This window comes from Papio anubis, unplaced genomic scaffold (assembly GCF_008728515.1).
Source record: "Papio anubis isolate 15944 unplaced genomic scaffold, Panubis1.0 scaffold370, whole genome shotgun sequence".
NCBI lineage: Eukaryota > Metazoa > Chordata > Mammalia > Primates > Cercopithecidae > Papio > Papio anubis.
In genome coordinates this window covers 326-72,414 of record NW_022163853.1, presented here as the reverse complement: position 1 = coordinate 72,414, position 72,089 = coordinate 326, and the positions used below count along the sequence as shown (strand labels likewise).

General features: G+C 42.2%; 1 protein-coding gene across 2 annotated transcripts; it reads right to left on the bottom strand.

Annotated features, from left to right (window-relative positions):
• Nucleotides 1-21,474: 21,474 nt before the first annotated feature.
• ERV3-1 (endogenous retrovirus group 3 member 1, envelope) lies at nt 21,475-60,554 on the bottom strand. Of its 2 annotated transcripts, none has more exons than XM_031662056.1 (2): nt 60,531-60,554; nt 21,475-24,507 (listed from the first exon to the last, which is right to left on the bottom strand). In XM_031662056.1, exon 2 carries the CDS (start codon nt 24,120-24,122, stop codon nt 22,308-22,310), a length of 1,815 nt encoding a protein of 604 aa, XP_031517916.1. In that variant the 5' UTR covers nt 24,123-24,507; nt 60,531-60,554; the 3' UTR covers nt 21,475-22,307. The 2 variants fall into 2 exon arrangements, with proteins under 2 accessions (XP_031517916.1, XP_017812169.1); XM_017956680.3 differs by lacking the exon at nt 60,531-60,554 and adding an exon at nt 37,894-38,074.
• Between the last annotated feature and the right edge of the window lie 11,535 nt (nt 60,555-72,089).

The following is a 72,089-nucleotide window of genomic DNA, read 5'->3' as shown; positions in this document are numbered from 1 at the left end:
GGACTCTGTCTCCTACAACATAAAAATTAAAAATTAACAGTGGTATACTTTGGAATGACATTTTTGAGTCTACTGAGATCAAGGTAAATGTTACAGCAGGAAAGAGACTATACTACAGACAGAGAACAGTTGTAGCAGAGTGATGACTATTAGAGAAACATGGGGCAAGTCTTTTAACTAAAAAACAACTAGAACATTTCAGACAGGAACACATCCTAAGAGCGTGTTTGAAGACTCTCAGGATCTCTAGCTAAGACAAGCGGTTTCCAGGCGTTGCCAGGACAAAGCTACATTATAGACACGCGTTGGCTTTGTTTTCAATGTTCAAATTTAAATTAAAGATTACAATGTGTAATACAAAATTTTGGGGCAACATGGCTATATCAAATATTATAAGAATTTTCAAGAAGCAACCATTAAAAATTAATTTAAAAGTTAACATAAGAATTGAATAATACTCCATGAATGAAATAGGAACACAGACAACTATTAAAAATCAGAGAAAAATTGGGATAACAGAAATACTAAAATATCAAAAACAGAAATTGTGAAATTAGAAAAGCCTAAAAAGGAACTGTCTGTATAAGAGAAAAATGATGTAAAATGCCATGAAAAAGCAACAAAGAGAAACTAGATACATGCAAAGATATTTACAATAAGAACATATATAAGCACAATTTTAAAAGTCACAGACAAAGAGAATCTTGTGAGGTTTTAAGATAAAAATGATGTATTTATTTATAAGAATAGTCTTATGAGAGTACTTGAGTGAATTTCTCAAGAAAATTTTGCAGGCTATAGAGAACTGTGTGACATTGTCAAGATCCTCAAGAAAATAGCTGTAGCAAATACCAGCATAAAATCTATGCACCAAATAAAAAGAAAAAGCCGATAAAATAGCAAATCCTGAAAATGTATACACAGCACTCACGTATATGCTTATATATACAACTATATTTCAAAACCATAGTAGTAAAAAAACAGAATGGAATACACAGAAAAAATAAACAACAACAACAACAAATAACAATGGAACAAAACCACTACTCACGCATTTCGAGACTTGATGTAAAAATTTAAAACTGTTTTAGCGTAGAGTTTCATCAAAATTATGCACATTGTGTATCCCCAAAACAAACAACAACAACAACAACAACAACAGTCAGATTATTGCAGTCTTTTATATCCATGAAGAGGACATTGGCTTTCACTGTGAAACTGAAGACAAGATACTTCAAGGGAAAAAGAGTCGCCGAGGCTTTGAAAAACAAGACAGAAAAGAATGTCCTATCGCGAGGAAGCTCAAAACTCAGGTTTTCCAGAAACTATTTTGCTGGAACACAACACCAAATCACATTTTTAAGCAGTAGCCTTCTCCTTAACCTTTGACCTCTTCTCTGTGCCATCTGTGTATTCACTCTCACTTACCTGAATGTTTTAGCTACATCTCAGGTCGCCTTCATATCCCAGGGCTCTTTTTTCTTGCTCAGACAGCTAATCAGGTCTGGCTTACAGATGGCAGCCACCTGTTTTTTATTGAAAATAAATAACATAAATCTTACTTTATATTATCAATTACCAACCTAGTGAATTGTGCTCAGTAAAGAGAGAATGTAATAGAACAATTCTAGTACATTAATCCCCAAATGCTATTTTACTGACAAAATTTCTAAAAGATTTAGAAAATATTTTGGGAATTTAATAGTTTTCTTATTTACTACCTGGTACTACTGAGGTCCAAAACAATTTGGTGTTGGGGTTGCAGATTTTAATTTATGGGCAAAAGTATTTTTGTACCAATAAATTTCAAGAAAATTACCACCACTAATCAAGACTGAATGATAAAGATCAGCTCAGAATGCAAGGAGGATATGGTAAAGATGAAATATCTTGAAGAAACTATTTTCTACAATAAAGTCTGAAGATTTTTTGAAAACAAGGGATCCCAAAACTCATTTGCCGAAAGCATAAATCACCAAAAAACATTCTGAAAGAAATAAAACACTAGGATATATTAGAAAATGTGTGGTGAAGTTACCCTCACTAAGAAACCAGGTTTTACCTTGGTTCTCCTAACATCACATGCCTATATAAACTCTGCTGTACACTGTCCAGCAGGCACTGCCACTCCTCAAAGAGAATTCTATGGCCACATCCATAAACATCAATGGTCTAGAAAACACAAAAACACACACACACACAAGGAAATCACATACATTTGCCAAGTGACCCATGGTAAACAATTTTAAATTTCAAAAAGGTAAAATAAGACAGTAAAAGAAACTGGTTCTGGCTTACAGGAGTAGATAAATTATCCCTAAAATAATTCTTAACATAGAAATATTTTCTAATGTGTATTATCTAACCCTGAAGAAAAGAAAGTGGCATAAGAGCCACAACATCTTTATGTATATCTCATGGTACTTTCGGTTAATAGAAGTATAAATTAGGGCATAAACACCCTGGCATCTATTTTTTAAATGCTATATCTGCATCATACAGAATGGTGTGTATATTTTGAGATGAAAAGACATGTTGAGTTAAAAGGTGCCTTGCCCTTCCCCGACCCGGAAACCACAAGACTGTAATCCCAGCAGCACTTTGGAGCCCGAGGCGAGGCAGTTCTGAGGTCAGGAGGTCCAATTCATCCTGGCTAACACGTTCAGAACCCGTCTCTACTAAAAATTAAAACTAGCTGGGCAAGGTGGTGTGAGCTGTAGTCCCAGCTACTCGGAGGCTGAGGCAGGAGGAGAATGGCCCTAAACCGGGGCCGGAGCTTTGCAGTGAGCTGAGATCAGGCCACTGCACTCCAGCCACAGGCAACCTGGCCCGAGAGACTCCATCTCAAAAAAAAAGCCACCTCTAAAATTTTAATGTGTATGATAAACTTGAGATCTTGTTAATACAGATTATCTTTTCAGAAGATCTAGATAAGTTTGATATTCTAAATTTCTAACAAGTTCACCAGTAATGTGTATCAATGTTTTTGGCCACTACCGTAAAACATCCAGTAAGTGGATAGGCCTATCATTTTTCCCAAGTTCTCATGTAAAAGGGACGAGCCAGTTTTCATTTTCCTAAGGCAGATACATGCACAGAAAACCTAAGAAAGGCAGCTGCCAGATTAAATGTTGAGTTTATGCATCAGCGGCATAAAGATGCTTCATAATGAAGAAAAATAATTATAGTAAAGAAATCTGTCCAAGAGCTCTTTAACCAAGTGAATCATTAAGCATCAACTGCACTAGGACTAAATTGCATAATGTGCTGATGCACCTGAAAAATGCAGCATCACTGCTGTGATGCAATCTCAAAAGTAAATTAGAGTTTGAATTTAACCCATAAATTGAATTTTGAGAGCTTCAAGATACAGATAATTCGCATGTTCTGTAATTTTTAATGAGTGATTTTAAGTAATCTTTCTTTAAGCCACAAACGGAGTATTATCTCTAATAATTTGTTACAGAACTTTCTAGGTAATAAATGCCATTCTGTTTGAAGAACATTTTTGTTAAATGGAGTGTTCTGCATAGAGCTAATGGAGAACGGATGGAACCTCAACATTACATGTTCTCCTTCTTTACTAAAGACCCCAGCTTTTCCCAATAGGAATCTTGAGTAGTCACACCTTTACATGTTCAGCAGCCACAGAATTTTTTTTTTCATGTTGCAGATTATAAACTTTCATAATAGAGATTTCACCATAGCATATAAAGGCAGAGCGTAGAGAGGCGTGAGAGAAGCCGCGATGCGTGGAAAAAGCGTTTCGGGGACATACATTATCACAAAATTTTAAAAGTAGTTAAAACAAACTCATTAGGAGGAGAAACAACACAATTAGAGAGAAGTAAAGGTTGCAAGAACTAAGCATGTCATCCAGGCAAGTGGACACAGCTCTCCATCTGAGACACGTTAAGCTAAAAAAAGGGCCATTTTCCTCTTTCTCCTCTTTCTCTGGGATTCAGCACGAGGTGAGTTCCTATGGACAAATTACACTGCATGTTGGGAATATGCTTTTAAAGGTGTCAGCACCACCTGTTTGCCACTACCACCACCCACAGGCAGAGGATCAGACCTGCAGAAAAAGTCCACTTTGTCCTTTATAACCGCAAGAAGAAATTCAGGAGAAAAATAAAGGCTGCTCCATGGAAATAAAACATAAGTTTCGATCCAGGTATGGTGGCTCAAGCCTATAATCCCAGCAGCACTTTGGGGAGGCGGTAGGCCGGATCCGCGAGGTCAGGAGATTGAGACCATCCTGGCTAACATGGGTGAAACCCATCTCTAGTAAAAATACAAAATTAGCTAGGTGTGGTGGCTTGAGTACCAGCTACTCTGGGCTAGCAGGAGAATGCCATGAGAGCCAGGAGGTGGAGCTTGCAGTGAGCAGAGATCCAGCCACTGCACTCCAACCTGGGCAACAAAATGAGATTGTCTTAAAAAAGTAAATTTCCCTGTTCCTGTCCTAATGTGCCCTCCACTGCCATAGACACCAGTAATTTCTGCTCTGATGTGGCCAATGGAAATATGGGCCACACTGCCCTCCCTACCAGAGTAAATAGGGTACAGCCCACTGTGGCCTTCACCACTGTTACAAAGAAAACTTAACTCTCAGGCTGGGCACAGTGGCTGACCAACTCGAATTCAGCACTTTGGGAGGCAGGCAGAGTGGATCACTTGAGCGGGAGTTCAAGACCAACCCTGGCCAACATGGTGAAACCCTATCTCTAACAACAACAAAAATTAGCAGGGTTGAAGTGAGCAAGATCATGCCACTGCACTCCAGCCTGGGTGACAGAGCAGAAGTGGGTCTCAAAAAAACAAACAAAAGCATAACTCAATTCACATGAATGTATCTTGAACAACTCATACCTGATTCACCATATCTTCACCTTGGAGTCCCACCTTAGAAACCGCTAAAACTAACATGGATGCTTCCACCCAGGTAATAAACATGGAAGGGCATGATAAAAGAAATTTCTACAAATTGGTCATATAATCCTAATTAGAAGCCTGGGCTATGCATGGCTTTTCACTTAGCTAAGCATTGCGCTTCCAAGCATTGAGCTTATAAATCACTTACTGAATTTGGCCCCACTCTATGTAATGAGATTCTACTGAGTTTGGAAGGGTTTCATGAATGGGTGTTTCAAACGAGACCCTGTCGAATGCTCCTCCACGATTTCGTTATTAGCATTAGTTAGAAACGGGCACAACACAGTCCCTTACACTCAGCATTCTTGTCCGCGACACGAAATACTTCTACAGGACAAATGAAGACAATCAAACTTATATTCTTTGCTGGCTCTAAGTTTACAGAACAAACAGAAGGCGGCCGTGTCTGAACTCGTCTGCATTTGAAAATATTTTCACATGTACTAATGCACGTGCTATAAAGCAGGTACGTATTGCTGAAGAGGGATATTACAGGCACTTTGCACAGAGATTACACATGTGATTTAATCCTCCCTACGGCACACCAGGAGCTGGTACTAAATGTTTAATATTCTCAGGGTTTACACATTAAAGAAGTGCAGCATTTTATTTGTTCTATAATTTCTCTGTCACTGATTTTATTTAAAAGTATTTTTCAGGGCAAAGACTAAATACAGACAGAGGAGAAGGATACAGAAAAGTTTGTGTAGCTTAAATAAATTTTATTGTGTGTTTATATTTATTTTTTTGTGACTTGTGGAGCAACTACTGCATCTGCAGGAATAGAAAACAGTTTGCTATATGGAATATCTCTGCAAACTTTGGTTTTATAAAAGAATTTAAAATTAAGATTCAGCCACATTTTTTTCTGTTATCTACTTGGGTTTCAGAAATTGTGTGCACTGGCTCTATAGAAAGGCTGCAGGATTCATATCCAAACACTCTGATCTCTTCTAATCCAGTTCTGTGAGACAAGGCTCAGGGTGGGGCCAGACCTAATCAGGCCTCAAAGGGTAGATCTGAACAGGGCTGGGGCAGAGGGGAAGTGGACCCTATGGCAGAATTCTGCTCTCTATGCCCCTAGAGCCACCAGTTCTGTTTTCCTAAGTTTACCTAGAAACTTCATCCACAGTTGTGAGGTACAATCCTTTTGGCACTGCCCTGGCTAATTTTATAACATATGCTTTGTAAGCAATTTAAACAATCTTAGGGTTTTGTAGGGTATTTTATTAGAAGATAAATATGTATTCTTAGCAGGTATGAAATAAGAATAATAAAACAAGCTTTTGTGCATTGAAACATCCACTCAAATGATGACCTTCAAGTTACCAAAAAGAAATATAAAGTTGCCCAAAATAAACCCCACACTTTTTTTTTTTTTTTTTGCACACATCTATTCATTGTGCTAACCATATGATGCTTAATTCAACCAAGTTGAATTCAGTTGTCTAAGCGCAGTTCCTGGATGGTAGGGACAATAATGCTTCATCTATTTTCTAATGGCCATATGAAATGAGCATTAGTTTATCTGACTTTGATCTCCAGACCTCCTCCTTGTTTTCACTGACATACCACCAGAGACTGGAGTGCATTACCAGGAGCGTGCTCATCTGGGTACCAAGCAAAGACATCTCTTGTATGAGGGGGAGGAGGGACTGAAACACAAGGATGACTCATTTCTCTCTTACACTGAGAGAGCTGAATTAACTGTTTTTGTCAGCCTGACACAGTTCTGCTATGGACATCCTCAAATGTCTGAGAGAGATACTAGAGTGATTGTGAGAAAGGTCCCAGTGACCCTGGGCTGATTATGAGGATAAGCTAAGCAGGCATTCGGGCTGATTCTAAATAGAAAATGGAACTGCCCTGGTGGACCTCCAGAACCTGGATCACTGTCTTGATTGGCAGCTACTTGGGTAGGAAGGACAAGAATACTTCCAGTATCCTGGCCCTTTACGGAAGGTAAGGTAGTTCAGCCCATGGCTCTAGATACTTTGTGACCTTGATCTCTCACTCTGAGATGCCTGTTTACACTTACAGATTCTGCCATCAATTCTATTTACATCTGGAGCCTCTTACATTACTTAGCGGCAGGTCATTGAACCAAGATCTGAAAGTTCAAGGGCGCAGCTCTTAAAGGGGGCTTTAAAGATGTCTGTGTTGACATCTCACAAATACAGAAATGCCTCTGCTGGTTTCCTATTACATTCTCAATCTAAAGTCTGGCTACCAACTTGTAAATAGGCAGAGGCCCAGACAGCACCTGCCTCTGAATTCTGGGTCAGGTCAACCTGGCTCTGCATTCTTACAGTGTACAGCAAGCGAGAATGCAAAGAGATTCCCTCTTAGGGGAAGCAGCTTGCTTGCATTACAGATGATATAATGTCTACCTAAAAGGAAATCACTGATGTAACATGAATAGTTCATTTGAACCAACCCAAAGTTGTAACCTGAGGATTTATAACCTGGGAACAAAAATTCAGAGTTGCCTGGGATCTACACTTGGATGAGTAGCAGTTACAAGTGGATTTTGAGGCAAAATGAGAGGACAGAAAATTAGGCTCATACATGTGGTTTTGCATTAAGAAATTATTTTTATTCCACAAAAATTAACATTGACTACTAATTGATATACATTGTTGGCCATAGGTGTGAGTTATAAGTGTCCAAGCGTCGTCATTATTAGTTTAATTTTATACCTACTTCTGTGGCAACAGTGCCAGTTCAACAAGTAAATACACAGTTCAAAGAAGGAGAAAGACATACCTGTAATGAATTTTAATGTCTCTTTTTTGAACCTTATAACCAAATAATTTGCATTTCTCAAATAAAGGTTTTTTCTCCCAAATCTCAAGACTGATCCAGAATTTGGAGCTGCAAATTTAGGTCCTGGATGGGTGAGAGCAACAGGTGTCATCTACACATTTGAAGTATTTTAAAAAGAGGAGAAAGGGAAAGTGGAAAGTCTCATGCCTACATGTCTAGTCAATGCATGGTTACTCTAACTGGGTTTCTTGGGCCCCATGGCCTCTTGAATCAGCTTAAGGTCCAAAGACACGCAGAGTCACTGAAAGAGGCAAAATGTGGTTGATTGCTGTTTCTAGAAGTATTTAGACATCGGGTCTAGCTTCTAGATGTGATTATTATACAGGACTAGATACCAAATAGGCAGAGGCACGATCTGCCTGCATATTCAGGGGACAGCATGCATTTTGGCAGAACAATTGTGAGTTGACTGGAAACCTGAGATAGAAGACCCATCTAGATTAAAGCATGGTTGGCACCTTATATGCTTCATATCATGTGTGGTAACTTAAAACAGTGTTTGGAATATAAAATTAAAAGTTTTCTGCAGCCCCAGAGTAACTCCACAACACAACAGAAAGAAAACTGTTTCATTACACAATTAAACCAGAATGTGACATGCATCACAGTCAATCTGCTTAAGAGATTGCAAAAGACATACTTGTATATTAATTCATTATAATCAATGACAAAATAACTTTTCACATCTTTATGACAAGAGGTAATTTGTAACTTGAAGCCAGGTGCCTGCTGAAGGTATTGCCCTCCTTTCCTACAGAAATGTTTGAATAGCGTTGAATATCTTTATTTTTTTTTAAATTTTTTCCACTTAAATTTTATTTCTAAATATTGTTCATGTTGAAGTGAACTCATACAAAATACTTCTCCAATGTTCAAAACCATCTTGATTATTCTCTTTTTATTATTATTATACTATAAGTTCTAGGGTACATGTGCACAATGTGCAGGTTACATATGTATACATGTGCTATGTTGGTGTGTTGTACCCATTAACTCGTCATTTACATTAGGTATATGTCCTAATGCTATCCCTCCCTCTTGTCCCTCCCCCACAATAGGTCCTTCAGTGTGTGATAAAAATTCCCTTCCTGTGTCCCAAGGGATCTCAATGTTCAATTCCCACCTATGAGTGAGAACATGTGGTGCTTGGTTTTCTGTTCTTGCAATAGTTTGCTGAGAATGATGGGTTTCCAGTGGCATCCATGTCCCTGCTAAAGACACAAACTCATCCTTTATAGCTTAGTATTCCATGGTGTATATGTGCCACATTTTCTTAATCCAGTCTGTCACTGATGGCATTTGTACTGACTCCAAGTCTTGCTATTAGAACAGTGCTGCAATAAATATACATGCATGTGTCTTTAGAGCATGATTTATAATCCTTTGGGTATATATATCTGTAATGGGATGGCTGGGTCAAATGGTATTTAGTTCTAGATCCTGAGGAATTGCTACACTGTTTTCCATAATGGTTGAACTAGCTTGCCAGTCCCACCAACAGTGTAAAAGTGTTCTATTTCTCCAACATCCTCTAGCACCTGTTTCTGATTTTTAATGATTGCCATTCTAACTGGTGTGAGATGCAGTATCTCATTGAGGCTTTGATTTGCATTTCTCTGATGGCAAGTGATGATGAGCGTTTTTCATGTGTCTCTTTGGCTGTAAGGAATGTCTTTCTTTTAAGAAGTAGCTCCGTCTATCCTTTGGCCTCCACTTTTACGGAGTTGTTACTTTATCTGGTAAATTTGTTTGAGTTCTTTGTGGTTCTGGATATTAGCCCTTTACCATGAGTAGATTGCAAAAATTTTCCCATTCTGTTCACTTGATAGTAGCTTTTTGCTGTGCAGAAGCTCTTTAGCTTCTACCAGATCCCATTTGTCAATTTTGGCTTTTGTTGCCATAGCTTTTGGTGTTTTAGCTGAAGTCCTTGCCCATGCCTATGTCCTGAATGGTGGCTACCTAGGTTTTCTTCTAGGGTTTTCAAGTGGTTTTAGGGTCTAACATTCTAAGTCTCTAACCCATCTTGAATTAATTTTTGTATAAGTGAGCAAGAAAGGATCCAGTTTCAGCTTTCACTATGTATAGCCAATTTTCCCAAAGCATCATTTATTAAATATAGTAAAATCCCTTTCCCCATTTTGCTTCTTTTGTCAGGTTTGTCAAAGATCAGATAGCTGTAGATGGTAAAAAAAAATATTAATGAGGCCCTGTTCTGTTCCATTGGTCTGTATCTCTGTTTTGGCACCAGTACCATGCCGTTTGCTACTGTAGCCTTGTAGTATAGTTTGGTCGGTAGCATGACGCTCCAGCCTTCTGGTCTTTCGGTTTTGTGAATGTCTTGGCAATGTGGTAGTCTTTTTTGGTTCCATATGAACCTTAAAGCAGTTTTTTTCCCACTCCTAGTAGCTGAAAGTCATTATGTGCTAATGGGATGGCACTTGAATCTATAAATTACCTTAAAGTGTATGGTCATTTTCACAATATTGATTCTACCTATCCTAAGTTGTTGGCTTATGTTTTTCCATTTGTATTACTTCTCCTTTTTATTTCACTGAGCAGTGGTTTGTAGTTCTCCTTGAAGAAGTCCCTTCACATCCCTTTGTAAGTTGATTCCTAGGTATTTTATTCTCTGTGCTAGCTGTGAAGGGGAGCTCATTTCATGACTTGACTCTCTGTTTGTCTGTTACTGGCGTGGCGTGGTCTCGTGATTTCGCACATCTCATTTTGTATCCTGAGACTTCAAGTGAAGTTGCTTATCGTTTTGCTTATGATTTTGGGCTTGAGACAATGGGGTTTTCAAATGCTGGCAATCATGTTTCATGTGCGTAAAGAGGGCCACCTTGATTTCTTTCTTTGTCCTAACTCTCGAATAATTCTTTCTCACCGACGTTCTAGCCAGAACTTCCAACACTATGTTGAATAGGAGGTGAGCAGGAGGGCATCCCCAGCCTTTGTCCCATTTCAAAGGGAATGTTTCCCAGTTTTGGGCTCCATTCAGTATGATATTGGGCTGCGGGGCTTCGTCACAATAACAGTTTTATTATTTCGGAGATACATTCCATCACTGTGAATTTATCGGAGAGTTTTAGTGGCGAAGGTCGTTGAATTTTTGTCGCGCCGGCCTTTTTCGCATCTATTGAGATACCGGCGTGGTTTTCGGTTCTTTGGTTCTGTTTTATATGTTGCTGATTACGCTTATTGATTGCGATTGAACCAGCCTTTGCATCCCAGGATGTGCAGCTCACCTTGATCATGGTGGATAAGCTTTTTGATGCTGCTGATTTTACTGCCGTGCATTTTATTGAGGATTTCGTACCTGATGTCACTGTGGGATATTGGTCTAAAAATTCCTCTTTTTGCTGTGTCTCTCAGGCTTTGGTATCAGGGATGATGCTGGTCTCTATACCTTTGTGCTAGGGAGGACTCTTTTCGCTGATTGGAATAGTTTCCAGTAGCTGGAAATAACACCAGCTTTTCTTGTACCTCTGTAGAATTCTACGTGGGAATCAGACTGGTCCTGACTCTTCGGCTGGTAGGCTATTATTGCCTCAATTTCAGAGCCTGGTTATTGGCCTATTCAGGATTCAAACTCTTTTCCTGGTTTAGTCTTGGGAAAGTGTGAGGGTCATCCAGAAATTAGGTCCACTTCTTCAGATTTTCAGTTTATCGCGCTAGAGGTGTTTATAGTATTTCTGATGGTAGTTTGTATTTCTGTGGGGTTTCAGGTGATATCCTTTATCATGTTTTATTGTGTCTACTTGATTCTTCTTTTTTTCTTATTAGCTCCTGCTGCATGGCTCCATCATGGTTGATTCTTCAAAACCAGCCCTGATCTTGACATTGATTTTTGGAGTGGCTTTTTGTTTCTCTATCTCCTTCCTTCCAGTCTTGCTCTGATCTCAAGCATTTCTTGCCTCTCTGCTAGCTTTCGGAATGTGCTTTGCTCTTGGCTTCTCTAGTTCTTTAATTGTGATGTTAGGGGTGTCAATTTTTTAGGGATCTTTCCCGCTTCTCGTGGCATTTAGTGCTATAAATTTCCTCTATACACTACTCTAAATGTGTCCCAGATTCTGGTATGCTGTATCTTGCCTCATTGGTTTTAAAGAACATCTTTATTTCTGCCTTCAATGGCAAACGCAGCAGTCATTCAGGAGCAGGGCTGTCTAGTTTCCATGTAGTTGAGTGGTTTTACTGAGTTTCTTAGTCCTGAGTTCTGCCTGACCAGACTGTGTCTGAGAGACAGTCTGTTATAATTTCTGGTTTTTGCATTTGGCTAGAGGAGTGCTTTACTTCCAACTATGTGATCAATTTGCAATAAGTGTGATGTGGTGCTGAGAAGAATGTATATTCTGTTGATTTGGGGTAGAGAGTTCTGTAGATGCCTATTAGGGTCCACTTGGTGCAGAGTTGGAGTTCAAGCACCTGGATATCCTTGTTAATTTTCACCCCTGCTTATCTGTCTGATGCTGACAGTGGGGTGCTAAAAGTTTCCGTTATTGTATGGGAGTCTAAGTGTCTTTGTAAGTCTCTAAGGACTTGCTTTATGAATCTGGGTGATCCTGTATTGGGTGTATATATATTTAGGATAGTTAGCTCTTCCTGATCTTCTTGCTAGATCTTCCTCCATCCCTTTATTCTGAGCCTATGTGTGTCTCTGCATGTGAGATGGGTTTCCTGAATACAGCAAACTGGATGGGTCTTGGACTCTTTATCCAATTTGCCAGTCTGTGTCTTTTAATTGGACCATTTAGTCCATTTACATTTAAGGTTAATGTTGTTATGTCTGAACTTGATCCTGTCATTATGATATTAGCTGATTATTTTGCTCGTTAGTTGATGCAGTTTCTTCCTAGCATCGACGGACTTTACATTTTGGCATGTTTTCCCAATGGCTGGTACTGGTTGTTCCTTTCCATGTTTAGTGCTTCCTTCAGGATCTCTTGTAGGGCAGGCCTGGTGGTGACAAAATCTCTAAGCATTTGCTTGTCTGTAAAGGATTTTATTTCTCCTTCACTTATGAAACTTAGTTTGACTGGATATTAAATTTTGAGTTGAAAATTCTTTAAGAAGGTTGAATATTGGCCCCCACACTCTTCTGGCTTGTAGAGTTTCTGCCAAGAGATCTGCTGTTAGTCTGATGGGCTTCCCTTTGTGGGTAACCCGACCTTTCTCTCTGGCTGCCCTTACCATTTTTTCCTCCATTTCAACGTTGGTGAATCTGACAATTATGTGTCTTGGAGTTGCTCTTCTTGAGGAGTATCTTTGTGGTGTTCTCTGTATTTCCTGAATTTGAATGTTGGCCTGCCTTGCTAGGTTGGGGAAGTTCTCCTGGATGATATCCTGCAGAGTGTTTTCCAACTTGGTTCCATTTTCCCTGTCATTTTCAGGCACACCAATCAGACGAAGATTTGGTCTTTTCACACAATCCCATACTTCTTGCAGGCTTTGTTTATTTCTTTTCACTCTTTTTTCTCTATGTTTCTCTTCTCGCTTTATTTCATTCATTTGAGCTTCGATCACTGATAATCTTTCTTCCAGTTGATCAAGTCGGTTACTGAAGCTTGTGCACTTGTCACGTAGTTCTCGTGTCATGGTTTTCATCTCTATCAGTTCTTTTAAGGTCTTTTCTGCATTGATTATTCTAGTTATCCATTCATCAATTCCGTCTTCAAGGTTTTTAGTTTCTTTGCGCTGGTTACGTAGTTCCTCCTTTAGCTCTGAGAAGTTTGATTGACTGAAGCCTTCTTCTCTCAACTTGTCAAAGTCATTCTCCGTCCAGCTTTGTTCCATTGCTGGCAATGAGCTGTGTTCCTTTGGAAGGGAAGATGTGCTCTGATTTTTTGAATTTCCAGCTTTTCTGCACTGCTTTTTCCCCATCTTTGTGGTTTTATCTGCCTTTGGTCTTTGATGATGGTGACGTACTAATGGGGTTTTGGTGTGGATGTCCTTTCTGTTAGTTTTCCTTCTAATAGTCAGGACCCTCAGCTGCAGGTCTGTTGGAGTTTGCTTGAGGTTCACTCCAGACCCTGTTTGCCTGGGTATCAGCAGCGGAGGCTGCAGAAGATAGAATATTGCTGAACAGCGAGTGTTACTGTCTGATTCTTGCTCTGGAAGCTTCGTCTCAGGGTGTACCCAGCCATGTGAGGTGTGATGTGTCGGTCTGCACCTAGTGGGGGATGTCTCCCAGTTAGGCTACTCAGGGGTCAGGGACCCACTTGAGCAGGCAGTCTGTCTGTTCTCAGATCTCAACCTCCGTGTTGGGAGAACCACTGCTCTCTTCAAAGCTATCAGACAGGGACTTTTACATCTGCAGAGGTTTCTGCTACTTTTTGTTTAGCTATGCCCTGTCCCGAGGTGGAGTCTACAGAGGCAGGCAGGCCTCCTTGAGCTGTGGTGGGCTCCACCCAATTCGAGCGTCCTGGCGGCTTTGTTTATCTACTTAAGCCTCATAAATGGTGGGTGCCCCTCCCCCAGCCTCGCTGCCGCCTTGCAGTTAGATCTCCGACTGCTGTGCTAGCAATGAGGGTGCCTCCGTGGGTGTGGGACCCTTGGGGCCAGATGTGGGATATAATCTCCTGGTGTGCCATTTGCTAAGACCCTTGGTAAAGCACAGTATTAGGGAGGGAGTTACCTGATTTCCCAGATGTTGTGTGTCTCAATTTCCGTTGGCTAGGAAAAGGAATTCCCTTCCCCCTTGCACTTCCCAGATGAGGCGATGCCTCGCCCTGCTTCAGCTCTTGCTGGTCGGGCTGCATCCATGGACCAGCATCAACTGTCCAACACACCCCAGTGAGACGAACCCAGTACCTCAGTTTAAAATACAGAAATCACCCGTTTTCTGTGTCACTCACACTGGGAGCTGGAGGCTGGAGCTGTTCCTATTTGGCTATTTACATTTAAAAGCAATGGCTCTCTACTCCCTGAGCACTGGGCTATAGCACTCCTGCTTGCTCTCTCCTGGTGGCTGGTATCCTCTCTTGACTCCTACACCATCTTTCCCTGAGGCACAACCCACAGCACAGAGCTCACAGCTGGCAGAACACATCTTAGGTTATCACCAACTGCCACAGCAGCACTCCAGTGCCACATTGCAGAGTGAAGCCTGAGCTGCAGGAGGAGAGCCTGCAGGCTTCCCAGGTAGGAATGCACCTTCACAATAATGGGAATAGGAGCACTGTTTCAGCCTCAGTTTCTATTTATAACAGAGATAAAGAAAAAATACTGCTGGATTTTCAGCATGAGTCCAGACAGAGATAGCTCCAAGAGCTCTGTGATAGCCCATCTCATTCACAGACATCATGGGATAGTAATGGGGCCTCTGAAACAGAAACCAAAAGAGAAAAACAGCTCTCACTCTGAGAAAAGCTGTATTGAGAGAAAAACAGTTAAAACCATCTTTTAAAAACACAGGCTAGATATAAGTTTGATCAGGTCAGTCAGAAAATATTCCCCTAATCAATTTTTTTAAACATCCAAAGTACACAGCTACTCTCAGCATGAGAAACATGAGCATTATGAAGGGGTCGTATTCTCAGCTGACTTTTATAAGGATTCTCTTCCATCTCTGCTGCTCTCTCTTCTCCTAGCCATTAAATGAGAGATTTATAATGGAACATATTTGCCAATTCCCAAAGAACACGTCTTTTTTTTTTTTTTTTGAGATGGAGTCTTTTTGCTCTGTTGCCCAGGCTGGAGTGTAGTGGTACAATCTCAGCTCACTGCAGCCTCCACCTCCAGGGTTCAAGGGATTCTCATCCCTCAGCCTCCGGAGTAGCTAGGATTACAGGCATGCGCCTCTATGCCCAACTAATTTTTGTATTTTTAGTAGAGATGGGGTTTCACCATGTTGGCCAGGTTGGTCTTGAACTCCTGACCTCAAATGATCCGCCTGCCTGGACCTCCCACCACTATAACTTTCCAACGAAGAACTGGAATATTACTTTATTCATATAGTGGAATACATTTGAGTTTGCATCATGGTGAAATGTAGAGCCATTATGGTTTTTGGGTGGCCAAATCATTCTTGTTTACTTTTCCTGTAATAGCAGCATTCCAATTTAGTGAAATGATAGACACTAAAATCATGTTTATCTATAATTAACTTTACTGGATAAATTAGTAAGCATGTCATACTAATACTACTGTAATAGTTTGGTAGTAAATTTTATTTGAATATTAGATATAAACATCTAAGTATATATAATGTACTAGTCATAATGTACATAGGATTTTAAAAAATTGTCTACAACCATAATTCAATTAAAACACTTTTTATTTCAAAAGTATGAATATAACATTATTTATTATTTTTTTTTTTTGAGACAGAGTCTCACTCTGTTGCCCAGGCTGGAGTGCAGTGGTGCAATCTCGGCCCACTGCAACCTCCACCTCCCAGGTTCAAGCAATTCACCTGCCTCAGCCTCCCGAGTAGCTGGGATTACAGGCATGTGCCACCACACCCGGCTAATTTTTGTATTTTTTAGTAGAGACAGAGTTTCACCACATCGGCAAGGTTAGTCTTGAACTCCTGACCTCAGGCGATCCACCCACCTTGGCATCCCAAAGTGCTGGGATTACAGGCGTGAGCCACGGTGCCTGGCCGAATATAACATTATTAAAATGACTAAGGGATTCATTAAAAGTAAATATTTTACAGTTATATTCACACTAGTGTATAAAATACTGTTTAATTTATATGAATGCAGTTTGTCTACAAACACTACATATAACTATGCTAACTGTACTCAAGAAATAAATATAAACCAAAGCACAACTACAGACTCCACTGTTCACTTCATACACTGAACAATGCTTTTGCAATAAAAGTACTTCAGCCTGCAAATATTACCTGATTACCTTGGATAATCTGTAGTCTATGAAAGGAACATAGTATCTTTTAGTCTTTATCATTTTTTATTGTTAAATTTAATCCTATCTTCATGTTCAACTTATGTGTGCTCTTAAAATGAACTTTAATCTAAACAAATCTGTGTCTACTTTAAGAGACAACAAATGGAGAAAATAAACCTTTGCCAAAGCAATGAACTTGAGGTCCTAGATAAAGACAATCCGAAGTCAAAAACAGTGACAAAGGTTTAACTGTTAATATGATTTATGTATCTTTCAAACAACAGAGAAAAAACATACATATAATTTAAATGCTTTAAGGAAAAATCAATTAAGCAAATATACTCCTGGCCGGGTGTGGTAGCTCCCGCCTGTAATCCCAGCACTTTGGGAGGCTGAGGTGGGCAAATCATGAGGTCAGGAGTTTGAGGCCAGCCTGGCCAACATAGTGAAACCCCATCTCTACTAAAGACACAAAAAATTAGCCAGGTGTGGTGCTGTGTGCCTGTAACCCCAGCTACTCAGGAGGCTGAGTACACTTGAACCCAGGAGGCAGAGGTTGCAGTGAGCTAGCTCGTGGCATTGCACTCCACCCTGGGCAACCAGGCAAGACTCCATCTCAAAAAAAAAAAAAAAGAAAGAAAGAAAGAAAGAAAGAAAGAAAATATCCATCCTCCCTTTTTTCACGTGGAGAATAAAGCTTCTTATTTCTAATTTGTATTTTCCATTATAACAGCCAGGTCTCTGGACATGTTTTTGAACTATTGGACATCTTAATTTTGCACACCATGTGCACTTGAGATACGTTTATGGGGAAAAAAAGTAGAAGAAAGGTGTCATTAAAAAGAATCCATGGGTGTGTCAATCAAGAAAAATGACAAGAAAAGTCTCAATCATTTTAGGAAGTTTATTTCCCAAAGTTAAGAATGCACAGCCAGGAGAAAGGCCTGTGTCTTTCTCCCAAGAAAATTTTGGGGGCTCCAAATTTAAAGGGGAAAGGATGAGATACTAAGAAGTACAAAACTGTTATGTAAGAGGGAGGTAGGGAAAAATAGTCATTGATGCCATTGTCTGGCTCAGTGAATCTGCATTTTTTTTTTACATAAGATGACACAGACAAATGGGGCAGAGGAAAAATGCAGGTAATCTGCATTTTTACATAAGATAACATAGACAAAGTGGGGCAAGGGAACAATCAGATATGCATTTGTGTCTGGTGGAACCTATAAAGATATGCTATCAATTTACATTTCCATGGTAAAATTTTTACAGAAACACCTTAGGGCAAAGATCTTGCAGCTCACTAGAAATTGTCTTGTGGGCAAAATATGGGGGAGTCATGTAACTTTTCATCTTGTAGCCGTCTTGTTTAAGAACCAAAAGGGTAGGTGGGTTTGTGTGACCCAGTTCCCAGACTAACTTTTCTTTTTGGTTTAATGAGTTTGGGCTCTGAAGATTTAATTTTCTTTCACAGGTACACATGAATAAGACAAGTTCTAAGAGATCTATAAAGATATTTAGATTCTGACACAATAATTGTGGGAGACTACAACACCCCACAGACACTATTAGACACATTTTTGAGGCAGAAAATTAATAACGATATTAGGACCTAAACTCAATACTTGACCTAATAGTCCTAATAGACATCTACAAAACTCTCCATCTAAAAGCAATATAATATACATTCTTCTCATCACCACATGGCCCATACTCTAAAATTGACCACACAATCAGAAATAAAACAATCCTCACCAAATTCAAACATCCCAAAATTATACCAACCACACACTCTGACCACAACTTGATAAAAATGTAAATCAATAAAAAGAAAACCACTTGAAACCATACAATTACATGGAAATTAAACAACCTGCATCTGAATAACTTTTGGGTAAATAATAAAATTAAGGCAGACATCAAAAAGTTCTTTGAAACAAATGAGAACAAAGTACAACATACCAGAATACCTGCAACACAGCTAAGGCAGTGTTAAAAGAAGAATTTATAGTACTAAATGCTCACATAAAAAAGTTAAAAAGATCTCAATTTAACAACCTAATATCATAAACAAAATGAGAGATGCAAGACAAAACCAATTCCTAAGTAGCAGAGGGCAAAAAATAACTAATCTGATCTGTACTGAAGGAGATTTAGATGTGAAAAACTATACAAAAGATCAAGAAATCCAGGAGTTAAATCTTTGGAAAAAATTAGTAAGCTAAATAAACCACTAGCCAGATTCATAAAGAAAGAAGATTCAAATAAACACAATTAGAAATGACAAAAGGGACATTAACCCTGACCCCACAAAAATACAAATAACTGTTGAAGTCTACTATGAACACTTCTATGAACACAAACTAAAAAATCTGAAAGAAATAGTAAATTTGTGGACCAATACATCCTCCCAAGACTGAACAAAAAAGAAATTGAATCTCTGAGTAGACCAATAACAAACTCCAAAACTGAATTAGTAATGAATAGCCTAGCAATCAAAAAAAGTCCAGGACCAGAGAGATTCACAACTGAATTCTACCAGATGTACAAAGAGGAGCTGGTACCATTCCTTCTAAAACTATTCTAAAAAAACTGAGAAGAAAACACTCCCCTTCAACTCATTACATAAGAACGCCATCATTCTGACACCAAAACCTGACATAGATATAACAAAAAGAAGAAAACTTTAGGCCAATATCCTTGATGACCATTGATGCAAAAATCTTCAACAAAATATTGGGAAATTAAATTCAACAGCACAACAAAAAGCAAATCCACTATGATCAAGTAGGCTTTATCCCTGGGATATGAGGTTGGTTCAACATACACAAATTAATAAATGTGATTCATTACATAAAAATAAAACCCACCAGATTATCTCAATAGATGCAGAAAAAGCTTTCAAGAAAATTTAACATCTTTCACGTTAAAAACCTGCAACAAACTAGGCATCGAAGGTACATACTTCAAAATAATGAGTTCTCTATGATAAACCCACAACCAACATACTGAATGGACACAAGCTGGAAGCATTTCTCCATGAAAACTGGCACAAGACAAGGATGTTTTCTCTCATCACTCCTATTCAACATAGAATTGGTAGTCCACACCAGAACAATCAGACAAGAGACAAAAACAAAAGGCATCCAAATAGGAAGAAAGGAAGTCAAACTTCCCATTTTTTGCAGACAACATGATTCTATATATAGAAAACCCCATAGTCTCCGCAGAAAAGCTCCTTAAACTGAAAACTGAAGCAAAATTTCACAATACATAGCAAATGTACAAAAATTAGTAGCATCCCTGTACATCAATAACATCCAAGCTGAAAGCCAAATCAAAAACACAATCCCCTTCACAACTGCCACAAAAAGAATAAAACATCTAGAAATACAGCTAACCAGGGAGGAGAAAGACCTCTGCAACAAGAATTACAAAACACTGCTTAAATAAATCAGATATGACACAAATAAATGGAGGTTTATTTTATGCTTATGGATCAAAAAGATCAATATCATTAGAATGGCCACACTATTAAAAGAAATTTACAGATCTAATGTCATTCCTATCAAACTACCAAAAACATTCTTAATAGAACTAAAAACAACTATTTTAATATTCATATAGAACCAACAAAGAGCCCGAATACCCAAGGCAATATATATATATATATATACACACACACACACACACATATATATAAAAGACTCATAGAACAATGAAACAGAATAGATAGCCAGTAAATAATGCCACAATGCCACACACCTGCAACCATCTGATCTTCAACAAAGCTGACAAGAGCAATGCGAGAAGAATTCCCTATTTAATAAATGAGGCTAGAATAACTAGATAGCACTATGTAGAAGATTGAAACTGGATGCCTTCCTTACACAATATATAAAAAATCAAGATGAATTCAAGACTTAAATGTAGAACTTAAAATTATTTATATATATATAAGTTTATATATAAAAATAAATATTTACTTTTATAAATATATATATTTAATGTCTCTCATACATATATATAAATATATATATATAACCTGAAAATAACCTAGAAAACTCTAGACATAAAAACTGGCAAAGATTTTATGATGAAGATACCAAAAAGCAATTGCAACAGAAGCAAAAATTGACAAATGGGACCTAATTAAACTAAAGAGCTGTTTCACAGCAATGGAAACAACTGAGTAAACAGACAACCTACAGACTAGAAGAAAATATTTGCAAACTATGCTTCTGACAAAGGTCTAATATCCAGCATCCATAAGAAACTTAAACAAATTTATTTAAAAAAAAAAAAAAGCAGCAGCAGCCAGAGGTGGTGGCTCACGCTTGTAATCCCAGCACTTTGGGAGACTGAGGCGGATGGATCGTGAGGTCAAGAGATCGAGACCATCCTGGCCAACACAGTGAAACTCCGTCACTACTAAAAATACAAAAATTAGCTGGGTTTTGTGGCACGCACCTGTGATCCCAGCTACTCGGGAGACTGAAGCAGGAGAATCACTTGAACCTGGGAAGCGGAGGTTGCAGTGAGTCGAGATTGTGCCACTGCACTCCAGCCTGGTGACAGAGCAAGACTCTGTCTCAGAAAACCATAACAAAAACAACAACAAAAAACCAAAAACCTAATTAAAAAGTAAGCAAAAACATGAACAGATACTTTTCAAAAGAAGACATACATGTGGCTAACAAGCATATGAAAACAAAATTCACATTGTTAATTATTAGAAAAAGGCAGAGATACCATCTCATCCAGTCAGAATGCCTATTGTTAAAAAGCCAATAAGAGATGCTGGTTAGGTTGCAGAGAAAAAGGAATGCTTATAAGTTGTGGGAATCAGGAGGTCGGGGAGACCACTGGGTGGAACAGGAAGATTTTATTTAGGTGGCCACCGGCCCAGCAGATAAACATCCAAAGGCTGAGCCCTGAACAAAGACAGGGCTTGACTTTTATACATGCATCCAGCAGGGGCGAGTCAGGTTTTTGGCGCAAAACCTGTAGGCGGGAAAGCAGTCTTACAGAAGCAGAACAAAGGCAGTTAATCATACTGTGACAGGTTTTACAACAGGCTTTGCAACATGAGTGTACCTTACTTAAACATGTCTTGTGACCTTGCCATGCTACAGAAAGAAAAACAGGAACTTACAAAATCTTTAGAATTGCAGAAATAGTTACAAAAATAGTTGTGAGAGCAGAACAAAGAATAATGGTATGGGGAGAGAATTTCAAATGGGGAAACTGATAAGGAGAACTTGTTTTTCTCATCCCTGCTCCTGAAGCCCATTCTTTCGGGGCCCCTGTCTGGCCTTGCAGATCATTATCATAGCTCCAACAGGACTTTGGAGTGAGTCAGACTGGTCAGGGAAGGACTTGTTTTCCCTTTTATATTTCCTGCTTCATTCCCTCCTTTGATACTTTTTATAAGTAAGGTTTAATAGAAAGCATCACTATCTTCATTTAGTTCTTCAAGAGGAAGTACCTATTTTCTTGGCAGGGGTTGATACTTAGGGCCATTAGTCAAGTGGTAGTCTGTCCACAAGAGCCTCTATGGCTGTTTGGATATTTTTGACAATGAGGGGTAAGAGACAAGGGAGTGCAAGGCAGACTCCCAATATGGCTAGAACTACTCATACTAAGGTTTTAAATCCTCCAAGGGATGAGAACCAACCTCTGAAGAGGGAATCTGGAGACTATCCTTTCCAAGACTGAACTGGGATGTGGGCTAACTTTTGGATTTTTGCAGTTATTTCTTCGATGACCTTTCCATTGTCATCAATTTCCAGGCAGCAGTTAGTTAGGTTGAACTTTCCGCATACTCCCTCTTCCTGGGCTAGGAGGTAGTCTAAAGCCAGTCTATTTTGATAAATGGCATTTCTCATTTTTGTGGCTTGCTGGGCAAGCAGATTCAAGGCCCCTGCAGTTTCATTGGTAATGATTTCTAGTACTGCCTGCAATCTTATAATGCGGTTGAGCATGTAAATTGGGGTGCGGTATCCCCACATTCCATCTTCTGCCCAGGTGGCTGGGCCATAATATTGAATTATTCTTTCAGGAGGCCATTCATTTTCCTTCCAATCTCCCAGAGTTATGCCTCTTCTGCTTTTCCTTTTAGTTTCATCATAGATGGGGTATCCTAAGACTTCTCCCTGTTTTAGGGGGATTAGGAAGAAGGACGGCCTAATTGTCCCCAGTACACAGGCCCCTGACCACTTAGCTGGCAGCTGTCGATATGCCCGTGGCCCACAGATCCAGTAGAGGCCAGAGGGTGCCTGCCAGGTATTTGGAGCTTCAAGTTGGTACCAAGAATGGTTTAAAGATGGGAAACGAGAGAATGGGCTTGGGTGCGGTGATTCAGAATTATTGCTTTTGCCCCTCCATAAAGTCTTTCCTAGTGTCTCATTGTAATATTGTTGTCCTAGGCAAGTTAACTCTCCTACTGGGTCTGTAAAGGCCTTTCCCCAGCGAGCAATACAGAATTTTCCAATAATGGAGGTTTTTAAGAACCAGATGCTCTGACTTGACAGTGCAGGTTCAAGGGAAGAGGCAGTTAGAGTGAAATTATCTTGGGGCATTAGCTCCCTTGCTTCCCACGGCCATTGGTCTCCCACGTTCGTTCCCCCACAGACATAACATGAAGCGACGTGCAGGCTGCTGGCTATGTTTTCAGCCAGTTGGGCGAATAAATTTCTGGCCAAGGGAGGGGACTCAGGCAATTTCTGGTTAACATGCTCATAGAATGACTCGAAAACTCGGAACTGTTGGGTTGAGCGGGTCCGAGTTTTCTTTATTACATATAGATAGACATAGGCTCCTGGGTCAATTTCTTTACCGCTGACTCGTGCCCCTAGTGGTGCTTTTAAACCTGTTGTCCATATGGGCTGATCTGGCTCTAAGATGGTAAGATTTACAGAATTGCAAGTGCCTGTTTTACAATCTGGTTCCAATGATATTTTGGTAAGCATAATTGGCCCCAGTGATTGCTGGCTGCTGGACCACGTTGTGCAGTCCCAGCAAGTTGTTACTGGGGAATCAGTGGAACAAGCAGGGGGTGCACACCTATTTTTATGGCAGCTACTATAGTACTCCATGGAACTGAAGATTACGGGAAAGAGTGAGCCCATGGATGCTATCCGGCAAACATCAAAGTATAAGGATACAACACCCTTGCTGGAGGGAAAGACCTTGGTTTGGTTTAGAAGATCCCCTTCCTTTGACCCGACATGAATTTCAAACCAGGTCCCAGGTGAAGACTTAGGGTCATAACACACATAAGGCTGGCCCTTTCCTGGGTCACAGACTGAGTAGGTTGTCTGGTTGTGAATACAAGTTCCTAGGCAGGTCCCAGCACACTCATAGTAAGTGTGATACAACAGGGTTTTAGTCATGATGCTCCCCGACCATGTAGTGTGGGTGCAGTGGAGGCATCCCTCCCAGGGTTCTCCTTTTAACATGGATAAGGGAAGTAGCAAGAACAAAGTGATGAGTAGCATGTTCACACCCAGCATAGACAGAAAAAGCTTTTACCCAGGGGAGAAGGCTGAGCAGTGACAGCTTAATAGCAAAATAATTAGTATTACAAGGAAAATTACTGGACTTCAGATTTCTAACCACGTTTACTTCCCTGATGATGACTCAAGCTTCGGCCGTGCATAGACTAGTCAGCCTCCGGGGTGACTAGAGCAGGGCTGTTGTCTCCTCAAGCTTCAGCCGTGCGTGGACTGGTCAGCTTCCGGAGTGACCAGAGCAGGGCTGTTGTTGTCTCACTGGCACCTTGGTCCTGTCGTAGAATCAGCTGGGTTGTATGGTCTAGGTCCTGTCGGCTGGTCCACTTGTCCTGGGCTGCTAGTTTCAGCTGACTGGATGGATGGATCCAAGGCACAATTCCTGCAACTTTAACAACAGTGGGAATAGACAAGATTACAGTATGGAGACCATCCCATATGGGTCCCAGAGTGGTTGGGTTTTATTTTTTGACCCAGAGAGTCCCCGGGTTTAAAGGGGTGTATTGGATCTATCACGCTATGGGCATTCTTTCCTGGACCCAGCTATGGACACTTTCCATGGCTATCCCCAAAGCCTGCATTTGCCTCCTTAAAGTTAATTCCCCTAGTTCACAGAGATTACCCTTAATTTGACTTATGATTGGGGGTGGCTGGCCAAACAGTATTTCATAGGGCAAATACCCAGCTTGTTTGGTGGTGGTGCACCTGGCTCAAAGGAAGACCATGGGCAGGACTTGATCCCATCTCAGAGGGGTTTCTTGGCAATATTTCTTCAGAAGCTATTTGAGTGTCCAGTTCATGCACTCTACTTTTCCTGAGCTCTGCGGCCAGTAGGCTGTGTGTAATTTCCATTTTATTTTTAACAGCCATGTTCCTGAATTATTTCAGCTAGAAATGCCAGTCTGTTGTCTGACCCTAGAGTCAGAGACAGTCCAAATCTGGGGATAATGTTTCTTAATACTATTTTAGTCACTTCTCATGAGTTCTTGCTTCTGGTGGGGAAAGCCTCGGCCCATCCTGAAAAGGTGTAGACAAGTATTAACATGTACCGATAGCCCCCTGCCTGGGGCAACTCGGTAAAATCCATGAGCAGGTTTTCACAGGGCATGGTTCCTATTTCCTGAATTTCGGGGGGCTGAGTGGCCCCTTGTCTTGGGTTGCTCTGGGCACAGGTTAAATATTGTTCACAAACAGCTTGGGTGATGGCAGTGAGTCGCGGCACATAGAAATGGCATCCTAGTAGCATTTCTAGTGCCGTTTTTCCCATATGAGCTCCTTGATGGAATTGCTTTACGAATTTGGGGGCCACCATTTTGGGAATGGCCAATCTCCCATCGGAGAATTTCTACCATTCTCCTTCGGTACATTTTCCAGTTTCTTGGACAAAACTGGCCTTCTCATTTGGAGAGTAACTTGGGACCTCCTGGAGGGGAGGCTCTGGGAGGAAGGGCATAACTAAGGCTTCTTTTTTAAAATGAGGTGTAACCACTGCTGCCCATTTTGCCTCCTTGTTTCCCTTTGTTTCCTTTTGCCTCTGACATGCCTGCCCTCTAGTGTCCCCTGCCGTGCATAGCTGCTACTTCCTCTGGGACCCATACAGCATCTAAGAGCTGTAGAATTCATTCTTTGTATTTTATTTCTTTGCCCCTGGCAGTTAAGAGTCCTCTTTCTTTATATATAGCTCCATGAACATGCAGTGTGGCAAAAGCATATTTGGAATCCATGTAAACATTGACCTTTTTGTCTTCTGTCAGCTGGAGAGCCCTCGTTAGGGCTACTAGCTCTGCCTTCTGGGCTGATACTCCAGCAGGCAGGGGCTAAGCCTCCACCACTGAGTCTAAGGTCACCACTGCACACCCAGTCCAGCAGACCCCTTCCAGCTTAAAACTGCTTCCATCTGTGAAGTATTCTATATCTGGGTCCTTAAGGTGCTGGTCTGTAAGGTCTCCTCGACTGGAGAATACCTTGTCCACTGTTGCCACACAGTCATGGAAGATGATTCCCGGTTCAACTGGGAGCAGAGTAGCTGGTTTAAGGGTGTTCACTGTTTCTAAAGTTATGTGGGGATTTTCGCATAGGAGCCCTTGGTATTGAGTCATCCTTGGGTTTGATAACCAATGCTGCCCTGTCTGATCCATTAAAGTTATAAACGAGTGTAGTACCCGGATGGTCAGTTGTTGCCCCAGGGTCAGTTTGTCAGCTTCTTGTGTCAATAGGGAGGTAGCAGCTAGTGCTTTACAGCAAGGAGGCCACCCTAGCGCCACAGAGTCCAAGTGTTTAGATAAGTACGCCACTGGGCGATGCCATGATTCTGACTTGAGTCAGGACCCCTATAGCCATTCCCTTTAATTCACAGACATACAGAAAGAAAGGCTTAGTTGTATCTGGCAGTCCTAAGGCTGCAGCCTGAGTTAGGGCTTCTTTGATTTGTTTAAATACCTTCTCCTGGTCAGTCTTTCAGAGGAGGGGTTCATTTTCACCCTCCTTTGTGGCTTCATATAAGGGCCTAGCCATAAGTGAGAAATTTGGGATCCAGATATGGCAGAACCCTGCTGCCCCTAAGAATTCCCCTATTTGGTGCCAGGTGGTTGGAGCTGGCCGTGCACAAACAGCTTGCTTTCATTCATGGCCAAGCCGGCGTTCCCCTTGGCTTACTATGAAGCCTAAATATTTGACCTTTCATGGCAAATTTGGGCCTTCTTTTTGGATACTCTATACCCTGCTTTCCATAAGAGATGGAGGAGGTCCTGGATTCCCAGATAACAGTCCTCTTGGGTTGGGGCTGCCAAAAGAAGGTCGTCTATGTACTGCAACAAGGCGCAGTTGTCATTTGGTGGGATGTATGCCTTGAGGTCTGAGGCCAGTGCTTCCCCAAAGATTGTGGGAGAATTCTTGAACCCTTGTGGGAATCTAGTCCAGGTGAGCTGTCCCCCCATGCCCGTGACTGAATCGTCCCATTAAAATGCATAGATGGGCTAACTGGTGCCAGGCAGAGACAGAAGAAGCATCCTTTAAGTCCAGGACTGTAAACCAGGTGGCAGTTGCTGGAATAAATCCCATTAAAGTATACAGGTTTGGTACTACTGGGTGTATGGTCACTGTAGCTTGGTTTACAGCATGTAAGTCCTGCACCAGTCTATACTCATCAGATCCTGGTCCTGGCAATGGTTTTCATACCAGCAAAAGTGGAGTGTTCCAGGGTGACTGGCATTAGATTATGGTCCCATGGTCATAGAGCCACTTTAAATGCTTATAAACACCCCAAATAGCCTCTTGGGAAAGTGGGTACTGACAAACCCGAACTGGAGTTGCTCCCAGTTTCAATTCTACCACTACCAGTGCCTGATCTACAGCCAGCCCAGGTGAGTGGTCTTCAGCCCAAGCTCCAGGAATTTGATCAATTAGCCTAAATAATAATTTCTCTTCCTCCTGCGTACAAGGCTGCATTGGTGCCTGTACTTCCTTTGTGTATAGTCTCCATTCCTCAGCCTATGGGATGGTGAGGGTTAACACCATGGCCTTTGCTTGAGTTAGGCTTAAATATCTCCTTGTGACCCAAAGGTAATCTGTGTGTGCAACTTTTGGAGTAGGTCTCTTCCTAGTAGGGGCACTGGATAATTGGGGAAATATAGGAATTTATGTTGGACCTCTCATCCTCTGATGACACACCTCCTTGGCTGACAAAACAGCCTCTTCTGTGGGACGCCTGTAACCCCAACAATAGTTGTATGATCTTTAGATAATGGCCCTATGGGCTGGGTCACTTCCGAGTGTTCAGCCCTGGTGTCTACCATAAAGTTCATTAGCTGGCCCCCTACTTCTAATGTGACCATGGGCTCCTGGGGGCCTAAAGAGAAGGAGCCCAGTCTGGCCTAGTCTTCATATTCTCCAGTTCTTGCCAGCCTGGTCAAGTCGGTATCTGACTCCCTTGGGACACGATAGCCCTTGGCTTGCAGTTTTCCAGTTTTATACTCTCTGTCATTTTCTTCATTGTCCTTTGGACATTCACCTTTCCAGTGTCCCCTCTTTTTGCACTGCGCACATTGATCCCTACATACTCTTGGCTGACTTTCAGGTCTCTGACCTGAACCCTTCCATATCCGCGGCCATGTCTGCACCCTCTCACGACACTACTTTCCCTTTCTGTGAGGGTTGCCACTAGCAGATTGGCCTTTTTCTTAAGTCTCAGATCAGGCTCTCTGTGTCTCCTGGTTATGGTTAACGTATATCTTGGTGGCCACTTCTAAAAGCTGAGCGGCACTGATGCCCGTGACAACTCTCTAGCTTTTGCAGCTTTCCCCTGATGTCTCTCTGGGCCTACCCTACAAACGCTGTGTTCACCATGTGCTGGTTCTCAGTAGCCTCAGGGTCAAACGGGGTGTAAAGCCGGAATGCTTTACAGAGTCTCTCATAAAACTGACTAGGACTTTAATTAGTCTCCTGCAGCACTTCCAAGATTTTCCCCATGTTGACTGCCTTTTCCCCACCTTCCTTTAGCCCTTGCAGGAGTGCCTCCCAGTACCTCTGTAGGTACTATAATTGGGCTGCATCATTTGGGTCCCAGTGTGGGTTGGCTTCTGGGAATTGGCCCTGAGCATATGCCTGGACATTAAGTGTGCCTTCTGGTGCACTGTGTTCCAGCCAGCGGAGGGCTGCCTGGCTCACCCTTTGGCATTCCTTGGTGTTAAAGAGCATCAGGAGGAGCTGTTTGCAATCTGGCCAAGTTGGATTTTGTGTCTGAAAAATGAACTGCATCAGATCTGTGAGGGCTTGGGGCTTCTCCATGTAGGAGGGAGTATGGTGTTTCCAGTTTAGGAAATCAGTGGTTGAAAAAGGCTGGTAAATAAAAGTCAGTTGTCCCCCTTGGACCTGCCCCTGTTCATAATAGATAAGTCCCCATGTTTCACGGAGGAGCATCTGCAACACTCTGGCGTGGCCAGATCGAAGGTGGTCTGCTTGATCATCCTGATTTTCCTTCTTGACCTCCTGGGGCGGGCGCTCAGATTTCTCCCTTTGAGGTGTAGCCTGGGGTGTGTCACCATCTGAGACTGGCTGTTCAGGGGCTGCCCTTGGTAAAGGGGAGTAGATTGGCACATAGGGAGGAGTGGTTTCTATCTCCTCTGGTGGTTCCCGCAAAACGGGTTTTTCTTGTAGCTTTGTCTCTGTAGCTGACGGTGAAGCTGATTTTTCTTTCACTTTAGGCTTGGCTCAAGTTATGAGCATTTTCCAATAAGATGCCAGGCAGGGCTACAGCCATGCAGGTCGAGTTTGAACTATATTTAGCCATGAGTCAATATAAGGAAATTGGTCTGGATGCCTTGGCTGTCCTCCGACCCCAGTCACCACCTTAAATACACGGCCAATTGTTTCCCTATCTATAGTTTCTTTGGCCGGCCATCCAACATTGAAAGAGGGCCATTCTATTTCACAGAGAGTTCTCAACCTCTGGGGGGTCAACTTGATCTCATAATCCCCCATATAATCTTTCTTAAAGTTCCTTAACATATATTCTAATGGGGTGGGTTTCGACGACTTCCCTCCCATTTCCTCCCAGTTATGGCATAACACTCACTCATCCTTTTGCTTCGGACTGATTAGACCGTGTCCCTCGCAGGAGTATTTCAGACACCACTTAGCTTTCATGGAGGGTTTGTATAAGTCCTGAACACAGACCACTACAATCTATAAATTGTGGGGCACCTCCCTAAGCCATATGCCGTAGCCCCAGAGGACGTTTGCCACTAGTCCCAGTCAGTTCCACACTTCGCTCAGATCGTACAGTCTATGCTAAGAGACCTGCAGCTCCACACACGTCACTCACCACATTGGTTCCTTGTGGAACCGTCTCTTTCACACGCATTGACACACCTCCCCATTTCCAGTTTCCTTTCTTAACCGACCTAGCGAGCCACTCTCACGTCCTGGGTCAATCGGGGTGTAAGTTTCTTCCAACTTTGCAAGCCCCTCTCATGTCCTGAGTCGGATTACTAGATACATCCCAGGAGGTGATCAGGCTCCCCTTCCGTCCTTATGGGATGGGTCCTGCCTTGAACCCAAACCTTACTGCAGTCCTGTAGTGTGCAGTCCTGGAATCGTCCTGTAGCCCCTTAGGTTCCAGTGCACTGTCAGGGAGGGGCTCCAGGTCGTGGGAGAGCTGATCTCCTCTCTGGGTTGAAGGTCTCCCAATGGTGTCTAGGGTCATGGGTCTCCCCCGGCCTGGGGCTCCAGTCCCACAGGCAAAGGAGACAGTAAACCTGTAGTCTCCCCTCCTGGCTGGCTCGTCAAAATGTTGCGGGAATCAGGAGGCTGGAGAGACCACTGGGTGGAACAGGAGGATTTTATTTAGGTGGTCACCGGCCCAGCAGATGAACATCCAAAGGCTGAGCCCTGAACAGAGACAGGGCTTGACTTTTATACATGCAACCAACAGGGGTGGGTCAGGTTTTTGGTGTGAAACCTGTGAGGCAGGAAAGCAGTCTTACAGAAGCAGAGCAAAAGCAGTTAATCATACTGTGACAGGTTTTACAACAGGCTTTGCAACACGACCCTATCTTACTTCAACATGTCTTGTGACCTTGCCATGCTACAGAAAGAAAAACAGGAACTTACAAAATCTTTTCAAACTTGCAGAAATAGTTACAAAAATAGTTGTAAGAGCAGAACAAAGAATAATGATATGGGGAAAGAATTTCAAAGGGGGAAACTGACAAGGAGAACTTGTTTTTCTCATCCCTGCTCCTGGAGCCCATTCTTTTGGGGTCCCTGTCTGGCCTTGCAGATAATGTTACCATAGCTCCAGCAGGACTTTGGAGTGAGTCAGACTGGTCAGGGAAGGACTTGTTTTCCCTTTACTAGTTTTTCCTTTTATATTTCCTGCCTTATATACACTGTCTGTAGTAGTGTAACTTAATTCAACCATTGTGAAAAGAATTGTGGGAATTACAGAACTAAAAATAGAATTACCATTTGACCCAGCCACCTCATGATTGAGTTTATACCCAAAGAAATATAAATTATTCTATCATAAAGACACAAACACAAGTATGTTCACTGCAGCACTACTCACAATAGCAAAGACATGAAATCACCATGAATACCTATCAATGGTAGACTGGATAAAGAAAATATGATATGGCACGGTGGCTCATGCCTGTAACCACAGCACTTTCTTTTTGTTTTTGAGATGGAGTCTTGCTCTGTCGCTCAGGCTGGGAGTGCAGTGGCGCCATCTCTGCTCACTGCAAGCTCCGCCTCCTGGGTTCATGCCATTCTCCTGCCTCAGCCTCCCGAGTAGCTGGGACTACAGGCGCCAGCCACCACGCCAGCTATTTTTTTGTATTTTTAGTAGAGATGGGGTTTCATTGTGTTAGCCAGGGTGTCCTCAATCTCCTGACATCATGATCCGCCTGCCTCAGCCTCCCAAAGTGCCTGGATTACAGGCATGAGCCACTGCACCTGGTCAATCACAGCACTTTCACAGGCCAAGGCATGTGGATTGCCTGAGGTCATAAGTTTGAAACCAGCCTGGGCAATGTGGCAAAACCACATCTTTACAAAAAGTACAAAAACAAAAATTAGCCAGGCATAATGGTATGTACCTGCAGTCCCAGCAACTTGGGGGGCTGAGGTTGAAGAATTGTTTGTGCCACGGAGATTGAGGCTGCAGTGAGCCAAGATCACATCACTGCACTTCAGCACCCTGTCTCCAAAAATGAATAAAATAAAATAAAATATTTAATAAAAACAAAATATGGTACATAAATATATTGAATACTGTGTGGGCATAAAAAAGAAGGATTGTGTCCTTTGCAGAAACATGGAAAGAGTTGGAGACCATTATCCTTAGAAAACTAATGCAGAAACAGAAGACCAAATGCATGTTCTCATTTCTAAGTAAGAGCTAAATAAGAATACATGGACACAAAGAGAGAAACAACAGTCACTGAGGCCTAGTTTAGGGTGGAGGGTGAAAGGACAAAAAGGATCAAAGAATACCCATTTGGTGCTATGCTTAGTATCTCAGTGACAAAATAATCTGCATGCCAAACCCCCCGTGACACAATTTCATCTACATAACAAACCTGCATGTGTACCCCTGAACCAAAAATTAAAAATTCATGGGTAGGAGATAGCGTAATGTACATGTAAGGACTGGTTTGTGCTACAGATAGTGGCCCAGGTGGGATTGTCCTCTGATTTATTTGTGTGTTCATGCAAGCAGATGCGATTATGAACAGGTAGTCCAGAACCCTAGATTGGTAGAGAAAACAGGCTGCTGCTGCAGATTCAGTGCCTGGGAATAGGAATATGTCAGGAGACTTGTAGACACTTTTGTGGGTTTTTGGCAAGAAACACCAGGATGAAAAATGCTGTAGTGAAATTCCTGAGGGTAGTGCCTAGTCCTAGGAGGGGTGTGGACACATCAATGTCTAGTGGGTGTATTTGTGAGTGGGTGGAAATCCTGAGGGGGCAGCGGTGGGAAAAGGGGGTCTGTTATAAGAGCTCCTTTCCTTTCCTCTAAGTTTTTAGTCCTCTCTCACAGTGGGAGGAGACCTCAAATCCCAGGACAATGGGCAGTGTGACAGCCTCTGTACAGGACAGCAGAGTCTCTCATTCCCAGATACCCAGAGTTCCATTCCAGGCCAGGCTTCTGAGATGTCTTTCTTCTGGCACCAAAATTGTAATGTTTGCTGAACACCAAGCAATTCTTCAACACATTGTCTAAAATTGGAATTTTGGCCCCACTCAAGAGTCAGCACAGACCTTGATCCAGGGCTCAATCCCACAACACTGTCCTCACTGCAGATGCCAGTCACAAACCCTATGGGCCCATCTATGCTTTTGAGATACTGTTTAAAAATTCAGGACTCCCATAAATCTCTCAAGTTCAATAATTTTATAGAGCTACTCACAGAACTCAGCAAAACACTGTAGTTATGTTTACACATTTATTATACAAAATACAACCCAGAAAACTCAAGTGGAATAAATGTATAGGACAAAGAAAGGACATGGGGAAAGATGAAGCACATGGATAATCCTGGCAAACAGCGTTAATAAAATTCTCTATCCTTTGTGTTCTCCAGGAACAGTTTATGGAAAGAAACATCCTTTCACTATCACTTAGATGGTGCTCTCTTGTCCGATCTATCACATAACTAGACACTGACTCTGCACATTTTCTTCTTTGTTGTATTAAAAAATTAGCAAAATTTGTCTTCAGTGGTCAAAATAAAATGCTTTTTTGTTTGTTTTTTGAGATGGAGTCTCACTCTGTCACCCAGACTGGAGCGTAGTGGCACGATCTTGGGTCACTGCAACCTCTGCCTCCAAGGTTCAAGCAATTCTCCTGCCTCAACCTCCAGAGTAGGTGGGATAACAGGCACATGCAATCATGCCTGGCTAATTTTTATATATTTTTTTAGTAGAGACGGGGTTTTGTCATGGTGGCCAGGCTGGTCTCAAACTCTCGACCTCAAGTGATCCACCCACCTTGGCCTCCCAAAGTGCTGGGATTACAGGTGTGAGCCACTGCACCCAGCCTAAAATACTTCTTAATGAAACTTTACTTAAGTTTATCTCCTTTCCATAGGCTCCTGAACTTTGAGCTACCCTCAGTCTGAGCCAACATACAACCCCATTTTATGTTCCTCCTAAAAACTTGCTGACTTCATGGTAAAACAATTTCTGATCTAAAATCTGATTTTTTTTCATCCTCCATTTGCTATTCCCCTCTGACCTTCTAATCTTTTTCGCTCCTCTCTAAGAAAGAAAGCCTCTATCTGTTTAAACTTTGCAATCCTTAAAGCTCTTATAGTTGGTACTTCCTTCTGTTGCAATATTCTTTTAGAATTCAATTTTTTCTTTTACATAAACCTAATTTAGCTCTATTTTACAAAGTGTAGAAACTGCCTCAAAACAGCAACAATTTCATCTTCAGTAAGACCTTCCCAATCCCATTCTATCTTAATGTTAACTGCATATGCCTGTGGGTCCCCAGCTTTCCAGGGCTCTGTAGCTTCTCTCAATATAAAGGTTTCTTCCATGACTGGGGTCAGCAGGCTGGGACATCTGCAGGGAAGGTTTCCTAGAAAGAACGAACTGGGCCTTTAATAACCTCCCTCCCCAGCTGGGTGCAGGGGCTCACACCTGTAATCTTAGAACTTTGGGAGACCAAGGATTACCTGAGGTCAGAAGTTTGAGACCAGCCTGGATAACATGGTGAAACCTCGTCTCTACTAAAAATATAAAAATTAGCTGGGTGTGGTGGCACCTGCCTGCAATCCCAGCTACCTGGGAGGCTGAGGCAAGAGAATTGCTGGAACTGGGAGGTAGAGGCTGCAGTGATCCAAGATCTCGCCACTGCACTCTAGCCTGGGCAACAGAACAAGGCTCTGTCAAGAAAAAAGAAAAAGAAAAAGAAAGAAAGAACGAACCTCCCCTCTTTTTGCAGGCTCAATGTTAGCATTAGCTTGGGGTCACTGGGCACAAGCTTTAATTTCCATGTCAGAATTATTCACTTGGTTTTTGAAACTGAAAAATTCAGAAAAATTACTCAAACACAGTGTTTACATAAGGGAAGGAAATTTTAAGGTACTTACATTTCATACCTCAATAAGAAATACAAAAGCATTTCTTCCTTTAAGACAATATATTATTTTATTATTTCCATTAAAAATCATGTAGTAAACAATTAGTTATATGGGAGCACTTCTAGGAGATACCAAGTTTCATCTCATAAAATTTAGCATTAACATCACATTATCAAGATGATAGGGTATAGAACAGAGGTATTCACTATAACAAATGTATCCTGCAAAAAGAGGAACTGATGTTTTCATGAATCCATGTAACTCACCAATTATCTACCACATTTTCTTGTGGAAATGTATTCATTTTCTATAGCCAAAACGGAAGAGAGATTTTCCCTATTCTTTTCCTTCGTAGCACTCTAAAAACTAAACCTTGGAATTCTGTTGGACGTCACCTAGTCATTAAAGAAACACACCTGGCTAGGCGCGATAGCTCGCACCTGTAACCCCAGCACTTTGGGAGGCCAAGGCGGGGAGATCGGGCAGATCACCTGAGGTTGGGAGTTCAAGACCAGCCTGACCAACATGGAAAACCCTATCTCCACTAAACATACAAAAAATTAGTTGGTGCATGGTGGCGCATGCCTGTAATCCCAGCTGCTTGGGAGGCTGAGGTAGGAGAATCACTTGAATCCGGAAGGCAGAGGTTTCAGTGAGCTGATATTGAGCCACTGCACTCCAGCCTGGGCAACAAGAGCAAAACTCCGTCTCAAAACAAAACAAAACAAAACAAAAACAAAACCGAAAATACACACCTGAGAAAATTTCTAAACTCGGTGTGGGAAAGAAAAAGGTAAATGAGTTTTGTTTTTGTTTTTGAGACAGAGTCTTCCTTAAATGAGTATTCTTAAGAAATGGAATATAGGATTAGATACTGATTTTCTTCTGATCCCTACCTCTTTTATGCCCTTTGTAAATATTTTCTTATCTTTTAAGTCCTACTAATAAAATGCAAGTTACAGTTAACCCAGGGAGCAGCGGTGCTCATTAAAAAATAGATGTGTCTGACTCATGTGTCAAGTCAGGCCACCCAATCACTTGAGAGATTCTCCCACCCTCATCCTGCTCACTTAAGTGCTCAGTGACCACCCTCTCTGGAGACACTGCACTAGGTCCCAGTGAGTGCCCCAAGGTGTATTTCACTTTGCAAGTTGTTGCACCATCTCACTGGAGCCAGGTTTGATTTTGTTTTTTGTTTGTTTGTTTGTTTGTTTTTTGTCTTTTGGGATACTATTTTCTCTTTCAGAATTCTTGGAGAATCCAGGTGGCAGTAATTATTTGTGTTTTTCCCTCAATACCAACATCTGATTGGCTGACCAGCAATGTGTCTCGAGAAATTGAAGCCGGGTTGGTTTGAAGACAATCTTAACTTCTCAAAGGGTTTCCTTTTCAAAGGAAGAATATCCCAGGAGACTCCTCTCGGCCCCCGGGGCATCCACCTGATCCCTTGAAAGGCTATACTCCAACTTCAGGCTGTCCTATGTCTCCCATTCCCAAATACTAGGAGTTTCATTCCAGGCCAGGAGCTGAAATTTACTAGACATTCTAGCATACATAGCCACAGCGGATATCTTGATTTATCCCCAGACAGTACTGAAACCCAGAACCAGGGAAAAAACTGAAGGGTGGCTGAGGACACATTACCTTATAAAGTTTCCAAAGGGAAACCTTGACCCAAAAATATTCTGATAAGGTTTCTGTGCCTACAGGCAATAAAAGGAAAGGAGGCACAGAACAGTGTTTACAATACAGTGTCAGGGGATTATTCTTTGCTTTCTTCTCTTGGGAAATATTTACAAACAGAAAACAAATCTTCTTAAAAATGCCATCCAATGCTTTGTAAAAAAATGATGAAAATATGGTACTAAGGCCGGGCGCGGTGGCTCACGCCTGTAATCCCTGCACTTTAGGAGGCCGAGGCGGGCGGATCACGAGGTCAGGAGATCGAGACCATCCTGGCTAACACGGTGAAACCCCGTCTCTACTAAAATACAAAAAATTAGCCGGGCGTGGTGGCGGGCGCCTGTAGTCCCAGCTACTCGGGAGGCTGAGGCAGGAGAATGGCGCGAACCTGGGAGGCCGAGCTTGCAGTGAGCCGAGATCGCGCCACTGCACTCCAGCCTGGGCGACAGACTGAAGACTCCGTCTCAAAAAAAAAAAAAAAAAGAAAATCTGGTACTAAAATGTACACTAAAGTGTACATTAAAGGACAAATAGTTGATAATGTGAATTAGGGAGGGGAAATTGGCATTTGGGAATGTCAGAAGGAACTGGAAATTTAGTATTTTACTGCAAGCCAGAGTTAGGTTGGAGGAATGGGAAATGGGCAGGAGTCTTGAGACCCTGCTTGCGAAAGAAGTGAAAAATGCAGGGGAAAATCAGTCCCCTGTGGAGTGTGAAAATAATTAAATGGCAGGCAATTAGACTGAGGTGGCTCCAGTCCTAGGGTTGCTTCTTTCAAAAAAATCTAACTCGAATGCTTTTTTTCTAAAGTATTACATTGGGGGAAAATAAAATTCAGGCTTAACCAACTGTAAACTGCCAATTAACCTCTCATTACATGACCAGGAAATTTCCACCTTGATCGTACAAATTAAGAAACTACATAACTCTACCTAACCAATTATTAAATTTGCTTTCCTTTATCATGAACCTTATAAAAGTGTTTTCTTCAAGTCCCTTCCATAAACCACAAACTACAAAACATAGCTTGGTGCTCTGCAATTCTTGAATTACTCTTTAATTAAATTCTTTAATATTTTTGCGGTGACTTCCACAAATTTTAATAGAAAAAAAGGGGGACTGGGAACCCCGCGGACCAAAGCTCTTCCCATTCATGAACTCCATACCCCGAGTCAGTGTTCTCCCCTGACCACCGTCCCGTGGTCCCTGCACAATAATCGGGGAGAGATGCGGCAGTGGGGGCAGAGCTGCCCAGAGAGGACTCCAGGCCAGGGCACAGTCACTCCGCAGGGAGGAGACAGGACGCCCGGGGTCCCTGCTGCCAGCCCGGCCGCCATCCTATGGCTGAAGGGGACTGACGGCCGAGCTGCGCCAAGAAGAACTCTGGGCCGAGGATTTTGGAGCCAACTGCGGGTAGGCCAGAGTCCCGCCACAGCCACTTCCCACCAGTTCCAACCAGCCCCGCCCCTCTCTCGGGATGTCGGACCCGGCACTCTCACCATTTTTAGGCTTCCAGGGGGTCCTGGGGTCTTAGCTGTGCATCTCTCAATACCTGCAGGTAACGGGGCCACAGAGACTGGGCCTCTGGGAGCAGAAGACACACAACAGCGAAAACTAGACCAGGAGCTCCGGCTGCAGCGAGAGACAAAGGCCCCGCCAAATCCGGAAGCCGTCCTGTCTGCTCTTGCTGCCTGCCTGATTGGACCGGTCCCAGCCCAGCGTCCCTGATTGGATAATGCCTAGGGCCCCACCCCCTCAGGCCCTGATTGACAGAAGATGTGCTCAAATGCTGGGCTGAATGTAGAGAGAAACCTAAGCCTTTTCAGGCAGAGCTTCCTCCCTAAGCTGACCCACGCCCTCCCCAGACGGCATTTGCCTTGTAAGGCAACCCTCTGAAATAAAATGTGAACCATATGTGAATTCCAAATTTTCTACTGGTTAAGAAGAAAGAAGAAACAGGTGAAATTCATTCTAACCATTTAATAACCCAATATATCCAAAATATTATTTAAGTGTATGAGCAATATGTAATTATTAATGTACTGTACATATTCTTGGAACTAAATCTTTAAATCTAACTCTATATTTTACCTTTGTAGCACATCGCAGTTCAGACCAGCCATATTCCAGGCATCCTGTAGCCACACATGGCCAGTAGCCACCACATTGAAGTGCAGCTCTGACGTCAGGAGGTTGAAGGGCCTGAACATCCCTTTTCTGCCAAAGGTGAGGCAAGAGCCTCTCCCTACCAACATCTCTCTTCAGTTCCAAGGATGAAACAGATACTGGCCATAAAAAGAGCAGAGGACAGCAGGAATAAAATTACCTCAGGTACTGAGGTTATAAGCACTGCTGGCCACCAGTTGCTTACCTTTCTTCAAGAGATTAGACAGTGAACAAAGAATGATGAGGTCACAGGAGAAGAAAACTCTGTGTCTTTAGATCTGTACATAGTATAGACCTCCAATGTTTAGAAACAGAGAAAATAGAAAAAGGCAAACTCATTTTGCTGTTTGGCCTTGGCCCTAATGGTCAGGCTGTGGTTTTTCTGTTTTCTCCTGTTGTATGTGGTGCTGTGTGAGTATAACCACCAATCACATGTATATATGTCCACATGTATTTCTGCATTTTTCAACATTATCTTACAAGACATTCAACTTTAAATCAGGGGGGAAAACTTAGTACTTTTAGGGTAACTAAATTAGAAGGTAACTAGTAATCAGTCTGTCATTAAGGCCTGGAATCTTATCTGCACTGGGTGCATGTATTAGTTGGCTGTTATAGTGTAACAAACCATCCAAAGCTTATTAGCATCATAATTGAGATGGTCAGGCTTTTAGACTGGGCTCAGTGGGACCATTCTTCTAGTCTCAACTGAGCTCCTTCAGACATGTATTATCAGCTGCTTGTTGACTAAGCAGCTATGCTTCTGGGAGTGAGCTTCTGCTTCTGGGGCTGTCAACAGAGGCAACTTGCTTCTCCTCCCCATGGTATCTTGTCTGGCTTACATGGGCTTTTTTTCATGGAAATGGCAGCATTCTGAAAGAAAAACAGAAGCATTCAAGAACTTTTGAGCCTACGCCTCAAACTAGCACACTGTCATGTTCACTGGTTTCCACTGCCCCGAGCAAATAAGGCCAGCCAGATCCAGGGACTGGAAAACAGATTCTGGGTCTCAATGGGAACAGCTGTAAAAGCACCTGGCAATGGGCATGGATACAGGAGGGATAAAAAATTGCTACCATTTTTGCAATCAGCATCATTCTGCCTTTTTGTGCATATGTAGTTTATAGAACTGTTCCACATCAAAAAATTGTCCGAAGACCCACAGTGGCTGGGCTGGGACTCAGGATCAACTCTGTGTGACCCTTGAAATCCTGGAGAGTGACACTTCTAAAACAGAAGTCAGATTTATTTTAGATTTGTGCCCATATAGTACTGCTTATTATTAGAATAATCTTAAAATGGCTGGGCATCGTGGTTCACGCTTGTAATCCCAGCACTTTGGGAGGCCGAGGCAGGCGGATCACAAGGTCAGGAGTTCGAGACCAGCCTCACCAACATGGTGAAACCCTGTCTCTACTGAAAATACAAAAAAATTTAGCTGGGCGTGGTGGTGGGTATCTGTAGTCCCAGCTAGTTGGGAGGCTGAGGCAGGAGAACCTCTTGAACCTGGGAGGCAGACGTTGCAGTGAGCTGAGATCACGCCACTGCACTCCAGCCTGGGTGACATAGTGAGACTCCATCTCAAAATAAATAAATAAATAAATAATCTTAAGGAATTGCAGAAACACATGGTGGTTCACACCTGTAATCCTAGTACTTTGGCAGTCTGAGATGGGAGAATCACTTGCACTCAGGAGCTCAAGTGCAGCCTGGGCAACACAGTAAGATCCTGTCTCCATAATTTTTTTTTTTTTTTAAATTAGCCAGGCATGACGAGGCATGCCTGTAGTTCCAGCTCCTCAGATAGCAGAGGTAGGAGTATTACTTGAGCCTAGAAGGTCAAGGCTGCAGTAATCCATGATTGGTTACACCACTGCTCTCTAGCCTGGGTTATAGAGTCAGACCCTGTCTCAAAAAAAAAAAAAAAAAAAAAAAAAAAAGAGAAGAAGAAGAAGAAAGAAATTGCAGGAGCATTTGAAAAGGGCATAGAATAATTTGGAAAAAATAGCTGAAAGATGAGTTGAGAAAATCAAAGCCAAACCACACATTACTTATTTTTTATCATAGAAAAAAATTGAAAATTAAAAAAAAAAACTCTAGAGAAATTAAATGTTACAGAGTTTAATTGAACAAAGAATGATTCACAAATCAGGCAGCCTGTGGAGCCAGAGTAGGCTCAGAGAAACTCCAGCACAGCCACATGGTAAAGAAAGACTAATGAACAGAAAAAGCAAAGTGACATACAGAAAATGAAAGTGAGGTACAGAAACAGCCAGATTTACAGTTTGGGATTTGCCTTATTTGAACATGGTTTGAAGATTTGATATCCTTTTATTGGGAAAATCACAGTGGTTAGTACAGGAATGGGTTACAGTTAGGTTTCAGTTTACTATGTACAGAAAGAAAAAAACCCATTGACCAAAATTAAACATGAAAGGGGACAGCTTCGGGCTATAACTAATTTAACAATTTCTTGCTTTTGGTTATCTTCTCAATTTTGAGAGATAAACCACAACTTTATACATTATATTCTGCCATCATCAAAAATATACTTATTTAGTCTCAAATCTCACTGTGAAATAGCAGAACTGTGAGTTTTATAAAGTGGAAACGAGGACTTGAGGATATTAATATTTTTAAGAATTATAGTAGGGGGGCCTCCTTATGTTAAAATTTGCTTCTTACAGAATAAAAACAAAACCTGGCCTGTTTTAGCATCTACCTATTTTCTTAAATTTTTAGTTTGAGTATGTCATATTTAGCATGAGTGACTCCATTTTGGTTTGGTTTGGTTTGGTCTGTTTGGACCTAGTGCATAAATTCAGTCCAGAATGATAGCCTCCAATAATTTCTTTTAAAAATTCCCCCATTTTGGTTAAGTTTTCACATAGGTCAGAGTGTGACCAAAACATTGGGCCTTAGTGCCTCTCTCAGTTTCCATTATTTTGGGTTTTTGTCCTTATCATATCATTCATAGGTTATGGTGTCCTCATGGTCACATATGTCTTTGAGTTTTCATCATTCCCATTAAAGAGAGGTCATTTGACATTCTAGAGATGACTGCATGCAAACATTTATAACTTTTGAGAGAATACAGTGCAGTAGGGAGACTACTATTTTGACTGTTGGGAGGATAACACCAGGAGTTTGAAGTATGCTTTTTAACCAGAGTCCCCATGAACAGACCAACTAAACTTAAATAGATCAAATAATCAGCTAAATAAGTGGTCTACTCATTTCAACCAAGGAGTCTGCTTCTTTTTTTCTTTTTTCTTTTTTTTGAAATGGAGTCTCGCTCTGTTGCCCAAGCTGGAGTGCAGTGGTACGATCTCGGCTCACTGCAACCTCCGCCTCCCGGGTTCAAGTGATTCTCCTGCCTCAACCTCCCGAGTACCTGGTACTACAGGCGTGTGCCACCACACCCGGCTATTTTTTTGTATTTTTAGTAGAAATGGAGTTTCACCGTGTTAGCCAGGATGGTCTCGATCTCCTGACCTCGTGATCCACCGCCTTGGCCTCCCAAAGTGCTGGGATTACAGGTGTGAGCCACCGTGCCCAGCCCAGCCTGTTTCTTAAACCCCATAATGAAATCTCTGTAATACCTGATGTATTTCTCCATGTGCAAGTACACGTCTTAGCAACTACACAATACTTTTCTGTTTATCCAGTAAGTAATCTAAAGAAATTCTATTATTTAGCACAACTTTAGTAAAAAATTTAAAGTCCATTGTGTAACCACAGCCTTTACAGTAGAATCTGCTCTTGAGACTATAATGCCTAACTATTGCCTGATTTACTCTAAATCATGAAAGAAAAAGACCAAACAAATGATGCTTATTTAGAATAGCAATGGCCTCCTGGCAATGCTCTTTAACCTATTCTGAATAAATTATCTTTAACTTATGAAGTAGGTTAAAAGCAGTGGACCTATATTCTGCTTCTGATATTATCAGAAAACAAATGTCTCATTAGAATTTTTCAACCACATTGGCCCTTCATCATTTATCTACCAAGGCATAAGTTTGTTCATATATAAGGTTGACTGCAAAATTCTCTACATATAAATGTATATCTCACGTGAGTGCACAGAAGGGGTCTTTTAAAAAATTTTTGTTGTGTGTAAAGCCATAAGAAAAAAACTGTGAATGATGAGTGTCATGATAGCAGAGATATCTTGATTTTTTGGTCTTGTGTGAAAGGCTATCTACATCAAGGTTGCCATTTGCTTTTGAGGAGATACTTTTCTTGTTAGCTTTACCTTAAGATTTCCAATGGGTATACAATTGCAAGAGTTTGGAGGGACCCTTCTGAGTTGTAAGATTATGAACCAAGGCACAAGGTCCCAAAGTCATGCCGCACTGTAGCTGAGAAGCAGACTTAATCTCTTGGTTCTAGATTATAAAAGATTTTATTGCCCTCAGTCAGTAGACTATTAAAAGCTTTCTTGTCCAAGCACAGTGGCTCATGTCTTTAATCCCAGCACTTTGGGAGGCTGAGGTGGGCAGACCACTTGAGATCAGGAGATTGAAATTGGCTTATCCTGGCCAACATGATAAAACCCTGGTCTCTACAAAAAATACAGAAAAATAGCCAGGTGTGGTGTCACACAACTGTAATCCCAGCTACTCCCAAAGCTGAGGGATGAGAATTGCTTGAACCTGGGAGGCAGAGGTTGCAGTTAGCAGAGATCATGCCACTGCACCCTGGGCGACAGAGTGAGACTGCCTCAAAAAGAAAAAGCTTTCTTTACTTGGTGAAAATATGCTTTGCCATAATGCATTAAGGCCTTGCTGCATTTAGTCATATTAGACTTCAGTACCAGAAGATACACGAGATTATAAGGCACATAGGCCTTCCAATGACATTCTATAATGGTCAACACATTTTTTCCTCTCTAAGTGGATCTGATTGTCATCAATCTGGAATTACAAAAGCAATCCAGTCATTTTAGTTAGCTTTGCTCAATAGTATTGTGCCTACAATAACTTTTTTAACAGTTTTACAACTTGTCTAGCAAAATAAGTGTTTTATTATTGGAGAGTTTTTCAGAAATGTCCCATGAGGAAAACACATTTTCTAATATCATTTTAGGTATGATTAGAATGTCAGCCTTCTTACATGAGAAAGCTTTTATACTACCAGAAAACATGCATTTAAAAAAAAAAATTAAGCCTAGAGGTGGTGGCTCACGCCTGTAATCCCAGCACTTTGGGAGGCCGAGGCGGGCGGATCACGAGATCAGGAGTTTGAGATCAGCCTGGTCAATATGGTGAAACCCTGTTTCTACTAAAAATACAAAAATTAGCCAGGCATAGTGGCGGGCGCCTGTATTCCCAGGTACTCAGGAGGCTGAGGCAAGAGAATCGCTTGAACCTGGGAGGTGGAGGTTGCAGTGAGCCGAGATCTCACCACTGCACTATAACCTGGGTGACAGAGCAAGACTCTGTCTCAAAACAAACAAAAAACAAAAAACAAAAACCCAGGACAATTGAATACAAATTATGTATAAATGTTTGAATAACCCATCAGGTAGCAGAAATGTGCATGAAGTTTTGATTGTCTACTTAAAATTGGTCTTAAACTATTTAAGTAATTTAGGCACTATACACACACACACACACACGTTTAATTTATATTTAGTTTGGATTATTTGATCTTTTCTGTGATGAGCAATAGAATGCAGAGCTTTTAATAATGGAAGCTTTAAGAACTCAGGAATGAATAAGTGGCTGCCTAGGCTCTCCAATTGTCCACACTTAACATTAAATTTATGTCATCTTGACCGGGCACAGTGGCTCACACCTGTAATCCCAGCACTTTGGGAGGCTGAGGTGGGCAGATCACAAGGTCAAGAGATCGAGATCACCCTGGCCAACATGGTGAAACTCCATCTCTACTAAAAATACAAAAATTAGCTGGGCATGGTGGCATGTGCCTGTAGTCCCAGCTACTAGGGAGGCTGAGGCAGGAGAATCGCTTGAACCTGGGAGGCAGGGGTTGCAGTGACCTGAGATCATGCCACTGTACTCCAGCCTGGCGACAAAGTGAGACTCCATAAAAAAAAAAAAAAAAAAAAAATTATGTCATCTTACATACCAGGACTTTTTCTCCAATTTATGTGCCTAGCACTGATAACTGAGTGGTTCTCATAGGTACTTTTACTTGGACCACGGAGTTTATTTAAAGAGCACATCTAAAAAATTTCAGTACTTGCTGATTTAGCATAAAAATGTGGCAAAGTATTTTCCTGATATTCAATTATGATCCTAAAATTATCAGAAACAGGACTCAACTTGTCTGGTCACTTTCCATCTTTTCATGAACCTCCTAAAGACACAATACTCTAGGATTTTGTGTGCTTTTGAGGTTTTTAGAAACTAAATAGGAATTAAACCATTAACTGAAAATTACTTAAATGATTATGAAAAAACAAATTAAAAATTGATTATATCTGTTGCCTACAATATTTTTTCATAATAAACATAATTATGACTAATAGTATATAAACAGATAGATATTAGATTTTTAGAAATTCTATAAAATTTTGAAATAAATATTAATAACATATTCATTAAAATATAAGTTGAAGGAGGTCAAACATCTTTTTTTTTTTTTTTTTTTTTTTTTGAGATGGAGTCTCACCCTATCACCCAGGCTGGAGTGCAATGGTATGATCTCGGCTCACTGCAACTTCTACCTTCTGGATTCAAGTGATTCTCCTGGCTCAGCCTCCCAAGTAGCTGGGATTACAGGCATGTGCCACCATGTCCAGGTAACTTTTTTGTTATCTTTAGTAGAGATGGGGTTTCACCATGTTGGCCACACTGGTCGCGAACTCCTGACCTTGTGATCCACCTGCCTCGGCCTCCTAAAGTGCTGGGATTATAGGTGTGAGCCCCCGTGCCTGGCCCAAACATCATTTTTAATTTGACAATGCTTCCCATGCGATTTAACATATCAAATAATCCTGTTTATCACTCTTTTGGATGTTGCATTGGCTCTCTGTAGCAACCAAAAGTTAGGGGTCAAAAACCAGTAATTTTAAGGTCGGGCATCATGGCTCATGCCTGTAATCCCAGTACGTAGGGAGGCCGAGTTCAGCGGATCACTTGAGGTCAGAAGTTCAAGACTGGCCTGGCCAACATGGTGAAACCCTGTCTCTACTAAAAATACAAAAATTAACCGGTCACGGTGGCACACGTCTGTAATCCCAACTACTCGGGAGGCTGAGGCAGGAGAATCTCTTAAACCTGGGAGGTGGAGGCTGCAGTGAGCTGAGATCAGGCCACTGCACTCCAGCCTGGGCAACAGAGCAAGACTCTGTCAAAAAAAAAAAGACAGTTTTTTTTTTTTTTCAAAGTTTCACTCTTGTTGCCAAGACTGGAGTGCAGTGGCGCCATCTTGGCTCACTGCAACCTTGGCCTGCTAGGTTCAAGCGATTCTCCTGCCCTAGCCTCCTGAGTAGCTGGGATTACAGGTGTCTGTCACCATGACCAGCTAATTTTTTGTATTTTTAGTAGAGATGGGGTTTCACCATGTTGCCCAGGCTGGTCTTAAACTCCTGACCTCAGGAGATCCACCTGTCTCAGCCTTCCAAAGTGCTGGGATTACAGGCATGAGCCACCATGCCCGGCCAAAAAAAGACAATTTTTAAGCTGAAATTTGATTTTAGAAAGACTGTCAAATATGTCAGAGGGTTAAAATACTTGACCAAAATAGGATCACAGGTCACCATAAAATAATAGTCATTCATTTAGCCAAAGTGATAATTAAAAGATTTTTAAAAACAAAACATTTTACTGTTTGATACAGGAGATTAAATTTTTCAATCCAAAAACCTGAAAAAAGGCAGTATGAGAAAAATTCTACCTCTCTTTTAAAATTTATTCAAAAGATAAACAAAAATACATTACTGTGTCGTATTAATAATAATACATAAAATTTTGTTCAAAAGAAAATCAGCTTTTACTTTTGTATTAGTATATTATCAATACTAAAGTTAATTTTGGTGAAACTTTAAAAATAAATCCATCAAATCTATTATTTTTGTCCACTCTAGATTTCTGTATGTATTTTATAATCTCTTATAATTAATTTTTTAACTTCTAATATTTTAATCTGCATATGTCTTATTTTTTCAATTTGAGACAACCTTTAAGTAATTTCAAACTAGACAAAATGTTTCTGACTTTCTTGATGAAAGCATGTTTTGTTTTTGTTTATACACTCTCTATATCAAATTGTTATTCCTTAAATCTAGTAGTTTTAATTATACATATTAATTACATTAACGAGCAACCAAATTTGTAGTGAAATTTCTAGGAAGTAATTTTGAACTGTTTTATATCAGTATTTTTAGATAAAAACCATTTTGTATTTTAATAAAAATGTTTTCTCAAATTTTCTGTTAACTAACAGATCTAAATATATTTAATTTTTCTATGTCATATAAAAATAAGATTCTAGTCAGGCATTATGGTAGCTCATGCTTGCAATCCCAGCACTTTAAAAAGCCAAGACACAAAAACTGTTTAGCCCAGGAATGTGAGACCAGCCTGAGTAACATGGCAAAACCCTATGTCTACACATGATACAAAAATTATGTGGGCATGGTGGCCTGCACCTGTAATACCAACTATTCAGGAGGCTGAGGAAGGAGAATTGACTGAGCCCGGAAGCCTGAGGCTGCAGCAAGCTGTGGTCAAGCCACTACACTCTATCCTGGGTGACAGGGAGATCCTTTCTGGAGAAAAAAAAACTGGCCAAAGCATATAAACTTAAACTTAGGGAGTTGTTGGTGTTTTTTGTTTTTATCATTATTATTTCAATAGAGGTGGTGTTTGGTTACACGAATAAGTTCTTTAGTGGTGATTTGTGAGATTTTGGTGCATCATCTCCCCAGCAGTGGACGCTGTACCCAACGTGTAGTCTTTTACCCCTCACTACCCCCCACCCTTTCCGCCAAGTTTCCAGAATCCATTATGTTACATAATTCTTATGCCTTTGCATCCTCATAGTTTAGCCCCCACTAAAACGTGACAACATAATGATGCTTGGTTTTCCATTCCTGAGTTACTTCACTTAGAATAATGATCTCCAACTTTATCCAGATTGCTGTGAATGCCATTATTTTGTTCCTTTTAATGGCTGGGTAGTATTCCATGGTGTGTATATATATCCTATTTTCTTTATCCACTCAGTTGACGGGCATTTAGGCTGTTTCCATATTTTTACTATTGCAAATTGCGCTGTTATAAACATGTGTGTGCAAGTGTCTTTTTCATGTGATGACTTATTTTCCTCTGTGTAGATAACCAGTACTGAGATTGCTGGATCAAATGGTAGTTCAACTTTTAGTTCTTTAAGGAATCGCCATACTGTTCTCCGTATTTATTGCACCAGTTAACATTCACATCAGCAGTGGAAAAGTGTTCTCTTTCATCACATCTACACCAACGTTGTTTTTTATTATATATAAATACATATATAATATATATAGCATATATATTGAGATGGAGTCTCGTTCTGTCACCCAGGCTGGAAGTTCAGTGGCAAGATCTCAGCTCACTGCAACCTCTGCCTCCCAGGTTCAAGCAATTCTCCTGCCTCAGCCTCCCAAGTAGCTGGGACTACAGGTGCACGCCACATCACCCGGCTAATTTTTGTATTTTTAGTAGAGATGGGATTTCACCACGTGCCAGGCTGGTCTCAAACTCCTGGCCTCAGGTGATCTGCCTGCCTCGACCTCCCAAAGTGCTGGGATTACAAGTGTGAGCCACTAAACCCAGCCTGATTTTTTAGTTATAGCCATTCTTGCAGGAGTAAGGTGGTATCACATGGTGTATTTTTTCTGTTTGTTTTTCGTTTTTGTTTTGTTTTGTTTTTTGAGATGGAGCCTCACTCTGTACCCAAGTCTAGAGTGCAGTGGTGCAATCTCAGCTCACTGCTACCTCCGCCTCCCAGGTTGAAGTGATTCTCCTGCTTCAGGCTCCCGAATAACTGGGAGTACAGGCGCGTGCCACCACGCCCGGGTATTCTTTGGTATTTTTAGTAGAGACAGGGTTTCACCGTGTGAGCTAGGATGGTCTCCATCTCCTGACTTCGTGATCCACCCGCCTCGGCCCCCCAAAGTACTGGGATTACAGGCGTGAGCCACCACGCCTGGCCCACATTGTGATTTTGATTTGTATTTCCCTGATAATTAGTAATGTTGAGCATTTTTTCATACATTTTTGGCCATTTGTATATCTTCTTTTGAGAATTATTTACTTATGTGCTTAGCCCACTTTTTAATGAGATTATTTGTTTTTTTTCTTGCAGATTTGTTTGAGTTTCTTGCAGATTCTGGATATTAGTCCTTTGTTGGATGGATAGTTCGTGAATATTTTTTTCCCTCTCTGTGGGTTGTCTGTTTAATCTTCAGATTATTTCTTTTACTGTGCTTTTTAGTTTAATTAAGTCATATTTATCTTTGTTTTTGTTGCATTTGGTTTTGGGAACTTGGTCATAAACTCTTTGCCTAAGCCAATGTCTAGAAGAGTTTTTTCTGTATTATCTTCTAAAATTTGTATAGTTTCAGGTATTAAAGTCGGCAATCCATCTTGAGTTGATTTTTTTATATATACTTTTTTTTAGACAGAGTCTTGTTCCGTCACCCAGGCTGAAGTGCAGTGGCAGGATCTCAGCTCACTGCAGCCTCTGTCTCCAGGGTTCAAGGGATTCTCATGACTCAGTCTCCTGAGTAGTTGGGATTACAAGCATGTGCCACCACACCCAGCTAATTTTTGTATTTTTATTTTCTTCAGATGGAGTCTTACTGTGTCGCCCAGGCTGGAGTGCAGTGGTGTGATCTTGGCTAACTGCAACCTCCCCGTCCCGGGTTCAAGCACTTCCCCCTGCCTCAGTCTCCTGAGTAGCTGGAGTTACAAGTGCCCACCATCACGCCCAACTAATTTTTGTATTTTTAGTAGAGACAGGGTTTCTCCATGTTGGCCAGGCTGGTCTAGAACTCCTGACCTCAAGTGACCTAACCACCTCCGTCTTTCAAAGTGTTAAGATTATAGGCATGTGCCACCGTGCCCAGCCTTGAGTTAGTTTTTGTGTAAGGTGAGAGATGAAAATTCAGTTTTATTCTACTACATGTGGCTTGCCAGTTATCCGAGCACAATTTTTTAATAGGGTGTCCTTTCCCCACTTCATGTTTTTGTTTACTTTGTCAAAGATCAGTTAGCTGAAAGTATTTGGCTTTATATCTGGTTTTGCTATTCTTTCCGTTGGTCTACATGCCTATTTCCTCTAGGGATCTGGATCTCTTCTCTTTTCCCCACCCTGCCCTCAACTCCCCTTACATACATATGACCTGGATCACAAGACCAAGAAAACCACTCCACCAGCCGCTGAGAGAAGAGCCACAAAAGGACCCAGAACTTCTGCATGGCTACCTTAGATCACCCTAAATGTACTACTGACAGCCATTGTTAGCATTCAGGAGCTGTTTATTCTCATTTTCACACTACGCTAAAGAATTTTAAACAGTCACAGGATAGACTGGCTGGAATTTGGCGCTTGGAACATCCCATATCACCTAAAGCACAGTGCCACAGTCTCAGGTACACATCGGCCCATCTGCTACCCAAATAAAACAATTGTTTTCAAGAAACCAGAGCCCATGCAATGAAGATGCATCAGCTGGGTGCAGTAGTGGCCAGCTAGCAGGGTCTTGGCTGTGTAAACTAAAAGGTACCTAAGACAGGTCTCAATCAATTTAAAAAGTTTATTTTGCCAGGGTTAAAGACATGCCTGTGACACAGCCTCAGAAGGTCCTGATGACATGAACAAGGTGGTCAAGGTACAGCTTGCTTTCATACATTTTAGGAAGACATGAGACATTAATCAATATGTGTGAGATGTACATTGGTTCGATCTGGTAAGGTGAGACAACTGGAGTTGGGGGCTTCCAGGTCATAAGTAGATAAAAGACAAAAAATTACATTATTTTGAGTCCTTGATAAGCCCATCACTGAATATAAAATTTATTCTGCCTCAGTGAATCTGCATTTTTACATAAACAATAGGGCAGAAGAAGCAATCAAATATGCATTTGTCTCAGGTGAGCCTCAGAGGGATGACTTTGAGTTCTGTCTGCCCTTTATTCCAATGAATTTCCTTATGGGCAAATTGTGAGGAAAATATGTAGCTTTCTATATTTGTAGCTATCTTATTTAGAAATAAAATGGGAGGCAGGTTTGCCTGACACAGTTTTCAGCTTGACTTTTCCATTGGCTTAGTGTTTTGGGGGTCCAGAGGTTTATTTTTCTTTCACAGTGGGCACCACTTTTATTATCCAGTGTATATGTTTAAACTAGACAGAATAAAACATGATATATATTCATAAGTAACAAATATAGTTAATAAAAAACTTGTAAACACAAATGTAACTAATGCTACACCTTTCAGAACAGCCCATCCTAATTCTTCCATTTCTCATTAACTACAATTCCAATAGACTTTTCCCATAATGTTATAGTGGATCTTAATGTCAGAGGCATTCAAACAGTAGGGACGGGAGGCAGAGAAATTCTGGGAGGGCCGATTTCTGGTTAGGGCCCCACCTTTATGCCAAAAAGCCTGATAACACTGCTCAAAGTTAAAATTTACATCTCTGTTTTCCCGCTTGAATGTTGCCTTTTCCAAAACCACCCATGTCCCACCCCACTCCCCTTCTTGTGCCCATAAAAACCCCAGGCTCAGCCAGCAAAGAGAGGAGAAGCAGCTGGACATTGGAGACTATGGTTGGACATTAGAGAGAAGGAGCTTGACTTCATAGAGAAAGCATGATGGAATAATTTCAGAGAAAAGTCTGGCCAGGGATGACCAGACTTCAGGGGAACATAATCTTACTCAATATCCTTTTCTGCTCCCCTTCCAGCTGAGAGCCACTTTGATCGGCAATAAAATACCTCACATTTACCATCTTCAATTTGTTCTTGCAACCTCATTCCTCCTGGATGCCAGACAAGAACTCAGGTGCCATGAGTATGGATGCAAAAGGCTATCACACTGACCCTCCATTGAGCTGTTAACACTTAAGCTGTCTATGGACAGCAAAGCTAAAAGGGCACTGTTAACAGTCCTTCTGGGGTTTCAGAAGTCATGAGCACCTGCCAGATGTTGCCATGGGGCCCGTACAGAGTTTGCTCCTGCCAGGGTCCAGACGTGTTTGTCTCAGCTCCTGTACCCACTTACCTGCATGCTCCCCCTCCCACAAGTGGTGGAGCACAGTGGGTTGAGTGAGTGGAGTTTGTCCCTGCTGGCACCTGTGCACTCCAGTTTCCACCTGTGAAGGTGTCAGAGAGATATTCTGCTTCAAAATCAAAGCGACTCCATCTTAAATAGCAGCTGGGTGAAATAAGGCTGAGATCTACTGGGCTGCATTCCCAGGAGGTTAGACATTCTAACCTTCTATCAGGATGAGATAGAAGGCCAGCATAAGATACAGGTCACAAAGACTCTGCTGATAAAACAGGATGTGGTTTAAAAAAATGCCAGCCAGACAATAACCAAAACAGCATGGTACTGGTACCAAAACAGAGATATAGACCAGTGGAACAGAACAGAGTCCTCAGAAATAATACCACACATCTACAACCATCTGATCTTTGACAAACCTGACAAAAACAAGAAATGGGGAAAGGATTCCCTATTTAATAAATGGTGCTGGGAGAACTGGCTAGCCATATGTAGAAAGCTGAAGCTGGATCCCTTCCTTACACCTTATACAAAAATTAATTCAAGATAGATTAGAGACTTAAATGTTAGACCTAAAACCATAAAAACCCTAGAAGAAAACCTAGGCAATATCATTCAGGACATAGACATGGGCAAGGACTTCATGTCTAAAACACCAAAAGCAATGGCAACAGAAGCCAAAATTGACAAATGGGATCTAATTAAACTAAAGAGCTTCTGCACAGCAAAAGAAACTACCATCAGAGTGAACAGACAACCTACAGAATGGGAGAAAATTTTTGCAATCTACTCATCTGACAAAAGACTAATATCCAGAACCTACAAAGAACTCAAACAAATTTACAAACAAACAACAACAACAACAAAAAACAACTCCATCAAAAAGTGGGCAAAGGATATGAGCAGACAATTCTCAAAAGAAGACATTTATGCAGCCAACAGACACATGAAAAAATGCTCATCATCACTGGCCATCAGAGAAATGCAAATCAAAACCACAATGAGATACCATCTCACATCAGTTAGAATGGCGATCATTAAAAAGTCAGGAAACAACAGATGCTGGAGAGGATGTGGAGAAATAGGAACACTTCTATACTGTTGGTGGGCCTGTAAACTAGTTCAACCATGGAAGACAGTGTGGCAATTCCTCAAGGATCTAGAACTAGAAATACCATTTGACCCAGCCATCCCACTACTGAGTATATACCCAAAGTATTATAAATCATGCTGCTATAAAGACACATGCACACATATGTTTATTGTGGCACTATTCACAATAGCAAAGACTTGGAACCATCCCAAATGTCCATCAATGACAGACTGGAAATGTGGCACATATACACCATGGAATACTATGCAGCCATAAAAAAGGATGAGTTCATGTCCTTTGTAGGGACATAGATGCAGCTGGAAACCATCATTCTCAGCAAACTACCGCAAGAACAGAAAACCAAACACCGCATGTTCTCACTCATAGGTGGGAATTGAACAATGAGATTACTTGGGCACAGGAAGGGGAACATCACACACCAGGGCCTGTCATGGGGTAGGGGGAGTGGGGAGGGATAGTATTAGGAGATATACCTAATGTAAATGACAAGTTAATGGGTGCGGCACACCAACATGGCACATGTATACATATTTACCAAACTGCACATTGTGCACATGTACCCTAGAACTTGAAGTATAATAATAATAATAAAAATGCCAGCCAGAACCCACCAAAACCAAGATGGTGATGCTCATTCTCACTGCTCATTATACGCTAGTATAATGCATTTGCATGCGAAAAGACTCTACCACCAGTGCCATGACAGCTCACAGATGCCGTGGCAAGATCTAGGAATTACCCTATAGCCTCTAAAATGGGGGAAGAAACCTCAGTTCTGGAAAATTTCTGCCCCTTTCCTGAAAAACTCATGAATAATCTACCCTTTGTTTAGCATATAATCAAGAAACAACTATAAGTATAGCCAATCAAGCAGTCGATCTCACCACTCTGTCTGTGGAGTATTCTTTTGTTTCTTTACATCTCTAATAAACTTGCTTTCACTTTACTGTAGGAACTCATTCTGAATTATTTCTTATGGGAGGTGCAAGAACCCTCTTTTGGGGTATGGATTCAGACCCTTTTCCAGCAACATTAAGATAAGGTTGGCTAGTCACAGTGACTAACACCTGTAATCCCAGCACTTTGGGAGGCCATTGGCAGGCGGATCATCTGAGGTCAGGAGTTCAATACTAGCCTGGTCAACATGGCAAAACCCCGTCTCTACTAAAAATACAAAAATTAGCCGGGCATGGTGGGGCGTGCCTGTAATCCCGGCTACTCAGAAGGCTGAAGCAGGAGAATCATCTGAATTCGGGAGGTGGAGGTTGCAGTGAGCCGAGATTGCACCATTGCACTCCAACCTGAGCAAAAAGAGTGAAACTCTGTCTCAAAAAAAAAAAAAAGAAAGATAAGAGTATTTTGTTACATATATGGGATTCTTTACTCAAGGAATTCTTTACTCAGTGAGTGAATTCAGAGACTACAAAGTTGCAGAGGGAGAAAGAAATGTCTTTGAAAGGATTATGAGGAACAAAAGTCACAGAAATGATTCCCATTGTTATTCACTGGCACATATATTCTCACTTTGGGAGGAACTGCATCTAATTTCAGACCGTGGTTTATAGAAGGTGCTATAAACCAGCAGCAAATTCATATCCAGAACTGCTCACTACAGAGGATTTTGTCTCCTTGCTGGTATCATAAATTTGTTTTTCACTGGCTCCTTTAAAACTTCTGTAATGGTGGTAGATTTCAGTAAAGTGGAGCCCCCACAGCCCAGCCTGTTACAGGTAGATAGATAGACATGATAGGGGCAGGAGAGGGCTCGCCCCTACCTCACCCACTAAAAATGTTAGGTGATGGTTTGGTAATTATGGCATTGCCTCACTAAAAGTGACAAATTGGCAGTGAAAACCAGGAAGAGGCCAGTTCCCGATGGTCCACACCTGTTAACATTTAAGTGTTAATTAAAGGCAGGCCCCAGGGAAAAGCAACTTCCTGGGCATGCACACTGACAGACAAAAATTGCAAAGTATGGTCTTCTGGGTACACTCCACCAGAGAAAAGAAGAAAGCCTCAGATGGGCATGCGTTTAAGTTCCTAAATACACTGCATGTGCTCAATTTCCAAGGGTAAGGAGGGCATCACACCTGCAGAAAGCCCACCCTAGGGGAAAGAGGTGAGTCTATAAATTAGTCCCAGGATCAAAGTTAAAGGCCCCTTTTTTCCCCCCCTTTGACCTTCAGGCACCCATTTGGATCTCTTCCAAGCGTTCTTTCCTTTCTTTCCTGATCTAAAACCTTTTAAATAAACTTCCACTTCTGCTTTGAAACTTGCCTTGGTCTCTTTTTCTGCTCCTTCAGTCGAATTCTTTCTTCTGGGGAGGGAAAAATTGAAGTTGCTGGAGACCCACACAAACTCGCCCCCCAGTAACTCGGATCTCTTCCGCTGGTAACAAGCCTGCCCACCCCTTGCATCCATCCAGCAGTGACATCCACCTTGAGCATGGTGAGGTAGGACATGCCATCGGTGCCCACCTTCCTGCCGTTCACCTCCACATGCTAAGCCACTTCACACGGCACAGTGGAGCTCCATCTCACTGCCCAGCACCACCATCAGGCTGAGCAGCAGCCATATATGTAGGATGGGCCAGTGAGGACAGCAAAGGGTAGGGGCACACAACGGCTGGACAGATTCCTCACTGCCTGCCTCTGCCTGCAGCTCTCGCCCAGCATGACCAGGGCATATGCCTGCAGGATGCTGCCTGATATGGTTTTGCTCTGTGTCTCCACCCAAATCTCATGTCAAATCGTGATCCCCGCGTGTTGGAGAAGGAGCCTGATGCGCAGTGATTGAATCATGGGGTTTGTGAACTTCACTTCCCCCTTGCTATTCATGGGATAGTGAGTTCTCATGAGATCTGGTGTGTGGCACTTCCCCCTTTACTCTCTCTTCCTCCTGCTCCAGCCATGTAGGATGGGCCAGCTTCCTCTTCACCTTCCACCACAATTGTAAGTTTCCTGAGCCTCCCCAGCCATGCTTCCTGTATAGCCTGTAGAACCGTGAGTCAATTAAACCTCTTTTCGTCATAAATTACTCAGTCTCAGGTAGTTGTTTATAGCAGTGTCAGAATGAGCTAACACAAAGGGGAGCTTACTCTCCACTACGCTCTCCATGACCAGGCTCCACAGCTGGCGCCACTACTACGGATGGATCCTCAGGTGAGAGGACTGGATCACAGGTCCTGCCCTGCAAAGCCCTCCACTCTGGACCCAACACTCACCTTCGCCCAGGTCAAAGGTCATGCCTCCACCACCAGGCCGACCTTGATGCCCTGATGTGATGCACTTCATGGACTTCCTTATGGTTCTCTAGCCAGGAAATGGAGAGTGTTGGATTGCTGGTGGCCACACAGTGAAAGTGAATGGGTTCAACAGCTGTCATTGCAGGGGCCTTTGAAAACAGTATGCTGAGAATAGATAGGGCTCAAGGACAGTATCTCCAATTGAACTTTTAATGAACTCCCATAGGCGCCAAGAAGGCGGGCAGATAAGGAAGAGCATAGAAACAAGGAACTGAGTAGAAGGTTACATCTGGGAAAAGAAAGTTTGTTTTGCATTGCATTCTTTCTGCTGACGTGGGGTTTACGGGGTATAAATAAAGTGAGGCAGAGGCTCTAAGCGCGGCCGCCATGTTCTCTGTGTGTCTTTGTCTTTTGTGTGTTCTTTCATTCTCCACCACCCCCGGCACGGACCCCAACAGTCATGGCCAGCAGTTTTTTGTCCATCTTCTGGGGCTGAGTCCAGTAGGGGAACCCTGGCACATGAAGGTCACAACAGAGGTGAGGAACAGAGACCCATCTGACCCAACCCCTTCAATGGGTCCTTCTGGCTAACTCCAGACTCAGTTTCCCCTTCTGTGGAGGGAGAGTGTTGGCTTTTTGAGGACTCCTGCCTGGGCTGGACTGGACTCCGCAAGCATCAACACCATGTCCCCCAAACCCTGGGCATTCTCTGTGTCTCCTCCCTTCTCTGTCTGCTTCCTCCAAGCTGCTACTCCTGTTAAGAGGCCCAGTGTGCTCCAATCTGGCCTGTAGAACTTCAAGGCATGAGGGCATCTTCCAGGGAAGCCCTTACCCTCCAAAGGAGGCACACTGAGGCAGACCCACAGGGGCATGGTCCAGAAACCAGCGGGCATCCCAGCTGGATGGATGAGCCAGGACAGGCATTAGTAGCAGTTTTCCAGGAGGGTGAACTTAGATGCCCACAGTGTGGAGAACCTAGAAGGCAGTGGGGTGGTGTCTGTCCACTAGAATCTGAGGCCCTAGGCCACCCTATGCAGTGTTTCAGGACCTGGTGGGCACCTAATAAGGACAGAGTTCCAGAGGCTTCTCCTCCTGCCCATCTTGGTGTCTAGGGCTGCTGCACCTCCTTCCTCACAACCCAATTGGCTTTCCTTTTTCTTGGGGGCTGTGGTGGGAGCTGCCTTCCTGTGAAGATTCATGGGGTGTCTGGGTCAGCATCTGTCAGAGGGAGGCACCAGGGGCCCGGGACAGAGGAGGGAGGGAGCCCCTCTCTGAGACACATCCATCCCTCAGAGGACACTGAGGCACGGTGGGAGCAGTGTGGGCAGAAGCTAGGAAGAGGCATCTCCCAGAGCTCTGAGCTGCCCTCCCAGGCCTCCCAGGGTTGGTGGTGACCCACAGGGTGATCAAGAGAGCCCAGCAGGCTGTGGCAGAGGCTGTTTCTGGACCTGAGAGACCACAATGACCATCTGCCCACTGCCAGACGGTGCCTTCTGAAAGGTGACCTGCCAGTGACCCTCACAGCCCAACCAGACATGGGGCAGAAACCCAGTCACCTGCCTGGGATAGCCAGATGGGCAGGAGCAAGCAGGGACTCAGGGTAAGAAAACCAGAGTGTGTGTTCCAGGGTAGTGGCTGAGGGCTCAGATGAGCTGAGAAATTTAGATCCTCTTTCAGGATCTGCCTCTCTCCTGGGATCTGGGAAGGGACATGGACCAGACCAGAGGCCAGCCATGACTGGAGCCTCCACCAGTGTAGGGTGGCAGATGAGGAAGGACCCCGCGCTAAGCTGAGAGCTGACCCTTGACAGGATCACAGTTTGTCTGCTAAGTGCCAACAAAGGCCAGGAACCCCGACTTAAGGCAGAGGTGGGCAACAGGTTCCCTGCCTCCTGCAATTTTACCCCAGGGCCCACAGGGTCCCTGGGGAGACCCAGTAGAGGTTCAGTTGAGGGAGTCAGGCAGGGGGATGCCAGGTGAAAAACAGTGTGGGACTGGTTATGAGTGGGCACTAAGAGTGCCTGGTCTGACTCTCCCTGGGGAGGTGGAAGCAGGGCACAGGCCAGCTGAGTCCCCAGATGCCCCACCCAGCTGTCAGGCACACATGGCCCATAATCCCCTAAGCAGCCTCCACATGGGCTCTCTCTTGATCAAGAAGAGAGGGAACCCACCTCTACCTACAGACATTTGTCCTCACATACATCAAAGAACAAAACTCTGCCAAGGCCAGGGAAATGAATAAATATCTCCCTACCCCACAGCACCATTTTTTTGCCAGAAACTCCACCCTTGCCCCACAAGGTGCTGAAGTCACCCAGGGTGCCACATGCCAAGAACAGTCCGCTGCTGCAGCAGCCCAAAGGCTGCTGAATCTTGCAGGGGCCTTGTTGAGCCTGAGGAACATTTCCTAGTCACAGAGTCTTTCTGATTTTGTCACTCACTGGCCTTATACCTCAATTTCTCCCACTGTGGCACAAGGTAAAAATCCCTTCCTGAAAGCCGGGAGACCCAGACAGGCAACCACATTCCATTAAATGACTGCAGCATGTGAAAGTCGGGGGTGAGAGTCTCTCCCTGCCCTGAGTCCCTTGCCCCAAGACTGATGTCCATGAGGCTACGCCAGGCCAGCCTGCTGGGGAGGATCACATTTTCTGCTGGGGAACCTTGTTCCCAATTCCAGGTTACCACAGTTAAGGTCCCCCAGTGCATGGCGGGGGAGGCACAGGCTGGGATGGAGGGGGAGCAACACTCCATCATAAGGGCTTTGGGTCGACTCCAGAGAACAAAAATCAAATTTAGACTTCTGTCTGAAGCTGACCACCATAAGGGATTTTAATTTGGGGGTGAGATGAGGCCTTGGGGTCAGGAAAGGAGCGCGTCTTGTTTTGGACTCTTCAGCTGTCTTGGGAAGGAGATTTGTTGCCAGCTATGTGCTTTACTTGACCCTAAGGGGAGGGGGCGCCCAGAGGGGATTCTGAAGCCAAAGGTGAGAGTCCTGTCTTCCTGCCTCCCCAACTCACTCCCCAAGAGTACACATTGGGCAGTAGAGTTTCCTTACAAAGTCAGGAAAGAAAAAATCCAGAGACCAGGCAGGCTAATAAATGCTCACCAGGAATATCTGGCCTAATTATCAAAACAGCTCTGCCGTATTCATTGTTTGGGACAAGGGAGGAAACTGAGGTTCAAAATGGAAACCGAGAGTCTAGCCAGGCGTCGCCCTCCAAGCCTACCCACACCCAACCTTTCCGCCAAAGGGACGGCTCCACTCCCAGTTTATTCACCTTTAAATCACTCAGGGACCCCCTGGGCCACCTACTCCACTCCAATCCCCCTCGCTCATCCTTCCAGGGCTTCCCTATGCATGGTTTCCAGGCCGGGGATTGGGGTATCCGTGCACCCCTTGCCCCGGTTGGAGTTGGCTGTTTCCAGGGGAACAGGCTCTTGGCAGTCGCCCTCCAGGTCACCCCTCTCTAGTTGGTAGCCCGGAGTCTGGCAGCGTGTGTGCAGGGCAGATGGCACACAGAGTGCTTGGCCATTTGGCTGGGAGTTGCCAGTGCCACACCTCGGGGACAGCGTCAACTTTCCAAGGCGGGCTTGGAGCACCCTCTCCTTCTCTGGCCTAGGGGCGCCTCCTAGAAGACCCTCCTTTTCTCGCAGGACCCTGACTGCCGGTAGCCCTACACTCCTGGGACATCTCCCCTCTTACCTCTCCCTGGTGATGGGTGTGCACCCCATGGGGCAGACAAATCCCTTAGCCCACCAGGCTTGAGAGTAGGGTAGGGCAGTGGTGGCACTAGAGTGTCACCGCATCACGCTGGCCACTGGCGGGCAGGGGCTGGGCTTCAGTTGACTTCTGCACATCCACCCTCCAAATTCCAACCTCTGGCTTTGGGGCCTAGGGGCAGGGTCTGTGGACGCCACGGGCCAGGCTCCCCGCTAGGGCGTCACACTTGGGTGGTGGTCCTGCAGCTCCTGGCGCCACACAATCGCTGTCCCGGTTCAAGCAGTGATCTTCTGGAGGAGTGGCAACAGAACCCAGGGCTAACCTGGCAGTGCCACTTACACGCGGCGCCTTTTCCCCAACCAGGCGCCTGCGTCCAGTTCCCCAGCGTCCCCTGCAGGGCCCTGGACCCTCCTCAGTGCCCGCGGCCTGCTTCCCCGCCTGCTGCTCCCCGCACACCGCGCTGTCCTTGCTCAGGGCTCCAAGGCGGTGCCGGCCACCACGGTCACCGCCAGGCTGCGCGCGAGGGCGGGGCGGGGCGTCCTCAGTCTCCCAGAGGGTGGCGACCCCCGCGCCCGGCTCCGGGCACCGGCGGGAAGAGAGCTCCCCCCGGAATCTGGTGGGAAAAGAGGCCGGCTCCTTACCTAGGCTGGCAGAGCTAGAAGCGGCTGTGGGCGAGCTCCTGCTCCCCGATTCTCTGACCCCCGCCACCTAGCCAGCACCACCCAGGGCTCCTGGGTCGCCTGGCTTGGCACCTCCTCCTGGCTGCGTTCCCTACTGGCAGCTGCAGAGCCCTCCTGGGCAGCGGAAACAAACTTCCCAAAGCGGGAAGCCCGTGCCCCAGCCTCCTCTCTGCAAGGACCAGCCCGTGGGACACCCTGGCCCCTCGGCTCCTGCCCTGTCCCTCTGGCTACGGGTCAGGAGGGCTGGCATGAGACCGATCGGGACCCTGCGGTTCCAGAGCCTGCGCCCCGCCCCGCTGAGACCACACAGTCTCCGCTCTCTTAGGAGCCTTGACATGGCCCTCCTGACGGGTGTTTGGGGGACCAGGGTGTGTGTATATGGGGGACAGTTGGTCAAACGTGGCTTTTTGTTTCCTCAAAAATAAAGACCCCTTTGAAATTTTAGGTTTTTTCTTTTTTACTTAAAACAAGTAGGGTCTAATTATTCAAATGTACCCATGATCCTGTCAGTAAATTTGAGCACACTTTTATTAGTTTTTGTCAGTTAGTCATTTTGTTTGTTTCTGTTTTTATGGAGAATTTAAAATTCTACCTGAAATCAGTAACGTATCTTCAGAAAAATTTTATTGAGAAAAGAGCCTTTTTCAGGAGGAACTGATATCTCTGGCGAATTTTCTGTCCCCTTGCTAGAGTTTATAAGTCAGTTATTTTATTAAACCTAAATTCAGTAAAAATGTCCTATAGTCGGTGGAGCAATATAAAAAATCTGGTGCAGTGGCAGTAGAGCAGTCTTCAGAATTCTTAGATATTCTGATGTGTCAAATTGAAGCCATGCCTGAAAAATTCATGTCACAACTATTGTGCTATTTTTCAATGCTACTCTTTGCCCTGGAGGGAAGCAATGCATTCCTTATAACTCTAGCAGCCCAAAGAGCTGGCTACAACACCCTTCAAAGATTACATTTTAATGAAGTAGACCAGGAATACAAAAAAGCCTTAGCTTTTTTTTTTTTTCTCTGAGTTTCCCTCTGTTACCCAAGCCGGAGTGCAGTGGCTTGCTCTCGGCTGGCTGCAACTTCCACCTCTCAGCGATTCTCCTGCCTCAGCCTCCCGAGTATCTGGGATTACAGGTGCCTGCCACCACTCCTAGCTAATTTTTGTATTTTTAGTAGAGATGGGGTTTCGCTATGTTGGTCAGGCTGGTCTCGAACTCCTCACCTCAGGTGATCCACCCCTCTCGGCCTCCCAAAGTGTTGAGATTACAGGCATCAGCCACCACGCCTGGCCTCTTTTAGCATTTCTTGTGCCTTTACATATGTTACTGAAAGAGTGTTCAGAAATTATAATTTAGGTATGTTAGGACTTCATTCTGTTGGGGATTCTAAAAAGTAATACGTGTGGCCGGGAGCGGTGGCTTACGCTTGTAATCAGTGGTTTACAATCCATGGCTTGTCATCTGTGGCTCGGTACTTTGGAAGGCAGAGGTGGGCAGACAACTTGAGGTCAGGAGTTTGAGACCAGCCTGGCCAACATGGTGACACCCCGTCTGTACTAAAAATACAAAAAAATTAGCCTGGCGTAGTGGCAGTTGCCTGTAATCCCAGCTATTTGAGAGGCTGAGGCAGAAGAATCACTTGAACCTGGGAGATGGAGGTTGCAGTGAGTGTGGAGATCGTGCCATTGCACTGTGGCCTGGGCCACAGAGCGAGACTCCATATCGAAAGATAGACAGACAGACAGACAGACAGACAGACAGAAAGAAAGAAAAGAAAAGAAAGAGAAAGAGAGAAAGAGAAAGAGAGGAAGAAAGGAAGGAAGGAAGGAAGGAAGGAAGGAAGGAAGGAAGGAAGGAAGGAAGGAAGGAAGGAAGGAAGGGTAACATATGTAATGTAAAATATATGTAAACCATGGTAGTTGTTCATTTCTTGTTGCTGACTTCTAAGTGTTTGTTATACATCTTAGATAATATTTCTTTTTCTTTCTTTCTTTCTTTTTTTTTTTTTTTTTTGAGACAGAGTCTCACTCTGTCGCCGGCGCTGGAGCGCAGTGGCCGGATCTCAGCTCACTGCAAGCTCCGCCTCCCGGGGTTTACGCCATTCTCCTGCCTCAGCCTCCCTCTTTTTTTTTTTTTTTTCAGATGGAGTCTCACTCTGTCACCAGGCTGGAGTGCAGTGGTGTGATCTCGGCTCACTGCAACCTCCGCCTTCTGGGTTCAAGCAGTTCTCCCACCTCAACCTCTCAAGTAGCTGGAATTACAGGCACCTGCCACCATGCCCGGCAAATTTTTTTGTATTTTTAGTAGAGATGGGTTTTCACCATGTTGGCCAGGATGGTCTCGATCTCTTGATCTCGTGATCTGCCTGCCTCGGCCTCCCAAAGAGCTGGGATTACTGGTGTGAGCCACCGCGTCTGGCCATTAGATAATATTTCTTTCCAGAGAGATATTTTGAAAATATTTTTCTTCCAGTCTGTGTCTTGTCTTCTTATTCAAATGAGAAGCAATGTCTTTCACAGAGTTTTCATTTCTTTGTTTTAAAATTTCAATAAAGGGTGGTATATCATTGCTCTATTCGGAGATCTAGATCTTTTCCTGCTTTCTTCTAATTTTATAGTTTTGTGTTTACATTAAGGTCTATGATGCATTCTGAGTTAATTTTTGAGAGGGGTGTAATGACTATGTCTATATAGATATGTGTGTATATATATATATTTTTTTTTTGCATGTGGATGTCTAGTTGTTACAGTACCATTTGTTGAAGACTATTTTTTCTCCGTTGTATTGTCTTTGATTCTTTGTGATAAATCACAACTATATTTGTGTGGATCTATATCTGAGATCTGCATTTGTTCTTTTGATCAATTTGTCGATGATTTTGCCAATACAATCTCTCATGATTACTATAGATTTATAATAAGTATTGAAGTTGACTAATAACAGTCCCCTTACTTTGTTCTTTTTCAATACTGTGTAGGTTGCTCGTTTTTATTTTTCTCTTTATGTACATGTTAGAAAGTGTTCTCAATATCCATAGCATAATTTTTTTTTGTTTAGAATTGTGTTGAATCTACAGGTGAAGTTAGACAGAAATGACATCTTGACAATACTGACTCTTCCTATATATGAGAAGGAACTATTTCTCCATTTATTTAGTTATTAATTTTTTTATCAGAAATGTGTAGTTTTCATCAAATAGATCTTGAATGCATTTTGTTAGATTTATATGTGCTTTATTTTGAAAAGTGCTAATTTAAATGTTAATGCATTTAAAATTTCAAATTTGACTTGTTCATTGCTTCTATATAGAGAAGAATTTACTTCTGCACCCTTATTGTAATCACTTATTAGTTCCAGATTTTTTTACGTTGACTATTTTGGATTTACTACATAGACAATTCAATCATGAGCTCCAGGAGCTCCACCTTCTGTCAGGTCAGCAGCAGCATTAGATTCTCATAGGAGTCCAAACCTTATTGTGAACTGCACATTCAAGGTATCTAGGTTACACACTTTTTATGAGAATCTAACTATTGCCTGATGATCCGAAGTGGAACAGTTTCTTTTCTTTCTTTTTTTTTTTTTTTAAGACGGAGTTTCTCTCTTGTTGCCCAGGCTGGAGTGCAATGGAACAATCTCAGCTCACTGCAACATTTGCTTCCTGGGTTCAAGCAATTCTTCTGCCTTAGCCTCCTGAGTAGCTAGGATTACAAGCACATGCCACCACACCAGGCTAATTTTTGTATTTTTATTAGAGATGGGATTTCACCATCTTGGCCAGGCTGGTCTTGAACTCCTGACCTCGTGATCCACCCGCCTTGGCCTCCTAAAGTGCTGGGATTACAGGCATGAGCCACCACGCCTGGCTGTGGAACAGTTTCATTTCCCCCAGCCCTGGTCCATGGAAAAAATTGTCTTCCATGAAACTGGTCCATGGTGCCATAAAGCTTGGGGACTACTGCCTTAGTGAACATCAGAGAACTTATACTACAGAAGCTCTATACACATCTATATACTATGGAAGCTATATACTACATTCTACATACTACAGAAGCTCTATAATGAACATGGAAAGAGTTTTATTTAAAATATACACCTTAGAAATTACCAGTATTCACAGAAAAAAAAAAAAAAGCTTTACAGATTTATAAATTTGAGAAAGTAATTAAAAAAAATCAAGCTCAGTGTCTCATGCCTCTAATTCTAGCACTTTGGGAGGCTGAGACAGAAGGATCACTTAAGGTTAGAAGTTTGAGACTAGGCCAGGCGCGGTGGCTCAAGCCTGTAATCCCAGCACTTTGGGAGGCCGAGACGGGCGGATCACGAGGCCAGGAGATCGAGACCATCCTGGCTAATACAGTGAAACCCCGTCTCTACTAAAAAAAAATACAAAAAACTAGCCGGGCGAGGTGGCGGGCGCCTGTAGTCCCAGCTACTCGGGAGGCTGAGGCAGGAGAATGACGTAAACCCGGGAGGCGGAGCTTGCAGTGAGCTGAGATCGCGCCACTGTACTCCAGCCCGGGCGACAGAGTGAGACTCCGTCTCAAAAAAAAAAAAAAAAAAAAAGAAGTTTGAGACCAGCCTAGGCGACATAGCAAGGCCCTCATCTCTACAAAATGGAAAAAAATTATTATAAAAAATTAAGTCTAAATAAACATCAGAGGATTACACAAAAAAGTACTAACACTTTAAAGTTTCATGTTAAATGGGAGTTTTAAAATAGGGAACCCAAAGTCTAAACAATAAGATAATTTAGTTGTATGTTTTAAAGAATCAAGACAGTTCAGGCTCGGTGGTTCATGCCTATAATCCTAGCACTTTAGGAGGCTGAGGCAGGTGGATCACCTGAGGTCAGGAGTTCAAGGACCAGTCTGACCAACATGGTGAAACCACGTCTCTACTAAAATTACAAAAATTAGCTGGGTTTGGTGGTGGGCACCGATAATCCCAGCTACTTGGGAGGTTGAGGCAGGTGAATCGCTCAAACCCAGGAGGCAGAAGTTGCAGTGAGCTGAGACCGAGCCGCTGCACTCCAGCCTGGGCACCAGAGCGAGACTCTATCTCAAAATAAATAAATAAATAAATAAAAATAAATAAAGAAATAAAGAAGCAAGACTTTGATGTTTAGACAGATGTATTTATATTCAATGAATACTGGTTTTGTATTGACAATATTGGAAATTTTCAATTATTATGTAATTAAACTCTCAAAAATTGGTTAGTGAAATGCCTAAATTCCTTGCATTTATAAGAAAACATGTGGCCCACTATTGCTGCCTCAGAGATATGAGAGGCCATTCTGTATTAGGTGGGCATCATTAGTATCAGTTTTCTTATGGAAGCTTAGTGGGAAATGTAAAATCCATGAAGAAAATCTAAAGAAGGATGCTCTTTGTTGTGACTTAACAGTGATGTGCTGGGCGCAGTGACTCAAGCCTATAATCCCAGCACTTTGGGAGGCAGATATGGGCGGATCAACTGAGGTCAGAAGTTGGAGACGAACCTGGCCAACATGGTGAAACCTCTCTCTACTAAAAATACAAAAGTTAGCCAGGTGTGGTGGCACACACCTCTAATCCCAGCTGCTTGAGAGGTTGAGGCAGGAGAATCACTTGAACCCAGGAGGCAGAGTTTGCACAGAGCTGAGATCAAGCCACTGCACTCCAGCCTGGGCAGCAGAGCGAGGCTCTGTCTCAAAACAAAACAAAACAAAACAAAACAAAACAGTGATGCAAGTCAGCATGAGGTAGTTGTTCAGGGCATCATTCTCTATTAACGTAAGAAAGAAACATTCTAAATTTTTGGATATATAATTTTACCAATTTCTCCTTAAGAAAAAAGAACAAAACAGACCAATCCTCTAAAATATCAATGTATTTTAACAATATTTTAAAGTCTTAAGTATTATTTGATATAATAAAAGTTTTAAGAGTACAGATATCAGAGAAAAGTGAAGATAACTCCTCTAGGAAAGTTTTTTTTTTTTTTCTTTTTGGAGACAGAGTCTTACTCTGTCACCCAGGCTGGAGTGCAGTAGCTTGGTCTCAGCTCACTGCAAACTCTGCCTCCCAGGTTCAAGCAATTCTCCTGCCTCAGCCTCCTAAGTAGCTGGGATTACAGGTGCTCGCCACTGTGCCCGGCTAATTTTTGTATTTTTAGTAGAGACGGGTTTCACCATGTTGGCCAGACTGGTCTCGAACTCCTGACCTCAGGTGATCCATCCATCTCAGCCTCCCAAAGTGCTGGGATTACAGGCGTGAGCCAGTGTGACAGGCCTATGAAAGGTTTTAAATGTCTTATTAAATCAATGTTTTCTAAATAATTACCCTCAGTATTTAAAAATGGAGAAAGAAAATATCAGGCTGGGCATAGTGGCTCACACTTGTAATCCCAGCACTTTGGGAGGCCAAGGTGGGAGGATCACCTGAGGTCAGGAGTTCGAGACCAGCCTGGCTAACTTGGTGAAACCCCATCACTACTAAAAATACAAAAATTAGCTGGGCGTGGTAGCGGGCGCCTGTAATCCCAGCCACTTGAGGGGCTGAGGCAGGAGAATTGCTTGAATCCGGGAGGTGGAGGTTGCAGTGAGCCGAGATTGTACCATTACACTCCAGCCTGGGCAACAAGAGTGAAACTCCGCCTCAAAAAAAGAAAAAAAAGAAAAGAAAATCTCTAAGATCACTAAATCGGAAAAAAACTAATGCTTCTTGCGTGCTTGTAACTGTGCTTTGACCAAGTAGCATATAGTGAGTTTTAAAATGTCTTATTTAGACAATGTGTGAGCTTAATTTAATTACGAAAACTAAATGGTTTATCATGTTTTAACACTGATGTGCAATGAATCAAATGTTATCTTTTCCATGGTAACCTATTCTACTTTATTCAACATTGGAGGTAACAGATAATAACAATATACTATTTTAGGTAACACAATGGAATTACTTCTTTAGTAAGTTTATTTTAAAAAGAGAATTGAAACCCTAAATCACTTGAAGACTAATGTTCTCAAGAGATATATTTTATATTGTTTTCTCCCTTCTGTAACTACTGGGACATTATGATAGTTACAATAAAGATTATGCAGAGTATAATTAGAAGCCATGGTTTCTGAATTCTGAATCACTAGTTATAAAATTGTATCCAATACTTTTCTTTGCATATTTTTTATTTCTGAGTCAATTAAACACTTTTTCTTTTGGTTTGATTTATATTACATGAAATATACCAATATATTAAGCTAAAGATAAACTTTAGTTATAAGAGATATATAGAGAAAAAGTGTATTTATGCATGCCTCTGTGTGTGTGTGTGTGTGTGTGTGTGTGTGTGTATACCTTTTCAAACTGGAAATGAAATAGTAGACCAAAACAGATACTTTCAGAAGAGTTGATGATTTACCAGCAAACAAAATCCTTACAAATTCTTAAAGCAGAGGCCAGGTGCACTGGTTCACGCCTGTAATCTCAGTACTTTGGGAGGCCGAGGCGGGTGGATCACCCGAGGTCGGGAGTTCGAGACCAGCCTGACCAACATGGTGAAACCCTGTCTCTACTAAAAATACAAAAATTAGCCAGGGATGGTAGTGGGAGCCTGTAATCTCAGCTACTTGGGAGGCTGTTGCTGGAGAATCGTTTGAACCCAGGAGGCAGAGGTTGCAGTGAGCTGAGATAATGCCATTGCACTCCAGCCTGGGCAACAAGGGTGAGACTCCGTTTCAAAAAAATAATAATAAAAATAAAGACCTCACCGGATCAAAGTGTTTTTAAGTAATTTAGCTGCCTCCTAGAACAAAACACAAAATTTACAGAAATACAAAAATATCCAGCACCCAATAAGGTAAAATGCCATAATGTCACAATGTTAGAATCCAATCAAAGTTTACCACCCATGCAAAGAGGCAGAAAAAATGTACACATAATGAGAAGACAAATCAATCAAAACAGACTTAGAACTGGCAAATATTAGAATTAGCAAACAGGAAGATCAAAACAGTTACTACAATTTTATTTCCTATATTTAAAAAATTTAGTAGAGACATTTAAAAGCTATGTTAAAAGACAAACTCGAACTTCTGAAAACGTAAATCCCATCATGTGAAATAAAAAATACACCAAATGGGACTAATAAATTAGAAATTGCAGAAGAAAGGGTTAGTGAAAAATATCCAGAAGATGAAACTATCCAAATGAAACAGAGAGAACAAAGAATTCTTTAAAAATCAATAGGGCATCAGTGAGCGGAGCTGTGGAACAATTTGAAGCTGCCTAACACTTATGTAACAGCAGTCCCAAAAAGAGAGGAGGAGGAGGAGAGGACCAAAAGGTATTTAAAGAAATAACAGCCAAAATATGTCCAAACTTGATTTTAAAAAAGTATAACAAATTTCAAGCACAAGAATTATGATGACAACTCTAAGGCACATCACAATAAAATTGCTCAAATCCAGTGATAAAGAATTAACATGCTTCTAAATAATCCATTGGTGAAAACAGACATCAAAAGGGAAATCAAAGGTATTTTCAACTGAATGAAAATAAAAAGAAAATTAAAATTTGTTAGCTTAAAACAGTGGTTAAGGGAAAATGCATAGCATCAACATCCATATTTATTTTACAAAAGGCTAAATCAATGAACTAAACTTTAACCTTAAAAAACTAGGAAAAGTAAAATTAAATCCAAAGTAAGAAAATAAGTAAATACTAAAGACCAAAGCAGAAACCAATAAAATAGAAAACAAAGCACACACAGAAAGAGAAAAATCATTGAAATTAAAGCTAGTTTTCTTTAGAAGATCAATAAAATTGATTAGCCTTTAGTCAGACTGGTCAAGAAAAAAAGGCAAAAAATACCAATATTAAGAATAAAAGATGTGCTATAGCTATAGGTACTAAAAGGGCAATACAAATATTATATACAAATTTACATCAATAAATTATATAACTTGGAAAAATGGACAAATACCTTAGAGACAAACTACCAAACCCCACTCAAGAAGAAAAATCAACTAAGGGGCTTGATATTTATTTAAAAATTGAATTTCTAGTTAAAAACTTGCTCACAAAGAAAACTACAGGCCCAGATAGCTTCACTTTATGGTTTCTGTGAAACTTCTAGAAGAAAACTTTTAAGACACTGAATTATTCAATGATTTCTTAAATAGTACATAAAAAACACAATATATAAAATAAGAAATTATTAAACTGGACCTCACCAAAATTAAAAACTTTTGCTTTTTGAAAGACAAGTTATAGTCTGGAAAAAAAATTGCAAATTATGTATCTAATCAAGGATGTGTTTTTATAATCGATAAGAAAACAACCTGATTTTAAAAATTGATAAAAGATTAGAATAGTCCACTCAAAGAAGATATATAAATGGCAAATATGTGCAAGAAAAGATGCCCAACATCATTAGTCATTAGGGAAATGAGAAACTACTACACATCTATTACAAAATTAAAACGACCCACACCAAGTTGATTACAACGTGAAAAACTAGAACAATCACACTGCAGGTGGGAATGTAAAATGCTACAACTGCTTTGAAAAAAGGTTGGCGGTTTCTTAAAAATTTAAACATACAACTCCCATATGATCTAGCCATTTTACTCTTGGGTATTTGCCCAAAAGAAAGGGAGATATAAAAATATATGTCCACAGAAGACCATTCGCAGACGTTCCACTTCATTTGTTAAAGCTTCAAACTGGAAGCAGCCAAATGTCCATTAGCAGGTGAATATATAAACCATGAGAGAACCAAACAATGGAATAAGACTCAGCAGTGAAACAAAGCATGTTATAGATACATGCTTCAACATAGATCAATCTCAAAATAATTATGCTGAGTGAAAAAAAGCTATCCGCAGAAAAAGAGTTCTGCAGGATTCTATTTACATAAAACTCTAGAAACAAACTGATTTATAGTGACAGAAAGATCAGTGTTAGGCTAAGGATGTAAAGGGAAGAGGGAAGGAGGGGCTTGAGGAAGAGATTACCGAGGAAAATGAGGAAATTTGGGGACATGATGGCCATGCTCATTGTCATAATTGTGGTAATAATTTCATGGGTGCACATGTATTTCAAAACTTATTAAAGTATACTCCTTATTTTGTTTGTTTCTTTGTTTATTTAGAGATGGTGTCTCACGCTGTGTCCCAAGCTGGAGTGCACTGGCAGTATCCATAGCTCACTGCAGCCTTGATCTACTGAGTTCAAGCAGTCCTTCTACCCCAGCCTTCCCAGTAGTGGGGACTACAGGCATGTGTTATCATTCCTGGTTGATTTTTTGGATTTTTTTTGTAGAGACTGGGTCTCACAATGTTGCCCAGGTTGGTCTGAAACTCCTAAGCTCAAGTGATTCTCCTGTCTTGGCCACCCAAAGTGCTGGGGGATGACAGGCATGAGCCATGATGCCCAGCTTATTTTTTAAATTTAATTTTATTTATTTATTTTACCGCAAGTTCTAGGGTACATGTGCACAATGCGCAAGTTTGTTACATGTGTATACATGTACCATGTTGCTGTGCTACACCCGTTAACTCATCATTTACATTAGATATATCTCCTAATGCTATCCCCCCGCAATCTCCCTTCCCCTATCCCCCGGCAGGCCGTGGTGCATGATGTTCCCCATCCTGTGTCCCTGTGTTCTTATTATTCAGTTCCCACTTATGAGTGAGAACATGCAGTGTTTGTTTTGCTGTCCTTGCGATAGTTTACTCAGAGTGATGGTTTCCAGCTTCATCCATGTTCCTATCAAGGACACGAACTCATCCTTTTTTATGGCTACATAGTATTCCATGGTGTATATGTGCCACATTTTCTTAATCCAGTCTATCATTGATGGACATTTGGGTTGGTTCCAAGTCTTTGCTATTGTGAATAGTGCCGCAATAAACATAGATGTGCATGTGTCTTTATAGCAGCATAATTTATAATAGTTTGGGTATATGCCCAGTAATGGGATGGCTGGGTCAAATGGTATTTCTAGTTCTAAATCCTTGAGGAATTGCCACACTGTCTTCCACAATGGTTGAACTAGTTTACAGTCCCACCAGCAGTGTAAAAGCGGTCCTATTTCTTCACATCCTCTCCAGCACCTGTTGTTTCCCCACTTTTTAATGATTGTCATTCTAACTGGTGTGAGATGGTATCTCATTGAGGTTTTGATTTGCATTTCTCTGACGGTCAGTGGTGATGAGCATTTTTTCATGTGTCTGTTGGCTGCATAAATGTCTTCTTTTGAGAAGTGTCTGCTCATATCTTTTGCCCACTTTTTGATGGGGTTTGATTTTTTTCTTGTAAATTTATTTGAGTTCTTTGTAGATTCCAGATATTAGCCCTTTGCCAGATGAGTAGATTGCAAAAATTTTCTCCCATTCTGTAGGTTGCCTGTTCACTCTGATGGTAGTTTCTTTTGCTGTGCAGAAGCTCTTTAGTTTAATTAGATCCCATTTGTCAATTTTGGCTTCTGTTGCCATTGCTTTTGGTGTTTTAGTCATGAAGTCCTTGCCCATGCCTATGTCC

Excerpts from the sequence above, each read along its gene's own strand:
- ERV3-1 (XM_031662056.1), bottom strand. The coding sequence starts at position 24,122 with ATGCTGGGTGTGAACATGCTACTCATCACTTTGTTCTTGCTACTTCCC.